At 38.8% G+C, this 72089-nt stretch overlaps 2 protein-coding genes across 2 annotated transcripts in view; one reads left to right on the forward strand and one right to left on the reverse strand.

Annotated features, from left to right (window-relative positions):
* Positions 1 to 611: 611 nt before the first annotated feature.
* LOC113677769 (adhesion G protein-coupled receptor V1) lies at positions 612 to 57957 on the reverse strand. Its single transcript, XM_089204604.1, has 84 exons — positions 57790 to 57957; positions 56530 to 56769; positions 56037 to 56141; positions 55477 to 55590; positions 53943 to 54815; positions 53392 to 53644; positions 52732 to 53025; positions 52198 to 52316; positions 51782 to 51865; positions 51098 to 51182; positions 49920 to 50020; positions 49237 to 49393; positions 48518 to 48720; positions 47583 to 48106; positions 46551 to 46783; positions 45808 to 46010; positions 45102 to 45267; positions 44270 to 44324; positions 43970 to 44105; positions 43459 to 43574; positions 43123 to 43248; positions 42442 to 42650; positions 41748 to 41974; positions 41097 to 41403; positions 40388 to 40579; positions 39408 to 39697; positions 38351 to 38789; positions 37703 to 37872; positions 37341 to 37593; positions 36589 to 36836; positions 34710 to 34930; positions 33964 to 34343; positions 33210 to 33655; positions 32536 to 32812; positions 32037 to 32373; positions 31344 to 31951; positions 30511 to 30944; positions 29864 to 30136; positions 29244 to 29640; positions 29046 to 29125; positions 28545 to 28702; positions 27369 to 27821; positions 26629 to 26995; positions 25859 to 26397; positions 25345 to 25531; positions 24605 to 24849; positions 24032 to 24191; positions 23214 to 23517; positions 22496 to 22807; positions 22018 to 22391; positions 21378 to 21528; positions 20575 to 20807; positions 19711 to 19937; positions 19363 to 19570; positions 18660 to 18750; positions 18433 to 18570; positions 17706 to 17884; positions 17070 to 17261; positions 16354 to 16549; positions 15676 to 16004; positions 15388 to 15543; positions 15155 to 15310; positions 14012 to 14131; positions 13458 to 13609; positions 12812 to 13019; positions 12255 to 12358; positions 11946 to 12062; positions 11065 to 11178; positions 10603 to 10677; positions 9968 to 10132; positions 9394 to 9460; positions 9218 to 9298; positions 8765 to 8868; positions 8370 to 8427; positions 7938 to 8060; positions 7634 to 7738; positions 7301 to 7423; positions 6908 to 6989; positions 5972 to 6074; positions 5013 to 5170; positions 4441 to 4562; positions 3747 to 3932; positions 2821 to 2886; positions 612 to 1818 (listed from the first exon to the last, which is right to left on the reverse strand). Exons 1-84 carry the CDS (start codon positions 57955 to 57957, stop codon positions 1549 to 1551), a joined length of 18201 nt encoding a protein of 6066 aa, XP_089060730.1. The 3' UTR covers positions 612 to 1548.
* A 5819-nt stretch (positions 57958 to 63776) lies between these two features.
* The window catches only part of LOC113677768 (uncharacterized), a 15031-nt gene continuing 6718 nt past the window's right edge, over positions 63777 to 72089 (forward strand). Inside the window, exons 1-7 of the mRNA XM_089202597.1 lie at positions 63777 to 64121; positions 64812 to 64961; positions 65099 to 65221; positions 65819 to 66084; positions 66399 to 66450; positions 67047 to 67169; positions 67361 to 67725. Of these exons, the coding sequence (XP_089058723.1) occupies positions 63797 to 64121; positions 64812 to 64961; positions 65099 to 65221; positions 65819 to 66084; positions 66399 to 66450; positions 67047 to 67169; positions 67361 to 67725 (1404 nt within the window). The 5' untranslated portion in view covers positions 63777 to 63796. The remainder of the gene's footprint in view (positions 64122 to 64811; positions 64962 to 65098; positions 65222 to 65818; positions 66085 to 66398; positions 66451 to 67046; positions 67170 to 67360; positions 67726 to 72089) is intronic.

Genomic DNA, 72089 nt, shown 5'->3' on the forward strand with positions numbered 1-72089 from the left:
CCTTTGCCTCCCGATCTTCACTTTCGTTTCAGATAAAATCACAATATACTAAATGCAAATGAGTTTAGAAATTCTCACGTGCAAATTAAACCCCAAGGTAAACGGGAAGTTTTCTGTTAGGATTGAATTTCAGCAAAGTTTTCAAAGGTATTTCTTGTGACTCATTCCTTGATTTTTTGTAAAATACAGTCTGTTTGGAAATAAATTTGGATGGAGAGGAAGGAAAGAGGGCCGGGAAAACGCTTCTAAACAAGGAAATCAATTGCCTGGCAAGAAAAATGATAAAATGAAGGAGAAAGGCCATACCTTAGGAAAAGTAGAGAGGCTAATATCGTTTCTCCGCGATTGATTTAGCAAGCTACGAGTGAGGGAAAATAAAAACGTGTTTTTTGGACCCAACGTAATGACATAGTGTGAAGAAGGGGTACACTGAGTTCCGCCAACGTCCATTCAAAGGTACCGCAAACAAGAAACTGGAATGACTAAATATCACTCATGTGAGGTGCCTCCGAATAGGAACCAGGAGAAGGAAAAAAAAAAAGAGTTCGAGAGAAAAGTGACTGAAAGAAGCGTGATAGAGCGGACAATTACGAGATGCATAGCAATTCTTATACAGTTAAAATACGTTTCTTTAATGTATTATTCCGCTTTTGTTCATATTCACACCACATTAAGCAAAATTTCATAGTTCAGTTTATTCATTCTAGACTAAACAAGCGTTTCTTGAGAGCACCACGCTTTTAGTAATCAGCACATTAAATAAAGGCATTTGGTTATTTTTTTGTATTTCACAAATCCGTTCCTACAATTTCGAAGAAATACTTACATATATTAACACGCAATTAAATTTGATTAAACAAAAATTTATCTTTATCCATATTAGTCTTGGCTACTTTTCTACAAAATCGAAAAAAAAAAGACCCACTCAGGGTCTTTCAAAAAATAAAAAAAAAAGTGATACAAAATCTAGAAACGAAAATATATCTTTGAGCACGAGCCAAAAATAAACGTATGTAGGGTTAAAACGGCCTGATTTAAAATGTTCAGCTATTTCGACATTCTTTTTAAATATCTCGTAATGTTATGAATGGTTGAAGTATAATCTTAAGTCACACTCATATAATATCCTCTCAGCGCGGTAAATAAAGTGGCAAGGCAGCTACATAGTGCTTTTCGATCGCAGAGTACAAGTTGCTAAGGGTAGGTTTCGTTTGAATTCTTCAAGATATCTACTTCAAAATAATTTGATTCAACTCCTTCAAAACATAAATTTCCATTTAGTAAAAGGGACACGACAAATGTTTGGCTTGATAAAACAAGAAAGCACTTCAATATAGAATTTTTTAAAAAAGGATCAGAAAAAATACCTGGATTCCAAGGACTAACTTGAAAAATTGAGGCCAAATATTTTAAGCACAAAACCTTATCAAATTATTCATTATTGCATGGCAGTCATAATGGTTTAGCACATCATCTGTACAATTATCAAGCTTCTGTTTATACAGTAAGAGTAAATAAAATAGAAAAATGTTGACACTGGAGCGTTTGTTATAAATGTGTATCTGCGATAGAGATTCTTCTCATTGCATACTGTTCATCTCCCGGATCACCCATATCCAGATCCTTTTCCTCGTCCATTGTTGATTCAAATTGGCCCCCAGTCTTCAACGCAATAATTAGGTCGTCAAAGTCTTGGGTATCATCGTCATCTTCGTACATCTCGTTTACTCGGCCTAGGCTATCGGTGTCGTCCAGGTTGACGAACATTTTGCGACTTCCTTTTGGAGTGGCTCCATAATCTAGGTCGTCCCAGTCAGCCTGGAATTAAAAAAAAAGAAACCAGTTTAACCTGATCGTCCCAGAGGCTGAATCAGTGCTACGAGAGAACACGACAGAGTTCATTCAGACCTTTACACAAAGGCCCAGCAGTTCAAAGGGCGGATAATTCCCTTCAACGAATAAATCGCTCTCCAGAGGATACGTGTCAACAAAACCTTCTGTGCTATCCACTGGATGGCGAGCTATCCAGTGGATAGTGTTATCAACCCTTTGAACAACCAGGCTAGAAGGCGAACGGACCAAACACAACTATTTAGCAAAAAACATTATAATAAAAGCACTGTTTACAAAATCAAAGATGAATATTTGACAGATAGAGTCATGACACAGATAATAAGTTACAGTGTACATATATTTTAACCTAAAAACTTTAACTCATAAGACATAGAAACAAATAAAAATTACAATTGCTATTGTCATATAACTATCAACGCATTATTAACACTTAAACTTTTAGGGTTAATGGACACACAAAAACCAATTAAACATACAAAAAAAATCCAGTGACCGTAAGAGAAATTGAATGTACTAACCACATTGGAATAAGGTGTTAGGTTAAATTATTTCCTTGATCGTTAGTATTTAAAATTTTAGATGTTGTCACAATATGTATGCGCAAACGTGCCTTTTAAACAAACTTTCATATGATACTTTTTAATTTTAAAATCATTTAATGGTTTTTGATGAAGACCTTTTTCAAATACGAATTTCGCTACCTTTCATTGTATTGCAACACAAGTTATCTTCACGGAGGATATTTTCGCGTCAGAAAAATAAAGGGAAATAATGAAAAACTTCTTTTCCCAACCGCAAAATTTAAATTTGGTAAAGAGCATAAGCGCATATCTTTCACTTCTTTATAAATTTTAACTCTCTTTCCAATTTTAATCATGAATCTGCCATAACAGAGGTAGCAAAATAAAGTCTTTTGAATAAGGTTCCTAGTCTTGATTTTAAAAAAATTATGCGGTCAAAACTAACAACAACTCTTGCAATCGGATATCCAACAACGGATCCGCTTCGTCTTTCAATTCTCGTCAAATAAACCTGACTCGGTTGAAGAGAAAAAAAACAAATAAAAATTATAATTGTTATTGACATGCAACTATCAAGGCATCATTTACACTTAAAATGCTTTAACACCTTAATTTAAATCGTGCAATCTTAGTGAAAGCCGTGGAAAACATAAGGGCCGGTTATTTAATCAAAGTTTAGCCCTTGTTTAACGAAACTGCGTTCAAACCTTTCGTCAATTTAGCTGAATCTTTTATCTGAACATTCGTTCTTGTGAACAGTGTCGAGAGGGCCAAAAGCTAATACTGGAAGGACATTTATTTAATTAAATCAACTTTCTTAGAGAGAATCCCTGAGGCCCACTGCCTGCGTAGAACCGCAGTTTGGATTAAATCTCGTGTAAATAACCGGCCCAAAGTATTGAACAAAAATTGAAAACGATCGATATCCTTTCTTTCTCCACTTTCTCAGAAAAAAAAAAAAAGACTTCAGCCGATTGACTGCGTGTAGATATCCGTTCCCCGCATTCCATGCATATCAATCATTCAGCTAGCTAGAATCTAAAACGCATTTTCAGGCTTTGGTGAAGAGAATAAGGCTGCGATTTGAGAGAGGGCTGGGACCTACGTGGCTGGTCACTTTATTGTGGTTACACGCTGAAGTTCATGAATAAAACTGGACTTTCGAGATATTTTTAAGCTTGGAAGTTAACGGTTTTTATGAGTCTTGCAGTTAATTCTAGCTGCGTGCTTTGATATTTAAATTTTATTTTAAATTTTCTAGAGAAGTTTATTTTTAGTTCAAATTTCTTGCAGCATTAGCTGACGACAAGGTTCAACTCCATGATTCCACGAAAAGCGTGTGGTCCAGTGAAGAATTTTGCTAACTCTTACCGGCTCGTCCGGAGAATTCCTCATTCTTTTGAGGCTGGCTATGGAGTGTTGAGGACTTGGGCTGTCTCTAAACAGGTCGTCACGTAATTCTATTGGTGGAGACATGGATGGGAATGCAAACGACCGCTTGAATACACCGCGTAACTGATTCCTCATCAAGCAATACCAGATGAAAATGTATAATGCCTGTAATGATAAACCAATGAATGAAAAGTGTAATTTTAAAACAATGTAGCTACACAACATTTTCAATCTTAAATGAAGTAAGTCTCAGTTTTCCCTGTGCCTCGTTAGGGACCTTAAGCAACGCCAAGGAAGACGTCGATCAAAAAGATAAATTTCTTCTTCTAGTTACAGAACTTCACAAATGGTTGGACGTGTTTACCGCCTCTCACGGCGCTATAACTTTACTCGTGAACAGGGTTGAGTTCAAAATAGAAACTTTAAAAAATTTTTGCCGTCGGGGTTTAGGTTCTCATACCACAAACATTTTGGTGATTTCATGTTGTTGTTTTGCGGAGGACGGCTAAGAAATGTACAAGGATTTTAAACGAATGTACTGAGCTATTGTTCTGCTCATTAGATCTTTAATTTCGCCACGTCCTTCTTGCCGTCATCCCCGTGGTTTGGATAAAATTCCCTATCACCAGTACTAACACAAAAATTAAACTTAGAGTAAGTCAGGGATCCTTACCAGTATTCCGTCAGAGATCACAAACAAAATAAGCAGCCAATCGTATCCAAAGGCCAAGTGAAATCCAGCAAACAACCACACCAATGTACTCAGAAAAAAGAGTCCAATAACATAGCGTATTTCTAAACCGAGGTAGAAAAAAAATTAAAACATTTTAATAGTTAAATAAGGAATCACTTGAAAATGGAACCTACGCTATTGAGGGGGCTGGTACTAGAAGAGAAAGCTTCTTAAATCCAAATTTCAAAGGCTTCCTCCTATATCTCCATTTTGATCTTTTCGCTTTTAATGGACCGCATTTCTAAATCGAATTGACCCGAAAGGCCAATCAGAACTAAAAAACGTACCACAAAGAGCCAATGAGGGTTCTGAATCGTGGGAGAGCGGGCGTGACTAGGGTGCGATTGGTTTTAATTTACTTCTGCTTGGTTAAGAGGATTGTGCGAATGCTCTAGAATAACCTCAGAGTAAAGAGCAGATCCAAGTCAATTTCCAGTAGAAAATTAAATTTCGATTTAAAACTGCTCTTGAGTGACTGTAACTTCTTAAGGGAGGAAACTCATATTAAGTACCTTTTATGTTGTAGTGCCCACGGAAAATGTCATCGTAGTGTTTCCATTGTGGAGTGACCAGGTATGCCTGTGTGAAGATCAAGGCCACGCCCATCAGCAGCAGGAGGATTGGGCCAACAACACTGGCAAGAGCAGCGTATGTGTTTGGTATAAAACACCTGGTGAAACGTAAAATAAAAATGTTAACAGAAACTATACTTAAAAAAAAACTGAAGAGTATCCTAGGGTTCAAAATCAAAACCGGAAGATCACGTTTTCAAATAAACTTTTAAGGCAGAGAATGGTTTGAACCGCGTTTTTCTGTTTCTGTCCTGGGTGATCTTTTGTGATTTTGCTCTAAGTCATAAGTTGAGCTTCTTCTTGTTCAATACTTTTCGCCATTTGTGCCCATTAGGCCCAATTTCGGGAAAAAATTGCAGGTTGCGATGTCGCCTCAAACAGCTTTTAAATGAGATGTGTTACTCGTGAGTTTGAGAGCAGAACCACAAAAGATCAAAACAAAATTTAAAAAACGGCATTAAATGCAACAGCATCAGTATTGAGACTGCCTTAGTGTTTCCTGAAGTAATTAATCCCCATCTTTCCCCACCCTCCATGACCTGCCCCAAAAGTTCACTAGATGAGAGAAAAGAACGACCATTTCAGCTGATAACAGATTAGGATTTAACCTTTTATCTCCCAGTAGTGATTACCATGAAATTTCTCCCTGTAATATCCATACATTTTTCAGCAAACAGGTAATGAGAACATTTAAACTTATCAGGTAGAATCCGCTATGTTGATCTAGCGCCAGTTCTCATAACTAATTTACAAGGAAATGTTTAGCAGCTCAAGGGAAGAATTAACAATCAGATCTTGGGAGTTAAAGGGTTAAATCTTCTTTGAGAGTTTGGCGAAAATAAAAAACATGCCGCTTAAGAAAAAAGGGGAACCATTTGAGGAACACATCTCCAACTTACATGTCTCCATTACTATGAACATCAGCATATGCTTCAGTGAACTCCCAATTGAGGGCAAGTTGAGTGACAAGGATATATATCACAATGACCACAACAGGCATCCCTGAGAAATACAAACGATGAATCACGTCAGTCATAACGTATCAGGCATTGCTAGATTGTATCCCTCCGCTAGGATATTAACAGAAATTCTACTCGCTGATGAAACGATTTACCATATAAACTACGGTGTTACACAAGGATTTCCAGCCCTGAGAAAAGCCGTAACAACACACGTGAAAAAATATGGCATTTTTTATGGTGAATAGATCGCACCAATTAGGGCCAATCATACTACAGGGACCACAAGTGATTTCAAAATGGATGTGATAAATAAGATAAACAAACTGATACACGGTTGCTTGTATATATGAAATTGCTCTTCTCGAGTTCAACTCGACATCTCACTCGTTCGCTGCGCTCACTCGTAAACTATTGAGTTGAACACTCGAAGATAATTTCCATATCTACGCGCGCCCATGTATCATTCTCTATATCATACATTTACTACAAGCGTGCATAAAAAAAAAAACAATAACAACAACAAACAAACAGATAAACGGGTAACTCGTTATTATTTGACATCACATCTTGATGTGACATCAAAGTCTCTTATTTTATCAGAGAGAAGGTAAAGAGCATGTAGAGGAGAAAATTATTCACTCGATCATGAGAATTAACTCCCAAGATCGCATTGGTGATTCTCCTTACTGTCTGCCATAAAATTCCTATGATGTGAATTTGGAGAATTTGGCATTGGATCAACTAATAACCCCCTCATTGATATTTTACTTTAGTCTTGTCACTTCTATGCTTGATATTATATTGATATTGTAAGGAGAAATTCTGTCTTGATCACTCATGGGAGTTAAAAGGTTAAACAGAATCAGCACTTACCCCATCCAACACTCAAGAACATGACCAGTTTCCTGTCGGTGTGCTCGTCATTCAAAACGAAGACACGCCATAGATTCCATCCCTAAAAGCACAAAACAGAAATAGCCTAATTGCATGTATCTCATTCACAAACACTGTTACTGTAATGTATTGATTACCGCAAAGGTGAATACTCTTTTACTAGAGAACCAGCGTGGAGCCCTATCACAGCTTTATCATTTTTGGAACTGCGTAATAGCTGTATCTTCTTTTTTTCTTTTTACGTTATGAATCGTATAAAAACCAGTTCCCACGGCAGAAACAGTGGGACAAGTATGAGCAAAACCTTAGTGTAGCTGTTGTGCTGTACACAAAGATTAAATATTCCTTGCACTTGTTAAAAAATTATCATACCTCAATGAACATCCAAGAAAACTGGCAAAGGAAGAAGTAATGAATAAACAAGGCCAAAACTGAACAGCGAGTAGGTTCCTCCACTAATTCCGGGCTGAGATACGCGCCCAGAACATACATCAACTGAAACAGAGAAAGAAGATACCGTTTAATATAAGTTTAAGCAGAAACGTTTATTAGGACTTAAAGACGACGGAAATGATAGCGTACAGACCCTGAGCTGTTCGAGCTGACGTCAATGGACTCAGCATCAGCTTTACTTATATTGCTGCATAAAATAAACAAATGCTCCTATTATCATATGTATCAAAAGTATCAAAACAAATTGTTCACCTGAGCCATCATACAAGCGAAAAACAAATGAATCAATAGCTTGGCAGCAAACATGTTCTCGACAGAGCATGCGTGGTGGATAACCAAGGCGGCGAAAAACGCTCCCTAATAGCAAGAAAAAAAAAAGAGAAGTTAATTTCAATTTCCTATTAGGAAAACAGGAATTTCTTGATGCTAGCATCTTCACAATTTCGCGGTTGAAGATATTCTCAAGGGAGAATATCACCAAGAAAATTCCACTGTTCTTCTTTTTCAAGGAAACCTCGCCATCTCAGAAATAAAAATAAAAGTTTATGTAACATACCATACAGACAAAGCAGACGATGAAAAAGTAAATCTTATATCCAGTCCTGTTGTCGCTCTCTCCTTGAGCTGCAAAGATGGACAGGTGATCACACTGGCACTCTACGTACTCAGCTTTGTCGCTCTGTTGAAGAGGGAAATAATCATCACCACAATATTCACTCTTTGTATTACTAATACCACTGATCAAAATGGTTCAGAGCATATAATTCAACATGACTATTCCTCAGTATAAATTAGGAAAACCTGTTAGACAGGCAAAATGCCAAAAAATGTCTGACTCATACAAGAAGTTTCTACTATTTCAACTTAACAGATGGTATTCCCTGAAGCAAAATTAATATATTCCATGAAAAGATGATACACAAAATTCAAGACATATAGCCATGCAAGAATGCAAAGAAATTAATGTTTTTGATAAAAAGATATTTACCTTTTTAGTGCAGCCTTCTGTAGACCAAGCTGACTTGGAGTGATCCCAAAAAACGCAACTGAAAAAAAAAAAAAAAAAAACGGATGGTAACTTCGATTGACGCCAAATGAACATGTTATATAAGGGAAGACAAAGGCATAAGAGCCACAACATACGGACGAGTTTTTGGGCTACAGGAATGCTTACCTCCCCTAAATGTAAAGATGGTATGACGTTATTAAAAACATGTGAAAATTATTACGCGGAAAGCAGTTATTTCTATTCAATTACATCAACAATGAATGAATTTATCCAGAGCAGAAGTGAAATTCTACAACTTTGGTAACAATTTCCACAACTTTCCTCGTCGAGGATAATTCAGACAACAATGAATGCAAGAGTCAGCTGCGACTTACTCGGCTCCTTTGGGAGTGACTCTCTTTTTGTCCGTGTAGATGCGATATGTAACTGGATTTTGACTGCTAATAGATGGAGTCTCATTCAGTGAAGTGGAGAGCACCTGGAAAACATATCAAACCTTTGTCATTGTAGCTTCAGAATATTATGCAAGTGGAGGGAAGGAGAGGGAGAAAGGAATGGGAGGAAGAAGAAATAAATGGGAAAAAGTAGCGGTACAAGGTCGAATGATACGTGAAAAAACAAACAAAGATATGTATACAGGCAATAAAAATTGTAAACCAAAAAAGGCACAGAGAGCATCAGTTCGCTAAGGACGAGAAAACAGAAAGGAGATCAAAAACAAAAATGAGACAAATACAAACGCACTGAAAAAAAACGAGATACCTGGCGAAAAAAAAAAAAAAAAAAAAAGGAATTCTGTGATTCAAGACAAAAAAAACGATTCTCACCTTTTCGTTGATGACTGGAGGTCTGTTAGGTTTGTTGAACCAGTGAGCAGTTTGGTAATCGATGAAGTGAACATCGTTACACTAAAAAGGAAAAAAATGTCAGATTGTTCCGGACCGCAAGGTAACTATTTCGAAAAAGAATTATCAACCAAATTCAAACTATACATAACACAAACCTCGCTTGATGAAGAAGATGAAGAGGAAAACATACGTGATGGATACTGGAAGTAATCTTCCCCTTTCCTAAAAAAGAGATAATTGTATAAGATATCGGCAAAACAGCCTGATTCAGTTAGCATTATAACGAAACACAGGGAGGTGCAAAATGAATATTTTCCCTGTTACCTTTTTTCCCTTCGAAAGAAAAATTATGAGAAGATTATGTAGCGGTTAAATAATCCGGTTTCCATGGCGTGAAGATAATTGCTCACCCTGGATTAGATGGATGGTAGACCAGCGCAAGTTACCTCAGAAAGTTTATCAAGTTTTTCCAGTTTTTAGATACCCATTTAAACTCCTGAATCGAGAGAGAGGGGGGCACTATGGAGATTCAAGATTTTACCAGGGCCTTTGCATCTGAGTGTTACACCTTCGACAGGTTCCGCAAAAATGGATCTTATACATGGACCGCTAACATTCGTTAGATAAACCTCTAAACATCTTTTCTAAGAGAATCAAAGAGTTCGTTTTCCTTAAGAGGACAACGTTACATGTAAGCTTCTGGCATATGTTTGAAGGTTAGTGTCATACCCGGCGGCGATTTTTAGCCCGTTCAGTTGAGAAGGCGATCGTCTAAAGCCTTTCACTGTAGCGCGTTGACCCTGAAGGGATGCACCATTCTCGTCTGGGCAGGGCAAACCATACATCAGGGAAAATGCAAACGTTTCAAAAACTGTGGAGAGTTTGTCTTGACCCCTGAAAAATCAAAGTAGAACGACATATCGAACTTTAAGTTATTGTTATTGGTGTTGGTGTTTTTTTTTTCTTTTCGTTTTTCCTTTTTTTTTTAAAGAATAACAGTAATGATAAAAATAACGATAAGAATATTTTTTTAATGAGTCACTGCGAAATCAAGTTTTCAAACCATTCCAGTATTCAAAGGGGCCCAGAAGAACTCAAAGTAAAGACAAGCAAACAGCTCAAAGTGCGAGAAGACGTTCACGACAAAGTGTGGCGATTGGCTTCGGCATCTGATTGATGGAGAGGGTGGCGCGAGATTCTTTTAAACCAATCGCATAGCGAAGCAAAGAGAGGCCAGTACAACACTGGAATACTTTCGATACTGGAATGGAAATAGTTTTAAATGTCACAGAAAGTATGAAAGCCGTTCTACCGCTATTTCCTCTCAAAGTGTAGGGATCACTATGTTAGCAATGAACACTCACCTCGTGTCATCTCGACTGGGTTTCAATAATTCGTCAAAGATGTCTAAAAGAAGCTGTTTGGACGAATCTCTCAACCTGAAAGACCAGCGTTTAAATTCTTATTATTCTCCAAGACACTGCAACTAGTCATTTCATTTATGTTTGGAAGATATATGACATTATCTAAACGTCTTCCAATAGGCCTTTTTCGATGTATAGCTTAACAGAGCTAAGCAGACGCGTGATTAAGGAATTGAACGAGGCCACTTGTTCATTTACTAATATATATTTGTAGGCCACTTTCTGGAACCATCTGTTACTCCCAACAAAACAACAAAGAAACGGCAATGGAGGATAAAGATCGACGTGGGTAGAAAAGAGTCATCCAGCGGAACGTTAATGAGCACAGACCTTCCAGCGGTCTGCCGATACTTATCCAGCACTTAAAGCTTAACACAAAACTGAATCAACCTCTATACTTACGCTGTGCCCTGGCTTTTCTTGTCGCCTAAGATGATGTTAATTGTGTTCATTGTTAGAGTCAGTCTGTCTTCATCCAGCGTTGTCTGTATGTTCGATTTCAGTTCCGTGAGGATCCTTTAATTCCAACCAAATTAAATAAATTAACTACTGAGGAAATGTAAGTTCGTATACGGCACAGTTCCTCTAGGTGGAGACGTTGTCAATATATGTATAGCCAAATACAGTTTGCTCCAGATTTATTTCACTATTGCCTCTGATATTGCTCAAAGTTTCACCTCCTTCTACTACTCTCAACGCCTCTGGAGAGCTGTTTTTCAAACTTAGAACAGACTCTTCTTGACAGATGACAGCAAACACGGCACCCTAAAAACGACTTAATAATGACACCTATATAACCACCGGACCAAACAGAGTGCGCATCGAAACCGTGATTGGTTTTAATTTTCCATCTGATTGGTTGAGAAAGTGGCACAAGTTTTCTGGACTAATCAATGAGCGAAGTAAAGCAAAACCAATGCAATCTCAGGGTAGTATAGTGTTATCAACAGAGTTGATAACGTAAATTGGCCACCGCAGAGAATTTAAGGGCTGACGTTTCGGGCGTTAGCCCTTCGTCCCTAAGTCTTTGATTCGTCAGAGTCAAATTGTCCAATCGCTCAGACGAAGGGCTAACGCTCGAAACGTCAGCCTTTAAACTCTTTACGAGGGCCAATTTACGTCATCAACTTAGTTGACAACACTAAATTACACTGTTATACTCTCCCCCGACGCAGCACCACCGTTTCCTAAGAGACTTACCCCCTTTTATTCAATGCAATCTCAGATTATTTTCGACACTCAGTTGAAAGTTGCTCTATGAATTAGTCATAGGAAATTCTTACTCGTCAATCTTTTCATCAGAAAGTGGAGTTTGAATGGCTAAGGCTCGCAATTTTAGGAACATCGTTGTCTCTTTGTCGTCTGAAATCGTCACGAAGGATATACTGTCATTCAAGATCCTAGAAAAAAAGGATGAGGATAATGACTATTTGAAAACACCATGGCCCGGAAAGGATGACTGGTGCATCCCATAGAGCCACCTTAAAAATTGTTCTCTGAATGAAGTATGACTAACTGCTTTAATGTTGCAATGGATAATTCAATAAATAATTAAATTTAAACATCTGAAAACACATGACCAGGCAACTCACTTTGCTCCTCCAGTAGCGTTGAGCAACACGACCTCAAAGGCTTTTGGGTACTTGGTGGGGGAAGCCTCTCTTGGAGTTAAAGCAATTGTTATCAGCCGCGACGTCTAAAGAAAAACAATAAATGGTTTGTTTACTGTTCCTCTTTAGCTAAAAAATGACGCTAAACTGCGCCCCCACGCTAAAAAGATATGATATAGAACAAAATTTACACTTTACGTTGGCATCTGCCTGTCCCTCTACTAGTGACAATAATGTTCTTATTGAAGCTCGAATGGTGTGTAGCTGATCCTGTGCATTGGATTCCAACTTCCCATCTTCAATCGATTGTCACTTGTAAAAATCAAACCAACCACTTTCGATTGCGGAGAAAAGGAAAAAATATATGCACGGGAAACACTCGAGACTGACAAGGTTTTTTTTTTTTTTCTTTTTTTTCTCAGGTATCGTTCATGGCACAAACATGCAAAAATCATTGCTTAGCAAGCTCTCACTAATTCCCTTTTTTTTTTTTGGCATATACGGTCAGTCACAAACAATTGATGAGCCAGCGAACTTACTTCTCCTTTTGTGAATCTTATGGAAGTGGCAGTAGGCTTCACGTAATCTTGTCCAGCGAATGCTTGGGAGGTCTCCAGGCCTGGCTTTGAAGTGAATCTATCAGGGAGATCGCGTGTTTTAAAGTAAACAGTGACGTCATTGTCTTTCCCATGGTTCCGGATGACCTGAAGAGAGATTTCGGTAGCAGTCTTGTCGACAGTTGTGTAGCTAAGAGAGACAAAAAGATGGAATTTCAACGATGATATGATTCGTAATCGTACGGGACCGTTTCAGAATAGCTTCCATCGCAAAGTGATGTGCGGTTTTGATGTGTGGTTTTGCGGTTTTGTGGTTTTGTCACTCAGTGAGGCCAAGTGAAACTCAAACCTCTAGTTAAAGTTGGATAGTGCAGATCAAACAAAAAACCATTGTGTGACATGATTATAATCCAACTGATATACATGGGAATGTTATAACGCAACAGCAGCAGCAGCATCAACAACAAAAGTGGAACAACAACATACATTTACAGATGTAGTTGCTCCAACCTTCTTCGTTTTGCATAACATCATGAAAAATTAGTCTTACACTAGAATAACTACATCTGATTTGTTAATATCTAAATAAATATATAACTAAATAAATAATAACGGGAGAACAACTTACACAGTGTCCTTGTGGAAGGCGACCGTTCCATTGGGGTAGTCACTCTCCAGAACATTGATTACCGCAGAACGGAACTGAGGATTAATTCGCGCTTGGCTGCCACTCACAATATCATTTAAATCCACATGAAAGCTGGAGGCCCACTCAGGTATCTAGAAATCAATGGAGATCTCGTTCGAAATGATTCCAGAGAAAAAAAAGCGTCGCAAACAACACTGGAAGGATGGGAAGAGTGATATGCACCAAACTTCTTCGCGATAGAATTACTTCTTGGATTACCGAAAAAACATATTCACGTTTGCGCAGTGCTAAAAAAAAAATAAGACCATATCTAGTTCTCTGCAACCTACTGTAAAACTCTTGGAACACTTAACCTTTCACCAACTCGTAGTCACTATCCAACTTTAAACCCGGCAGTGTTAACGCAATGTTTCTTAGTGAAAACATTGCGATTTCATCATAAACTTATGGGTAGCTTTACGCAATACCATTTGGGGCGGGAGGGGGGCTGCCAGCCAACTGATCAATACATCTTGCGTTTAAGGAATACTTACAGCATCATTTTTCATAGTGATGACAAGATCTTGCTGCTGCACACCACTGGCAAATCTAACTCTTCCTTCAGACGCTTCGACCTGGTCACGAAACTCACTTTCACGAACACTCCACGAAACCTTAGCACAAGAAATTACGATTGCAAATAAGTATGGTCTAGAGAACATACAACTTTTATTTCCAGTAACAAACTTCGTTTTTCATAAATCATTTGCGCTAAGTAAGGTATATAGCCTTCGGCTCCTAACTTCTAATGAACAAATAATTCTTGTAGCATTTCCCAAAGAAACTGAAAACAGAACGCAAGAATCCAACAAACAAAACAACGATAGCAAGGTAATATCCAAAAACATCATTAAAAGATTTTTAAAGACAAAGTTATTTTCTAGTTAGGTTGCTTGGGATAAAGAATTTGAGAAAAAGAAAAAGAAAAATTGGAAAACCAACAAGAACGAAGTGCAGGGAGTACGTTTCTATAGAAACTGTGGTACTGCGTCCGTTAGGTGTATAAGATAATTTGATTTTATCAAATGAGTTAATAATGTAAACTGGCCACCGTGAGAGCTTCTAAAGCTGACGTTTCGAGCGTTAGCCCAACTTCAAAGCTCTACATTTGCAGCGAAAGACGTCAATTCGGCTGTGAATTCTTAATATGTAATCTTTCCAATCACATTATGGAAAGAAACTGCTTGAACATAGCTTATAGTTTAAATGAGTTCGTGGAAATGTCATGGAATTACAACAGGAGCAGGAAAAATGAAAAGCCGAGGCTACCTACCACTAAAGAATCCGGAAGACAACCAGGTTGACAGAGAGAGGCCTTAACGACAAGAAGCAAATAAAGAATAGTAGAGTATAGAAGAAGAGGAAAAACAGTTGCCTTTTGCCAAGAAATTAAAAAAGCTGAGAAAAGAAGACTAGTAACCATCAATAATTCCTTCAAAGTTAGAAAAATGAGCCATAAAAGTTGAGTTGATAGTAAAAGAAAATTCCTGGAAAAAATAGGACAAAAAGGACAGCAAGAAAAAGAAACGGAGGTTTTGTTATCCAACAGAAATTTGCATAACTTCCCCTTACAAGTCACAGTCAACGCTACAGAGTTAGAGTTACACCTTCCTTTTCAAATACTTAGAGTTGCATACCTGAACTTCACCGAACGTGGCTTTCGATCTTTGAACTTTGAGTGTAACTGATCTCCTCGGTCCATCCTCATCTACAGTTACTGACTGAGATCCAGGCACGAATCCTATCACTCCGTTCATCAGATCATTGCCTTCGATAGTGATTGTGGCCCAAGACTAAACAAAAATAAAATACAGATCAAATTTTATTCATCACCAAACATGACTTGACCAGCGATGTATTTTCTCTATACCTGTAGCCCGCTGTCGGAATCAGTAGCAACTCTAGCTCCACCGCTGGCATCTGTCAAGTAAACCAAAATCTGTTCCTCCGGTTCAGGCAGTTCATCATCTTTTAACTCCAGTTGTACCTTTCTTACTTGTCCGTTAGCTGGTATTGGGTCTTGATCCTACAAAATTTGACCAAAACGTCACATAAGACAATACAAAAGAAGACCACTTTCGTCCTAAATTCTCAATCTACAGCACCGCCTCTTAATTTTCACCAAACTCTCAAGAACATGAAAAGGAAAAACTCTTACGGGAAAGTTTACTCGTGTTGAGAGCGGCACGTAATCCGGCCCAGCCGTGGCGTTCTTCTCTCCCTTTTTCGCTGCAATGGCTTCTTTCAACGACTGCAAAGTGGGGCTCCAACCTTCCCCACCCCCGACAGTCCTTACAAGAACAGACACAGCGCCAAACGTTCCCTTAGTTCGACGCACTTCCAGCTCCACCATGCGAGATTTACCACCGGTCGCGTTTTCTGGGACTGTTATACGAGTATTGCTGAAACTGAAGATTCCCTGAGGGTCGTCATTGTCTTTGACTGTTATACGCACAGTCCTGTTCACACCCAGACGCGGTGAACCGCCTGAAAAAGTCAGAGATTGAAAGTGAGGTCCTCCACAACCTGGCAGAGCGTGACTTCGTTAGTTACGCACGCCTTCAAAGTTACAAACTCAGTATCTTGCGAATGATGATGTATCCATGCCAATGAATATACCCTTGTTAATAAACCACAGTCCATCGTCAATTCGATAAAATACCACCCCACAATTGTCACTTTCAAAATAATTAAACACAAACCACCCTCAAGACAGAAGAGAGTTTTCCTCAAAAGAGAACAGAAGAAAGCTTATTCAGCCTCGAACATTTTTCTGGAAGTAACTGTTCTGAATATAAACGAAGGTAATTCATGAAAATAGCAAAGAGATACATACTTCCAGTCACTGAAGTTAAGTTCAGAAAGAGTGTGCGATCTTTCTGCGGATTAGAATTTCCATCGTCCACGGTGACTTCAAATTCTTTACTGTACTCGCCATTTGCCATGTTGACACTACCCGAGGAACCTTGGAAGGTGTAATCCACCTTAATCGCACCCAACACACTAAATTGACGGACAACTCTGCATGTTACCTACAGAGAGTAATTGAAAAGTCAAACACGACACATATGGCTATTACTCCATCGTTATGAGTACTAGGAGTACCCGAGGTCCCTCGGCTCCTCAGTCACTCCCCCCCCCCCCTTCAGAATTTCGAGAGATTCCCCCTGACAATTTGCCAATTCTCAGTCTTACTCCCAAGAGTAGAGAGAGCCCGTAACAGCACATATTTTTTTCTATAGAAACACGGAGAAACAGACACAGAACACAGACCTTTAACTCTTTAACTCCCATAAACGACCAAGACAGAGATTCCCTTCACAAAATCACCACAGTAACAAGTAATGAGAATAGTGGAAACTGTCAAATATACGATTATCGGTTGATCAAAACCAGACTCTCCGGACAAACATCATGAGAATTGGTAGACACCAAGGAGAATAACTATCGAGATCTTGGAAGTGATAGGGTTAAAGCAGTCGGTAAACAACACGTCACAACGAATACGATGTAGAAACACAAAGGGTTATAATATTCCACAGAAATGTTTACCTTTCCACCTTCAGTAGCTGCTAGATGTTGTGACTCAGGAGCAACTTCGACGACTCCGCTGTACTCGATGAAAGCTGTCTGACTGGCTCCAACCATGACCGTTGCGCCCCCTGGGACAGCACTTGGCGTTTTCGCAAAGGCCAAGAACACGGAATAAATTAGCTTTTTATCAGGGACAATCACTGGATAAACCTAGCAACAACCACAGGAAAATATTAATCAATGTGACAAAAGCTATAAATTCCTTCACTATGAAGAGCGCTCCTCATAAAGTGAATGATACAAACTAACTGATTGCAAATATGAGACAAAAACTCCAATTGCTATAAAAGACTTACTCTCTGACATATGAAACTCCAGTTGTGAAAAATTTTAAAATCAATTTAGGAATTTCTCAAGGGTAATGGATAAAATTTTATTTTGAAAGCAATCCCCATAACTAAAACAGAGCAACTAGTTGCAAAAAGATATAATATGAGATAAAATCATTTGGAACAAAACGATGTACAGTAAAACAAATTTTGAAAGGCAAAGCCCGGAGACGAATGAGAAAGAGAATATAAAATTAAGGTTGCTCTATCGTGTGCGAGAAAAACCGCTTGCACGACACACTCAAGTGCCCTTAAGAAAACTCACCTGAACGGAGAACGAATCCTCCTTTTTCGATCCAGTGAATGACAATAATTGGCTGGTTGGAAGCACTTTTCCCGCCACAAAACCATCAAAGGCTTTAAACGGAAATCCAGAACTGACATTGACTGCAGCACTTCCAAACAAACCGGTGCGTACCACTTTGATCGACGGTACACTGTTACCTACGGGGAAAGAGGAGTAAAGCATTATGATTCCTATTCACTAAAATATTAATGAAATACAGCAGAAACGCGAAACGAGAAAATCTAGAAGACCAAAATGTAACCTTGTGATCGATGCGTTAAAACAGAGCTTCGCTATCATAGGGACCGTTGCAGAAAGCGCTGGTTACATCGGGGTTGTATCAGGTGTTCCAAGAATCTTAGAAATATGTTCGTGGCCATTAACTTAGTGCCCTATTCCGCACATTCCATACATCACAAGTCACGAATATCACAAGAAGACCAACGTCGCTGCTGTAAATTTACCTCGGTGGACTTTTCAATTAGGTGTTTTGCAATCTGTCTCAGTCCTCTCAACCCTTAGACTCTACAGTCACCTTAGTGCTTCATTATTAAACATTGCTAATATTATGCAATTTCCTTGCAGCTGAATCGACTAAAAAACCTGTAACGAAACCCTTTGAAGCCTACTTATAAAGAGATCCATTAGGTTCATCTGAGAAGCTATACTACAATTGCGCAAAACAAAGAAATGTTTGTTAACGGACCTGCATCCACAGTCAGTCTCAAAGATTCGTCAGCAAACTTGAACACAGCATTGGCTGCATTTTCTGGCACCACAACTGTCTCATTAATGTCACTTGGCAAGCTGCTTGATAGCTTAGGGGTGATTGAAGTGGCTGGAACTGAACAGACACAGACACATAACGTTAATTCATTTCTATGACAAATCTCACTTTTGGAGAGGCATCACAACGCAGGGCTACCAACTTACCTTGATTATCATTGTACCGAACTCCAGTCAGTGTAATAGTAAACGCGGAACCCAGCGCCAAGAAAGTTGTCAAGGCAACACTTGCCGAACCCTAATAGCCAAGAAAAATTAAAAAGTATTTACCGTTAAAATCTCGGGTCACACGCGACGTAGGCCCCGAAAACTGAACACGAGCGTAACTGGTTAGAAGAGAGCTCTCTGAACCCCACGCCATTCCTAGCAATTTCAGGTTCAGTCCATGAAATTAGCTTAACCCTTGGCGTTCTGCGATTGGTCATTTCCTGTGATCCTTCAGCACACAGTAGTACACTGCTGACAACATTTCATTTATTCATTTTTTAATTATTATAATTTTTTCATGGTAGTTCACCATCTTGAAATGTTTACGATACTTTCACAAATATCGAAAAAAAAAATAAGATGACAAAAAAAATGTTTAAGCAAACCTAGAAAATTGAAACCCAAAATTGAGACGAGAAAGGTCCCTGGCAATTTCAAAACACTTTGACACACGAGCACAACGAAGCCAAAATCAAGTTGATTAAGTTCATTGTAAGACAGTTAGATTCCATTTTCGCTTGGGTCATTTGACAACAATGATCACAAAAGACGTCAAAACGTGCTAGGAATACCAGCGAAGCACTTGCCATTCTTGGGAACAGACTCGCGAAAAAAAGAAATTCTATTGATTTCTGCTCGTTACCTGGCTCTGCTTATCGGGAACCGTCACACTTCCTTGTACGTCCGAAGGGTGGCCATCAGAGTGCCTCACCTCGTACTGTACATCAACAGCACCAAACGTCCCCTTCTCGCGCATCACAGAAAACTGCAACTCCCGACTGTTTCCGGAGACTTGAATCTTTTGCGCACCTGGTTGAAGCTTGAAAATTCCATGAGGATCATCGTTTGGCCTAGAATGGCAATAATCAGAAGAACACTATATTTAACAGAATCAAAGTGCCATACATTACTATAACACAATGCCAGTGATCCAGACAAAAACAACAAAAGAGTTTCAAAAATAAAAAAAGACGAAACAATGCCCACTAACCTTATCTTGAATGTGACATTGCTGGCTGACGAGCTAAGATCTGCGCCTCCATCTACAGACAGTATCGATAGTGTATAAACAGCTTCCAGCTCAGGAACGTCATCTGCTTTGATTTCAACAAAAATGTTCTTCAAGAAAACCCCAGAATTGAAGGTCACTGTACCAGAAGTGCTTGATAAGTCACGTGACCGCGGAGAACCTGTTGGACTGGTTACCTGCCACAAGACCTGTTGAAAAGGATTGTGCTTGAGCGAGTGTGCCGAATGTTAGATTACTTTAAAAGCACATACCAAGAAAACAAAACCACGATTCCACACTTTGGTTGGACTAAAAGTTGCATAATCCTGCATAATTACCCGCAAAATCGACTTTTCCTTTGACAATTAAGCCTAAAATTTATAAACGATTGAAATTTTTTCCCGAAACCTGCTGGTGGCTCTGAAAGTAGTATCAAACGTTAACTGCCAATGTTTTAGCTTTCCCTTGCGTCTCTCTACAATTGGTTTGGAAAACTCGCACAACTCCCTCGAAAATCAAACGCACAAACTAAAACCAAGGTCATTTGGGTTTTCCAGCACTTAAAGCTGTTATCTTGTTCTTTGTTTGGGCTCCCATTAACTCCAATTTTCCTTGTTTGCGTTACTTTAAGTTGTTGTTGCAAGAAATTCGCTCCAAATGGAATTAAAGGCCACCCACATACGGTTTGAAGAAACCAATCCTGTAAGCATAATTTTTCTTCCAGATAAATGAACAATAACACTTTGAAATGCCAGCGATTTATGGTCAAGCTGGAAGCACAAGCAATTCCGAATAATTCTCGACTACCCATCGACAATGGCTCTAAACTTTACATATAATACTCACATTAACTGTTCCTTGAGTGCCGTTCGTTCTCTCGACTGTAAATTGATGAGTTTCAACTCCACTCGTTGGCTCATCGAAAGTCCGAGTAGCAGTGCTCTGAAATGCGAACACTCCATTCGGGAAACCATGTTTGGCAATGATAATGGTGATGTTTGATGTCAAGCCGTCAATTGTTCCATTACCAGACACTTTGTAGATTGATAAAATGAACCGCTCCTCAGGTTCGTCAAAACCTGAGACATTAACAAAACAAAACATCAGCGAAACGAAAGGTGTAATTTTCATCAAAAGTGCTAGCTTTTCTAGTCTTTCTTGGGAAATACTTTAACATAGGACGCTTGTTAAGATCCTTGACTGAAGTCTCGAAAATTTCTCAATATCTATCCGTACAAAACCTGAAAGAGTCAAGGGCCTCATATATATATGTAAGGCTATTCAAAAGACTATTAAGCTAAGCAAGAACCTTTACCGTGACTAAAATCCTAGATCACACGTGAAGATGAGTTTGACACTTGTATCTCATTCAAAGGTTAAGAACACAATGTTTTTTCGATCAAATTCCTTCTCGGAATTTAAAATAAAAGAAGGAAAAAGGGCTTTTTTATGCCTCCGAGCTCAGAATTTTTATACCTTCGAGCTCGGTGACTCAGTTCGTATAACACTCAACCCATAAACCATTAGACTGCAGAACGGAAATCGAGGAAAGATATGAAAAGCTATATCGTTGATTCCGTTCCTGCCCGAGAAAAATCGGTTCCTTTCCTATATTTAAATACTGGTATTTTATGTAACTGTAATCTCACCCAAGTAAGGTCTCACACGAAGTTTGACAGTCCGCACAGCTCCTACAGCATTGTCAGGAAACACGCTGGATCCATCGGTAGGCCCTTCAAAGTCGTCGCGTACTGAACAAGAAATGCACGCGGGGTGGATTCTAATCACCTTCCAGCTAACCTAGAGCATAAAAAAATTAACTCGAGTTTACCTTTAATGAAAGGTTTGGTTCTTGATGTAGTGAAGTAGTGATTGTAGTCATTTCCGATGCCGATTATTCTCAAAGCTGAGCATGAAGGTTCAAAATGTTAGACATATCCAGTGGACCTTACGACCTGAAGAAGACTCGCAGTCCACATCGTAACACAAACGAATACACTGCGTTACAAGTATTTTCACCAAGATGAATAAGCAAAACCTGTTTTTTAAGAACACAATTTGAGTTTAGTTTTGATTTGGTCATCTCCGAGAATAATCTTCCCTTCGAAAGACTATCTATATGGAATTTAGACGGAATAAAAAAAAAATCTCAAGTGAGAGGCCAGGATCCTTCTCCTCTTTCCCCCATTTTCTCTTGGTTAGATTCAAAACCAATTCTTACAGCTAGCCACCGACTATTTGGACGGTAATTATTTAGAAAGGTTACTTTCCGATCATGGATTCACTCACCTCCACCTCTCCCTCGGCTCCACCTTCTCGCTGAATAACAAAATTCAGATCTTTGGACTTGCTCGGATTAACAAGTGAAAGCTCAGAACTATTTACAAAGCCGAACAGTCCGCCAGGGTCGTCACTCGTTTCTATGGTAACAGTCACAGTCGTCGGCGATTCTAACTTGGCGCCACTCGTCACGGAGTCTAGCGTGACAGTGAAGTAGTCACGCTGCTCTGGGACAGCATCGTCGATGATTGTTACGTTTATGAATGCCGATGTTTGCCCGTCAGAGAGTCGAGCAATGCCTCCTTCTTCCTTGAAATCCTCACCGAGGAAGGCAGTTCCGTTCCTGATTGAAAATGAGACTTCTACAGCTCCGAGGCTACCACCTTCACGAGAGAAAAATTAAAAACGTAAGTCGACCAAATTACTCTGCTAAAGTTCGATTTTAATTTAAATTCAAACATGAAAACAGTCCTCTATCGTAATTTACCTTCTCTAACGACTTCCAATACCGCAGCTCCACTCCTTTCCCGCACCAGTTGAGAACTCTGTGTGAAGCGTATTTTTCCACGAGCGTCGTCATTCTCAGCAATAACAATCATGACCTTGTCTTTAGCTGGGCTGATCCTCGGTGCTGTGTTTAAAGGCAATCCATCGACAGAGCTGTAATTCTTGGGCGACCCAGAAACAAGTTTTACACTAAGCAGCTCAACTGTTACAGTTTCGGCGAGTTCAGGTTTGTTGTCCTTCTTGATGTGAACGTGAATAGTCTTTTGGTCTTCTTTATCAGCGAACTTGAGCACTGAAAAAAAGGTTTTAACTTAAAACTCAGAAAAAATACAAACAATTTAAAAACCCCCTCTCTTAAGAATTATAGCTCGGGAATACTTGATTGGCCTAACAGGAGTAAAGAATCAATTAGAGAAAATCGACATTTCGACTGGACGGAATTATCGGTTTTCAATCAGCGCATACATTCTTCAGAGGGAAATAGAGACGGCTCGTCTCGCACAAGACAAGTCTGCAGCATTCAAAAGCTACTGGGTAATGTTAGTCAAACGTTTGCTGCATTGTCTTATCAAATGGGAGGTTTTGTGTCAACTGTTATCAAAAAAGTAAACGTTGAACTGTTTCCACGAACAAATGAGTTCATGCTTTTCGTCATTTCCACCACCATGAGCAAAACCAACAACGATATTTTCACATACCATTTCCAAACGAGTCATAATCACTTCCTTTGGTGGCAGTGGTCGACGAGACGCTATAGTTAACTGACAACTCGCCAATGCTACCGCCATTTCTTACGACAGTAAGATTGACAAAGCCAACATCTTCGCTGACATTTCGCATTAAAGCCGACTGAAACTCGATGATTCCATATGGATCGTCGCTAGCAACCACAGTAATCTGTGCCCTGCGCGCACTCTGCGAAGGATCGAGGCTTGTCTGTGCAGAGCCAGTCAGGGCAAAATTATACACGGCTAGCTCTTCTGGCGTGGAATCGTCCTTTACCTATTTAAGTGGATACCATCAATGAAATCATATTTCATGCATCTTCGATGAAGGTTATTAGATCGTGCAAATACTTCATGGGTATGTGTTCAATCGAGCTGTTTACACTCTCCATTTGTATGTTTATGTGTGACAACTTTCTGGTCTTATCTTTGTATTTACGTTTGTCCTTTACTTGGCTGTACACAAACTTACAGTTAGGTAAAGAAGAAACTAAAATAAGAAACATTACTAGTTTCAAAACCAGAAAAAACGTAATTATCAAATCGAATTCATCAACTGGTGCGTCGCAAACTTCCGGTATAACTTCTTAATAAGGAAACCCTTCCTTGTTTCTTAACTTAAAAGTAGTTTTGATAAAAATGTAATGAAGTTTAGTTTATTATCGACAAACTCTATTCAGACCAACATTAACTAGTTGATACAATACGGAAGGTCGTTTCTCGCGTTCGTTTGCAGAAAAAAATTAGCAGATGAATATGGGGGATGCATGAGATTTTCTTGGTTTGCTCACCATGATAGGAAGCATGACCATTGTCACGCCATCTGGCATTTCAACAGTACCGGACGTCACGTTAAAAGTACTAGCAGGACTAGGAGCGTCACCAGGCGAATTAGCAGTGATCGACCACGTGACCTGAGCTTTGCCAGACTGACCAATTCGACGGAGCAACCTAAACGATAAACGTAACAGAGCATGTTAGAAAATGCACAGAGTAAATAAAACACTACCTTTGTTACAATCACATAAGGTAGCTCATCAAATTGGACCGTCCAGTTATCAATGCTTTAACCCCACGGAGTGACCAACAACTTATTTCTCTTTACAGCATCATCTCTGAAACAATCATCAGGGTCACATTAATAAAGGCACGGATCGCCAACTAAAGAAGCTCTTGATGGTTTATCAAGTTTTCCAAGTCAGCACGATGGAAAATGTTCGGAATAGTATAGAGAATATGCATATTGATGTTAAGTTATAAAGGGTTCAGCTTTAAACTCAGTCCTTGCCATGGTACACACCTTAAAATCGGTTAGAAAGGGGTATTTAGAGATAAAAGAGGATGTTAGCGTCAAGCGTACTAACCGTACTACAAACACTCCATCATGACCCAGCATTGGTTCTCCTGCTATTACAAATCTTGTTGACGAGTCAATCGACACAATTCCTTCCACTTCGTCGTTCGCTGGGATATGAACTCTGGCTTGACTCAGAGTTGAGTCCAGTTTCCCGCCATTATCGACGCTGACTAATTCACAAGTGAACGTCTGACCCACCTCTGCTATCATATCATCACGTGCACGGAGCGTGATGAACTGAGATGTGACTCCCTAAAAACATTGACATAATCATGGCGTTACTACTTGTCTGTTTGTTTGTTTGTTTCGTTCCTGTTCCTTGCATTGTTTTGTATGATTAGATTTTTTTTGGTCACCATAAAGAAAATTTTATCTGAAACGAGAAATTCTCCCGAGGATTGTGCTGATGAACTGTTACTGAAAACTTATTGATTTTAGGGTCGACTTCTTTTATAAATCACAGACATAATCGTTTTTATTTATGTGTAAAACTTATATCAACTTAACACATGCGGAAAAAACAAACAAACCAACCAAAAAAACTCATGTCAACGATAAATAGGAGGTTGGTAAGGCCCGTAGGGCTACAGGCCAAACAATAGAGAAAATCCTTAGTTTAAAAAATATCTATACATGCAGATCAAGAGTTACGAAAACAGCGGAAAGAGATGAAAAGATAATCATGAGATTACTGAAGATCAACTCAAGTTCTAATAAGAGTCATTGGAATTGTCGGCAAATATCCACCTGTTTAAAAGTAAGTGAGCCATTCATTGGAGAGATCTGCGTGCTCGCATTGACAATTCCGGCGTTAGGCGTGAGTCTCCAGGTGACCTGCACGTCTCCAAAAGCACCAGCTTCCCTGTTAACTGCAAGCTGCAAAGTGGATCCTTCCTGTACAATGTTGATGTTTTCGGATGTTGCTTTTGTGAAGCTGAATATCAAAGATGGGTTTTTAATACGTAACAGTACTAACTTTTCTGAAAGTTTATTTATTCGGTAAAGACCAAATTAACGAAGAACGAAGCTTTTTGTTAGGGCCACAAAAGAATAAATGAAAATGATCTAAGAGAGAGAAAGAATCTTTCATAATCTTTATAAAAGATTTTCTGGTTAAAACCGCTGTCGTAGCTACGCCTGCGTCTTTCCGCTTGAAAATACCGAGCAGATAAAATTTCTCTAAATTAATTCCCCTGCAAAGAAAGGTACTCAATGTAACTATGATCAATGCTTCCTCTCGTCAAATTAATACTCAGCGTACCCAAAAAGTCCATATGGATCATCGTTGGGCTTGATAATGACATCCACCTTGCTGACTCCACCAATCAGGACACCTCCTTTTGGACGACTAATCTGAACGAAGAAACCCTCTTCAATCTCAGGAACATTATCATCGGTGATATTTATTCTTAAAATGGCACGTGTTTCTCCTGAAGCAAGCATGACAGTTCCCTCGCTTGGAGAGAAATCTGCACTATCAGCAGCAGTGTATAAGCTTGAGCTGAAAGGACGAGCGATGAAACGGAAGCCTACAATCCCTGAAGAACTTCCTGTTCGCTGTACTGTGATGTTCAACATCTCCACTCCCTCTTCTAACTGGATGGCCTTTGTAGCAGGGTCAAGCAGAGCACTGAGGTCAAAGTTGAGTTCCCCTACTGTTCGGTTGGGTTGGGCAATCACGACTTCTAGTAAACGAGAGTTCTGATCGACACGAGGAGAATTCATAACCAAAACACTTTGCTTCAGTGTTACAGCGGTAATGTTCACATGGAAGATGCTGTTTAACATTGTGTCGTTGTACTAAAAGACAAAACAAAACACGTCACATAACTGTAACAAGGAATGTATTCTTCCTAATGCTCTCATAAAAAATCGTTGTGTCGTCGCACAGTTCGATATTGTTGATCGCAACGGAAAAAAATGTTTTGCAGCAGTTTATCGCAACGCACTTTCGAAGCGAATTTCCGCTAAATGTGTAGCGAGCTTAAACTAACCACCCTTTAAGCAACTTACAAAGCTTCCTTAACTTACATGCGCTATATACAGAGTTATTTGCGTGGAGTTTCGTCCAGCTGGAATTTCCACAGTATGGCTCATTGCTTTGAAATCAACACCAGCTAAAGCCACTCGATCGTCACTATATTTCACACTGGGAAGCTGAACAGTTTCGTACGACACCAAAATGTCTCCTATAGCGCCAAACCATCGCATGATGTCGACAGATAAGGTAATGTTCTTGGGACCGTCTTCTTGAGAAATGAGAAGAGCGTTTTTCCACCCGATCACACCGTATGGGTCATCATTAGCAGGGATGACCAACATGGCGACTACTCGAGCAGAGTTCAGAACTGCACCACGGTTTGCATCTAATGACCCTGTTTCTGTGAGGCGGAGGAGTCTAAAAGAGTAAACAGGAGATTTCAAGATCAGAGATCAATAGGAAATAAACTAGTCCAGGTTAAAAAACAAACAATAAGAAAATAAAAATCAAATTTTTAAAAAAACCCAAGTAGAGGAAAAAATAGATATGCAATTAGGTATTGAGAGCCAGAAGTGAAGGTTTTCAACCAATTGATCTGGTATCAACTACGTTTCGTTCCTTCACAAAAAGTTTAAATTTCAAAGATGGCGAGGCTGGCCAGCCCCGCCACCACGTTCCCGATTCCGGTAACCGGGACGAAAAAAGTAGGTAGGTAGCCGGGATGAAATTTCTTATTTGAAGAGACGACAGCATTCTCCCATTTTACAGCTTCATAGGAGGGGGCCCTTACCTGACATAAGCAACTTCCAGAAGCTCTGGTACCGCGTCCTTGTGGACAGTTATTGATATATTTTGACTGGCTTGGCCATCTTCAAACACAAGCTCTCCAGACAAAGGACTCAGATCTCCGTCACTAAAATTCCCGGAAACATTCCACTGAGCCACAACACGCCCAAGGCTTCCATACTCTCTGATCACTTCAAATGTAACCACGGAATCATAACCTGTTTCTGGTTGAACTCTATTGAGCGAGTCGGCAGCAAAGCCTATTCGCCCGAATGCACCGTCATTGGATAAAATGTTGATGGTTAAATCTTGCTTCTGACTGTTGACAATCGCTTTTCCCGACGCATTGTAAATGTGGACGGTGAAGGCTTCGTCCCTCTCAGGGGTGGCATCAGGTAGGATAGTGAAATCGAGCTCCAGTTGTCTTTGTCCATTTTCAAAAATAAGCTGTCCTTGTCTGGTTAGATGAAAGGGGAAAAACCAGTGGTGAATGAAGTAAAACGTCTAATTGAAACCTTTGTATATCAAAAAAGTATTCAGAGCCGCACAGTTTTTCACAGTGTAGAAACTAGTTGAAATAATAATGTAGATGCGATTCCGTCGCACGAACCTAAAAGCCTCGAAAACATTTAACTATTTCAGAATGCCATGTAGATTGAGTTGAACATATACCTTGGGAAGAACTACAGATTCTGATCATAATAACAGAAATAAAATGAGTTAAATTTGAATTGTTGATAAGATGACAAAAGACGAATTGATCCTCGGTCATAAGGTAACTTCCATTGAAGAAATTTTAGAAAATGGAGAATATTCAGGCCTCGACGGGGTTAAACTTGCGCCTCCAAGTGACTAGTTATTGCTATGAAGCCATACGCCAGGAGCGGGAAATTCCTTTCAAGTTTTAGGTGATTTTTTTTCATTTAACTTCTATTTTCTCTGAGATCGTCGACCACAGCAACAAATAAAAAGCAACGAGGGGTTTCACAAACGCGAACGCGAGGAGGCCGAGTGGATAAAGAGAAAACAAACGAGATTACGAAATAGGAAATGTTTTCATCATTTTTCTCCACTCCGCCATCGTTCGCGTGCGTTTGCTTCTCGCTCCCTCGTTCTTGCTTTATTATAAAAAACGCCGTTTCATATGACAGACAGAGAAACGTTCGTGATGGAATAATACCTTGGAATAAAGTCAGCTTGTGGAGATAATCTTTCAGGGTGGAGAAGAGGAGACAATCCATTCCCAGACACTGCCACAGCGTACATAGGTATATCTCCAGCCACTAGATCATTCATGACCATAGGGGTGGCACTCTGAGCATGCGCAAGGGTGGTGTTCTGAAAAACAAAACATTAATTAACATTAAATAATTAAACGTTGCAGTTTGACAGACACAGCGTATTAAAGACACTGAAAGCTGAAAATGAAACTCATGAATTGTAAACTGGACGATATGCGCGATGCTCATAGAGTTTTATTAAAATTCGAAAAAGGTACCATGGCCGAGACAAAACGATGCGTTCTGCCGGCCGTTTTCACTAGTATTTGACATTTCCTCTAAAGTTTCTTGAATTTTACGAAACATGTTCTGCCCAATTTGTGACTTTCAAAAACAGACGACTTCCTTCGAGAAGAAAGAACTTTCGGAGTAAACAGCAAATTCATCAATCAAATACCAACCATCTGAAAAGTGAACTTGGACGAATCATTCCACAGGTAGACGTTCAATACCTCACCAGTCTCAACTGTGACAAGATAGGCTGAAAACGAAAGAGCAATATTTCAGAAATCCTCAAGAGGAACAGTAAAGGTAGCAAAAACCGGAAAAAGAAACAATAAAATGGCATCCTTGGATGATGCAAATAGTACGTCTCTCACCATTTCCTTGCATTAAGTAGGGTTTGGCCGACTGAACACCTGACGCGGGAAGCGCCTGCTCGCTTATGAACCTGTTACCATTCCAGCGGTACACGTCGACGGACGCTCTGGAATTAGCAAACACCAAGTAATGCTGTCCTTTGTGTTCAAAATACTCAACTCCAACGGGACCGTTGGTGTCGATTTCTTGCAGCAAGACAGCCGAGTTTGAGTTCGTGTTCCATTCATAAATGGGAGATCTAGTTTGGAAACTTTGGGATTTTGAGGTGTCATTGAAGAAAGCTATGGCGACTTTAAGAGTTCCATCAATTTCAAAGACCGCCAGGCCAGAAGCACTGCGGGTGTTGTCGAGGTTGGCCTCATGAAGAACAAACGATCCATTTTGCCATTTATATACCTGAGTAAGGAAAAACCATCCTCGGTGGTTAGAAAATTTTGCTATTCGTCGCTCTTGCCTCTCCAAACCCACGTTCAAAGTTAACACACAACAAAATGTCACAGAAGGTTGCATTCTGGTAAAAACTAATATTAAAAGGGAAATAGGGATGCCAAGACAAATTTTGAGGATGTTGAGCTAAAAATTTTCACAAATAATTTGTTCGCGATTGCAGTGATTTTACCTGTGAGCTAATACGAGACTGTCCAGCGTTATTCATCTGGTTTGCAACGATCAGATAGATGTCTGTTCCACCCGGTGGACGGAAGAACTTCACGTCTGATGCTCCCAGAGTAGAGATGTCCTGGATAATAGTCAGCTTTGCAGTGCTGTCCATGGAGTAAATTCTAGAGTGAGTCTCGTACCGTCCCTTGCTCCCGTGATTGGCGACTGCTAGGTAAACTTTGTCTCCAACCAACAGAGAGTCCCAGGCCACAGCACCATCAGTAGCAATGCTCTAAAAAATAACATATGAAGAAAACTTTTTCACTGATTTGAACTTCTTTGAACAAAGGATGGCCTTTCAGCTGAACTTGCCAACCATGATTTTCATAAACTCCAAAACATAAATTGTGTCTCAAATACACCAACTTTACTTTTCTCTTTCAAATCGTGGTAATAAAATTAACTTGGAACAAACGCTCGAACAAAGAGGCGAAAAGGCTGACCATTACAGTAACGGAGAGATTTCTACGATCTTTCTACATTCAAACTTTTTTTTTAAACTCTAGCTTAGGAGGGAGCACTCATGAAAGATGAAGTGATATATCGTTATTTTTTTAATTGTAGTTATTGAAGCTCTTAACAGGAACGTAACGAGACTGAACTTACCAGCACAGGAACAAGAACGCCTTGCCAACGGAACAAAGCCGAACCAAAGTATTCGCCCATACCGATATTATCAACCGCAGGTGGTAAGGATCCAGTTCTGTTGATACTGGCGAGCAAAGCATACACGTCGCCAAAGGCGGAAAATACGTGCCAACTGTATGCACCGACGGTCCTTAACTGCTGTACTTTTTCGAAGTGGATCACATCCCCAGGTAATGAACTAGCCGTTTGTGACACTGTCATGTAGTCTAAGGTAATTCTACCGAAGTCACCCTTGCTGCGGATGATCTTCGCCTTCACTATATTTTGATCTTCTTCTATGTCGACGCTACTGCTCATCGAAGCACCAGACACTATCTCAAGTTCTCCATATGGTGAGTCATTCTCTGTAATGGTGAGCAGCGCTTCAGATGGATGCACCAGCCTTCCATTTCCTATTTGGTATGGGAAAAAAATATTTAAAAAAAATGAGTTTTTTTTAAAGTGCTGTACAAACATCACTAACTTCACTGGTACTTTTCTATTTGCCCGGCACTTTGATTGGCAGTTTTTCAAAAGGCGCGTAACGCAAACAAATGTCTGAGAGAAACGTCTTGAGCCATCTTTTAGTTGGTTTGCCAGGATCGGTCAGGATATGTCTACGACATGTCAGAGAAAGAATATACTGAGGAATGTTTGGGTTAGGATAAGTTTATGCAATGCTTATGGTATGCATGAACACCACTCGCTCTCAGTATGTCAATGAAATCAAATCATTGACAACAACAGCCGGAACACTTCAGTATTTAAACATAATTGCACATTTCCATTCTTCAGATACATAACCAACTCACCCGGCAGAGTCAGCTTCACAACAAAAGTTTCCTCCTTTTCTGGTACAGAATCAAGCAACGCCTTGACTTTAAACGTTTTACGCGTATCTCCAGCATTAAAGGTGACATTTCCTCTCACTGCAGACAAATCTGATGATGCAGACACATTAAGGATTTCCCAAGAAACAATCACAGTTCCGAAGGTGTTGCCACTACGATCAATTTCAAATTCAGCTTCGGTAACAGGCCCTGTGCCAGGTTCAGAGATCGTAAGCGACGACGACGCGAGGCTAAACAATCCATACGCATCATCATTTGCTATAATAACAACATCAAGTATAGAAGGATTTCCAATTTTTGTGTCGCCTGTGTTTCGAGTCAGGCCTATTTTAAGAGTTTCTTCCCCTTCAGATTTAGTATCATCAGCCACGTAAATTGTGATGTTCTGTTCACTAACTCCATTGGGAAAAACTAAGGTGACCTCCGGGCCACTCCAACCTGTTATATTGAAGTCATTCAAACTAGCGGATATCGTTTGCACAAAATAGTTCACTTGAACTTCACCAAAAGTCCCTTTGTCACGCAGCACAGTGAGGCTGTAGGGGTTGCGTGACTCTGTGACGTAAACTCTGCAATATGAACATATTAAACCAATAAGTATATTTAAAAAAAGAAGAACGGTCAAAAGCTCAATCCTTACAGTCACTCTGTTACCTTTCGTTGGGAAATCTAAACACGCCATGCGGATCATCGTTAGGTAATAGACTGATCTCAGAAACATGATGATGTCCCAGACTTGGTGGAATGGTGTTGTTCCACAGCGACGGGTTCACCAACTCAACTTCTGTGATGTTTACCAAAAACACTTCGCCAAGCTCTGGGATCTCATCATCCTTGACCCATACAGGAATGGAGCCAACATCTTCACCGTCGCCGATAACAATACTTCTTCTCCCAGAAACAAAGTCCTCTCCGGATAACGCTAAACGCTGGTCCGACTGTAGTACTGTGATGTTTCCCTGCACTTCTTCATAATAAACTCTTACATCACCTGAGGGAAAAGTAGCACATGACAAATCAAAATGTTTAACATTCCCAAGTCCACCAAACCCACTCCGTGTTAGGATGGAGCTGTGAAAACACTAGCAAATTCCTCATGGGTTATTGTAAACAGGGCTGAGGAGTAAATGGCATCCACAGATTTCCTACTTACCAATATCCCCGAACAGCCTGGATATTGTCAATGTGAAGTTCCGTTCGTCCGATCGAGATACAAACCTTGAACCCGCTTCAAGTTCGATAACGCCATGGGGTCTGTTACTAGCACTTATGCTAATTGTTGCAGTTGTTTTCCCAGGAATAAGACTGGCTTTGCCGGTGGAAGCGATACCAAAGGTCTGAATATTGCTGAGCTGAACCACAAACACCTCGTTTGTTTCTGGGGTGCTGTCATTGCGGACTGTTAAGTCTATTGTTTTCTGCTTTTCACCCTACAAATAAACATCAAAACACCACATTAAAACGCTTCGTCAATGGTAATAGAGGGTAGGTGTCGTAAAGAAAGCAATCTCCTCAACTCCCAGGAGGGCCCCATGGCAATACAGCCACGGGCCTTCTCTAGGCACCAGCTAACACAACACTAACAAATCGAGGTGTAAAGCTGAAACAAGAAGGCGAGAAGTTACTGGAATGTCTCAATCAACTTGCAGCCTTCAAGGCATGGTTAGTTTGGGTCATTGAGTGCCATCAAAACAATCTTTAACATTTATTTTCATACAAGGAAAAATATATTTATTCTCATACAACGTAAAAAGACCACTTCCCGACAATATCTAGAAAATCGGGACCAGATTGGAAACACGTAAAAAACATCTTGAAAGCCCTTACCTCGCTGAACACGACAGTGCCACTGACATCTGTAAAATCGGATGAAGCGTTTGCCCCAGTGATGAGCCAATCCACTGATACACGTCCATTTGGTCGAGTCCTGTTTACCAACAAGGACACTCGCCTTCCTTCCATGGCCACAACCGATCTAGACTGTTCATCGAATCCCACTTGCCCTGCAACACCATCGTTAGCTTGTATAATGATAGTCACATTGTTCCCCAGGCCAGGAGCCACTCTGGCACCTCCAGTGGGATTCACAAGCTTGATAACAAATTCTTCGTCAGTCTCCGGAATATCATCATCTTTGATGGTTAACAGATAGTTCTGGCTGGTGTTATCTTTGTCAGCAAAAGTAAATATGGGTTGATTTGCTATAAAATCACTGCCGGCCGTCGCATCATTCTGCTGCACCTCAACTTTGACAGTAACCTGGCCGATGGTGCCTGAAGATAAAAAAAAAATGTGTGTCACACACACAAAAAAAAAAAACTGAAATTAAATTACCGCCTTTCCTGACAAAAGCACTCCTCCTGTGTGCCCTCTCCCCTCGAATAAACACCTCCGCCCCTTTCCCGTTTCCAAGAAAGGGTACTGAGAGAACAAGGAAAGCAAAGTACTGTTCGTGTTCCATCAATCGCAAAAGGGTCTCACGATTGTAGAATCTGACCAACAACTGGCTTAAATCAAACATTTGGGCAAAAAAAACGACAACAAAAACAACAACAATATTGAAGGAAGGGCCCATCATTACCTTTGAGCCTTTCAATCACCAAACGAATCGGTAAGTTTTCAGTTTCGTTCACTGTCAAGCGGCTACCTTCAGTTCCCTGGTCTGAAGTGGGAGCTTTAATGACTATTAAACCATGAGCGTCGTCACTCATCACGATTGTTACTGCAACTCTCTTGATTCCACCCAGTTGGGGTGGAAGGACTGGGGAAGGTTGCCCAACTAATTCCACGTGCTCTAACACCACGTCAAAAATTTCTCCTAGCTCGGGTTGGATGTCATCAGGGATTGTGATTTTGATATTTGCCGAGTCATTTCCACTTGGGATTACGATAGAACTGTTTGTGACGGCAATGTAGTCAACATTTGGCCTGGCTTGAATGCCTCCGACGTGTTCTACGGTACTATTAAAATAAAACGATAAATTATCATCGTCAAGGACACTAAAGATTCTCAAAAGAAAAATTGATCGTTACTGAAACTCTCGTCCACGTGGAAGGCAGCAGTAGGTGGGAAGCTTGTAAGATAATGAACCTAATATGTGGCCCTAGCTCACTAGGCTGCTCGCAACACTAGGATTCAAATCTACAGCGAAGATTCAGATTTTTTGGTTGGGTCTATGCTCCTGACCAATGTCTGATAAAATGATAAGTTAACGGTAGATTTATTTTCACCCTGTGGCAGCTAAAGAGAGAATTATGCATCGGAGTTTGGATAGTTACGTCGCTTTGGTAGTAATTATGGCAAAACTGTAATATTCCAATACAAACCTGTAGAAAACTCGGATGTCACCGCTAGTACCAAATTGTCTCAAGACCAACAGGAACGCACTGCTACCCTCTGAAGCATTATGCGAAGATTTAGCAAACTCTACCACCCCGTGGGGAGCATCATTAGGCTCTATGTGAACTTTGGCAACGCGAGTAGCTTCGTCCAGTGAGGGGGTCCCCTCAGACAAAAAATCCACTGACGTCAAGTTGACATCAATAACCTAGAGTAACCAAAACAATGCACATGTTGCTTTTTTCCATGCACTGCATTAAAACTAAACAACAGTTTTTCAACCAGCCTTTTCTTTTTTTAATTAACACTATGCAGGTGATAACCATTACGAGAAATACCTGTACAACAAAATCATTAAATACAATCCGTGCTTTGAAATCCTAAGCAATTCACTAACATGGCACAAATTATATTTAACAACTTCTCCCTTTTAAAGATAATACAGATTGTGATACAATAACGATGATTTTCCAAGACATTCAAAACTTCGAACCATCCTAGGGATTTTACAACATTACCTTTCTTTACATCACTTTTCCTAATGTTTGGTTAATTCTATCTGTAGTTATAAATCCTCTTATTATCCTAAATTATTGTTTACGTAAGCATTCCTATTGAACGCTTGGGATGATAACTGTATTTGAAAAAAGCCAATTAAAACCTGTCGTTTAAAATATGAACTTGCAGGTAAAGCATTTATTTTTAGCTATTGATTTTGTTTATCAACCAAAGCTTACTTCGACTTATCTCAAACAGTTACAAGTTCTCTAAACTTTTTTTAAGCACTGTATATTTATTTCAATAATTACCATGAACGATTATTATTCCAATTCTGCCTTTTAACATGACGTTCAGTAACATTAAGTTTTAATTTATTCCTGTTAAAATGATTTAAATATTACTTAATTTTAAATTTAATTACACTATATTTATCTCAACATGCTTACGGTTACGGAACCGTTGTCCGAGGGCTTCGGGAAGATGATCAAAACAACATAAAAACAAAACAAATTAAAATCAAATCAAATTAACTGAAAATAAACTGAAAAATCAAATGAAACAACTATTAAGGTAAAATTTTACAAAACACTTGCATAAAATAAACGTCAAAACAGCATAAATGTTTCAGAAGCAAACGCAGAAAGAAAGCAAACTGAAAAAACTGAAAGGCTCAAAGAAAAAAGAAAATGAAAAGATGGAGAGATGAAACGTCTCCTTGGTTGTAGAAGATGCGAGAAAGTTAAGAAATGAGGTCGCTCATTGCTAAAGATGAGCTCATGGAAATTACAGAGTCAAAGTTAAATTTGAAGGTTGTGTTTTTAAAGGGCATCATTGACCAGTTTAAGGGGTCTCTGTCCAACACAAACAGATCACATCGTTATTACAAGGTGATATTGAACAAGCACCATGAACATTTTTCTTCTATCTCTCTGGCCAATTGTATGTGGTTTATAAAAGTAATTCTAATTACGATTCTAGTTTTCGCCTTGTACTGACCGTTAATCACCTAGAGTCAATTTAAAGACACAAGGGCGGAGTATTCGCCTGCCTAGTTATTGCTTTCGATTTAGATGTTATCAATTAAACTGTCTTCGATCTAAGTTTAAGTTTAGGTAAAATGAATCACAAGTAAGTTTAACGAAAGACGACGCTGCAAATGAAACAGTTTAAAGCCCTAACCGTTTCTTATTACTTAACAGTTAGGCCTGAGATTGAATAGGTTCCCGCGCATTACATGCCTAGAAACGTCTCCACAACAACATTATTCCTTCATGGAATCCAACCCCATCCCTGATCACATCCCAGATGACTCCTCCTCCGGTCCACATTTTACCAAAAAAAAAATTTATAAAACTGAACTCAAACCTCTGATATTTCAGGAATGGCATCCGATTTAATATTGAAAGTTATTTCTTTCCTGTTTTCTCCATCGGCAAATACAAGGTCTCCCTCAACAGGCCCAACGTCATCTATTGCCAACACTCCATTCAAAAGCGCCTTCCAGTGAACTCGAGAACCTCCGCGGAGACCAAATGTTCGTATTACCTGAAGCGTTACTGGGTTGGGAGTGTCTCTTTCTTTCACTGACACTGATAATGACGAATTCTCAAAGCCTAAAAAGATGGAAATTAAATAGTTTATGGTAAATGGGTCGAGGATTATGGCTTTGCCGTAGACTTGATTTCCATGTGATAGCACAGATCGGAGTGATCATAAGCTTGAACACAAACTCTACGGACGAATGCCTTTGTTCCGATCGTTTGAGTCGTTAGCGATCGTTTGGCCTTAATTATCCATAAAAATCGTCACGAAGATTATCCCATTTGGGTTGAACGAGGCGCTCCTATGGAAGCCGGGCTTTAAGAATCTATTGACCAATTACCCCTGTAGGGAAGAATTTCTGGACAAATCACAAAGGGAAGAAATACAAAACTAAAGTTATTCCGGATTACTTTTGATATAATGTTGAAAATCGCTTAAGATGGAAAACTAAAACCAATTCTGACTTGTTCTACTGCAACTTCTCTTAGCCTTTTGGGACAATTTGATGGGCCGTTGTGATTCCTTTTATTTTGGTTTTGCAGCACTCAATCGAAAACCGCTCGATTATCACTAACCTATCAATCCATAAGGATAGTCATTTTCCAGTATAGTAACTGTACACTCCACAGGCGTGCCCAGCACAGCCCCACCAGCAACACCAGTTAACTTGATTTGGAACACCTCGTTAAATTCTGGGGTAAGATCGTGAATGATAAACACAGGGACCCCAACCTCTTTCTGGCTTTCTACCAAAGTGATGTTCCTAGCATCAATTCTGTAATCTGAGCCATTAGCAGACAATGCAGCAACTTCAAAGGACACATAAATCTGCAAAGAGGTAAGTAATACACATGTAAGCGACACTTGTCATAATCAAACTTAGGAGAAATGTATGGTAAACATTGTCTGGTGAAAAATGGACATTCAAATCACTTACTGTGCCAAAAGCCCCAGCAGTTCTGGTGATATTCACAACTGATCCCGTGTACGGTTCAGGAACACTGACAGTACTTGATGAGAGTTGAACAATTCCATTGGCATTGTCGTTCTTTTCAATGATAACATGTGCAACCCGTGAGGCACCTATTCGTGGAGAACTGTCTGGTGCTGTTTGACATAAAAATCGATGAAAACGAATTAGAACAATTGATTCTATCGATAGCTACCACAAATTACAAATAGAAGAAAAGTGAATTTTTTACATAAACCTCAAACTAAATATTAACAAGCAAAATCGGGAGAGCAATTGACTACAGTATGGCAAATCAAAAAGGTATAAAATAAAGAAAGATGTTATTCGGCTTGTCAAGAGCGTAGAACAAAGAAAAAACCTAGGTTCGACCCGCGAGGAGTCCAATTCCAGACCTTCAGTCTCTACGCTCCCATACTTTATTTCTGGGCTACAGAGAACTTTACGATGAGTTAGGCCAATACTGGGTTCATATGCGAAACGCTTTTCACAATAATAGGATCAAAAATGTCCAAAGCGTAGTGTAAGTACCAAGAGTGCAAAAGAAGGTGAATTGTGAGCTCAATCATGAAATCAAAAAAGATGGTATGCGAACCAAATAAAATGAAAACTTACCAGGAAACACCGGATGGCCGCCAACCAGCTGCACCTCTGTTAAATTCACCATGACTGTCTCTGCATCTTCAGGGACATTATCATCCAGCACCATTAAACTGACATTTGCATACTTCTGCCCTTCACTGAACATAACAGACCCCATGATGGGCACATAATCCTCATTTTCCACAGCAATTCTAACATTAGGTATGCCATTTCCAATGGTGCTGCTGTAGTTTACCCTGACCACTCCCTGTACCCCTGACAGCCTCTGTATCGTTAAGTTCACGGTTGTGTTGGATTCACTGATCGTCAGTTGTGAAGGAGAGAAGACAAACACACCGTAAGGATCGTCGCTGGCAAGTATAGTGACGTTCGACTGTGTTCCATGATCCGCAAGGCGGCCTGCAGACACGTTTCTCAGATGGACAAGGAAGCTCTCTGCCAGCTCAGGATACTGCAAAGAAAACACATATAACTTTAATTCAAGAACTATAACAATGTACAGGTTACCTTGAAAGCTATCCACAAATTTTATATCATGCAGACCCTTTCACCCTGCCATGAACAAAAGTACAGCACTTCAGCTTTCACTAACGTTGTATATACCGACGAACCTCCACAAATATTACAACAGACAAAGAAAACTTAACAATATCAAGAGTTCCCACGACTGAGCCTCTAATATCTGAGACTGGTAAGAACCCCAACAATTGCGATGTCAACAAGCACAATGCAGATTACTATCAACAAGCAATCCCAACTAATACCTGTACCTCTGCTCAATGTTTAACCCAAGCTTAGAACGTTTACAAAAAAACAAAGGCGGGTTAATACAAGCGCCCCGCCGCTCGGAGAATGTCCACAGTTATCGGCAAAAAACAAATGACTTATCGACGAATTAAAAATGAGAAGACAACCGATAAATTCTACCGAAGTCTTATAACAGATAGTGAAAACAAACCAATCAGCTTCCACAAACGTAAGGCATAACGATCGAATGACATTTGAACAACTCTTGTCGAAGCGCGAGTGCCTTACACAAAGAAACCGTATAGTAAACTTTTATACATACAACATCGTCTTTGATCCTAATGGTAATTTGTGTGCTATTGGTGTTCTCAGCGAGCACAACAAAACCATTTGTGTTTTCTACATCAATGGCACCATCTCCTGAAACCTCCCAGTAGACAGTTGATGGGCCTAATACACCACGCGTCCTCTGAACTGTTAGGCTTACACTGCTCCCGCTGTCCTCACGGACAGAGTGGTTGAGAGAGTCTGGAGAAAAGCTGATGATGCCGAACGCGTCATCACTTGGAAGTATTGTCACGAATGCAATCTTGGCGGATGGATTTAATTCAGCTACGAAAAAAAATATTTAAAATAAGTTTACTTTGAACTTCACATCATGTAAATTCATCTGCTAATTTTTATAGCGAAACACTTACCATCAGTCAATTCGATTGTGCTGAAAAGAGCATTTTGATAAAATTGCTCTTTGTTTGACTGGAAGAGTGGAATTTCAGCAAGGTTAACTGCTTTAATCGACAGGCTTTGTTAACGCGAGCAACAGAACCATCAGACCCCTGTATTTAGGACCATTTTGGTAGCGTGGTTTTTCTACATATCGACTACATATGATTTTACCAGTTAAACGATGAAACAATTTCGTATCTGTCTCCCAAAACATGGGATGGTTGAACGAGGAAACACTCAAGAGCAAATTTTTGGATTGAAATGTTTGATCTAAATTAAGCATGCATAGCCATTTTGAGAGGGGAGGCTAAACGATCAAACAGATTCTTCCAACATGATATTGGTCGAAAATTTTTTATCTTTAATCCAGGGATTGACATTGCTCTTTAGTGTGGAAACCTGCTTGTAATAAAATTTTGGGGAAAGTGGGGGGAGGGAAGCGGGAGCTGTGATAGACTACCATGCCATCCAGGAGGGTAGGGAAAACGTCGCTTCGAAAAACGAGCTCCCTGTATAGGAGTATCACTCAATGCACGTAATAGATATTGAAAAAAAATGTAACACTTCAAAATCTACCTCCTCCTTCAGCATTGAAGAGCTCCACTCTAAATGTCTTTTGAAGCTCTGAGATATTGTTATCCACAATTCGGATGTCAATTGTGTTATTTCGAGCGCCAGGAGCAAACTCAACAGCGCCTGTGGTATCAATATAATCGTCTGGAGTTTTTGCTGTGTCTGCAATAGTCTTCCACTGACACTTAACACTTCCTGTAGATAAAAAAAACACCAGTAAAAAGTGAAAAAGATATTTATAGATAATATACCGCCGGACATTTATTGATAAAATAACAACATTTACAATAAACTTGAGGATCTATCTAATACCCCTATCTATTAATACTAAGAACAATCATTCAAGGTATAATGAGTTCTAACGCCACTAGAGATGATCATCACATCAATCAATTCGCAAAATTCTTAATGGAGAAGCAAGCTCCAGAAATCGCTTTCCACCTCTTTGGAAGGCAAATATCATCAAGTTAGGAGGAGACTCCCTACCCTGAAACCTCTCAGTACCACAATCGTAAACATGAATGTTGATAGTGAAGATGGAACTATATAGTTTCCAAAAGAATCATACTTCTCCAAGGGATTTCATCACGCCTCTAATGATAATCTCTATGCGCTTCCATTGTTAGAAGTCACTTTAAGGACAACACTTAATCCAAAAAAAAAGAAATACGATCAGATGATTTCACTTATTGCAAGACATTTCCAGACTCACCCAATGTTCCTTGAGCTCTGATCACGTGAAGTGTAAGTGTCCCAACACTTTCCCGAGTGTCGACATTAAATTGGGAAGATGATGGCGGAATAGTCCCATTTGCAAGTGGAACAGCATGCATGAACTGCAGTAATCCATTTGGGTAGTCACTCTCTTGGATAGTGATATCAACTTGTGTAAACCCAGGTCTAAGACTTGCAGCACTCGTTGGAGTGCTTCCGTCCGTTGGGGAAACAGATGTTAAATTGAGAGTGAAATATTCATCTACTTCTGGTAGTCCGTCATCATTTACGGGAATGGTCACAACCTGGTAAGAGCAATGTATGAACAAAACTATTATTAAAAAAAACATCTAACAAATGGTTCACAACTCGTGTATCGAGTTATGGATGCACGCGGGAAGTTTAGAAAACGCTAGAGAAGAAAAAGAGTTGGTCGAGGCGCGGCCACACTAGTTTCTTGAGTGCTCTCCAAACTTCCCAACATGAGCAATTCAGGATTACTTTCCACATCCAGCCAAAACCGCTCTGACACTTAGACTTTTTGCTAATGTTCAACTTGAGGTTGACAAGATATTGCTCTACCTAATACACGTTGAACGCCATTCCAGGAATGGACTTTGAACGGCTACGAAGGAGACTGTATTCATACCTTCTCGTTTTCATTCTCGATAAAATTCACATTTCCACTGGCCATAGTGAAATCATCTGAAGCTAATACAGATGATGAATTCTTGAATACACTCCAAGTGACAGTGGCTGCCCCATACTGGCCCTTGAGACGTTCAATAGTCACAGTAACATTAGTAGACTCGCTGATTACTATTGGACTGACTGACTTGAAACCGAACAAACCATTAGCATTGTCACTCTTAAGTACTGAAAAGAAAACAAAAGAGAGCACGTAAATCAAGACGCGTATATTTTTTATTTCTTAGTGTTTTCGTGTTGTTCCATCTGACGCTTTAGGCGCTGCTTTTTTGCATTGGCTGGACTCGAGGTTGATCGAATAGAGTTACATATATCCTATCTTGGATGAACAGACCGGAGTATATCTCTACTCTAATTGGAATTTAGAAGCGATTCCTCTGCAAAAAATTCCCTCTTTATGTACGAAATTTGAAAATAGTGAATTTTGCTGTGGGGAATGTCCGAAGTTTGCAAACTGTGTTGAAAATAAAAGCGTTCAAGGAATGAATTTCACTTTCATAGAGAATCAAAGAGCTTTTGAAGGACAATTAAGTAATCTGGTTTAGGAGCTGATAGAAATAACAAGTTTTCAGCAATAGCACAGCAATACTTAGGGCTTCTTGCATTAACAAATGTGTAATATATAATTATTTAACCTTTAAGATCCATCCAAAACTCATTAGTGTCCAGTCGCGCCCCGCCAAGAGGACTGTACAGCACCACATTATAAGGCGTGTCGTCTTCTGGTTTGTCATCATCAATAGTGCTTAACGTTAACGTCCTTCGTGTTACTCCAGGCTCAAAGGTTAAATAGCCATTTATTGGCGTGAGTTCGTTGTTAGAAATGGACATTTCTTTGACCGACCTGAACAGGAAAAACAAAACTTAGCGATCTTCTGGTATTATAATACACAACAGTGCCATAGTGAGGTTCGTGGTGGAGAAAGTAAGGCATGAGAGATCACAGAACACGGATCTCAGATGTCACTTCACAATCAGAAATAAGCATGTAACAGACTACTTAATCCTAGAAGAAGACTAGGAAACTTGGCAGATACGAGCAAAGAAAGAGTGTTTGAAGAATCAAAACCAACTGAGATAGAGCCGTTGAAAACGAGATAGAGCCGTCAATAGTGCAATAACGCAGGCTCAATTCCTATAACGAGGCCAATCTTTTAAGCTGCTGACTTTTATGCTGTAATTTAATCGATCTTTCATTGAAAATTGTACAGAGTGAACATCAAGAATCAAGATGAAATTGACAGTGAGCTTATTTCATTAATTTAAGTTCATCACGTCTTACAGAAAAAGAAGATTCCCCTGAGCAACCCTTGTACCTTGCCACTATCACTTCTCGATACTCTGTTATGTCTTGGATGCATCCTGTAAACTGTGATTCTGAGGTAGGTCCTTTTCCTACTCGGTAAACGGCAGCAGAGCTTAATGATCCTGATGGGAGCGGACTGAAACAAGTTTAAGAACAATAATTAGCACAAATATAACAATAATACGCCTAAGTAAGAATTAACGTAGCCTATTAGAATCCGCGCGTACTTAAATTGAGAAACATCATTAAAAAAAAAAGCCTAGATGTGTGTCACATTCAGAATTTTGCAAAAATAAATACCATAAACATATGTACATGATCACAACACTTCATTTCAGATCCTTACTATGCATTGCCGACTGGATCTCCATCGACATAAAACTGAACAACATTTACATCCACAGTAAAAACCACAAAATGCCAGCTGTTGTCTGCAATGTCCTTGCCAAGATTTACCTCAGTCTAAAATAAAAATGGAGATATAAGATTCCAATGTCTAATAAAATCTACCAGGGACGTTTTCCATTCTCCAAAGTAAGTTAAATTAAATGTCACAAACAGAGCACTTCCCCCATAAAAATTCCCGAGCAAAATTACATTTCGTTTATTCGGTCCAATTTCTAACAGTTCAGTTCACGCTATCTCAGTTACTTCGTTTTTTCTTTTAACTCTTTTTTTCACACGCAAACTGGCTCCTGCTGGATCCCTTTGGTCACGAATCTAACAACAACAAGGAAAATCAAAGTGTATCTTCTCGTAAACGGCATTCATAGATATATAAATTCATTATGGCGTAACTATCCCATGATAAGAGCATAATCTCCTAAAAGTTGACACATTTATTAGCTTCTTTGTACCTTGTTTGACAAATAGAAAAAGTCTGCTACTGTGGTAGATCCAGTCGTATTCAAAACCAAAGCAAAGTTCACGGCATTTCCATCCAGAGTGGCCAGCACATATCCATACATTCCTTTAGTAGCATTCACCCAGAATCTGAAAAAGGGGAGACATTATAACAGGATTAGGCACTAATTCAGGGATCAAGTGGGCCTTGCTTACAAATTACACTATGAGAGACGACAAATTCTCTCGCAAAGGGTGCGATCATCAACTAATCTTACCTTAGTATTAAAAAAAACAATATGAATAATTCTCACCTTACACTAAACTTTGATTGTGGACTGGTCGAATCAGACAGTTCAACAAATGATTCTGTGATTACAAAACCAGCAAAGATTAGTTAATAAATACTTGAAGGTGAGAAAGGAATTTTCATTCTCACGTTGTACAAACTTTGAGAAGTTTACCTGGGTTTATTTTCAATTAAGAAGTTTCAGGATTTCCAACCAATCTGGAATACAACTTCCTTTTCACGAAAGGAGATTTCACCAAGTGCACTTCATTAACTTAACTGAATTTACTCGAAAGAGGTCACATGAATTTTGCAAATAAATTTGCATGAAGATAATTACAGATGCAATGATGCTAATGAATCTGAAACCGCAAGAAAGTTGACATTCTTCGCACTTTAACTCCAAATAAGAGGCTTTTCGATTACGTGTCGTAAAACGAAAACCAAAGTAAAATAGAAACGAACACAGTAAAATGTAAGTACATTTTAAAGCAAGTCAACTGATTGAAGCGCGGGAAAACGTGAGTGACAAAGATACGGTCGGTGTTAGTTTTGCATCTGATTGGTTGAGAGGCAGGCACGAGTTTTCTGAACCAATCACAGAGGGAAATAAAAGAAAAAAAATTCTGGATTACTTTCGACGCTCAATATAAAATTACTCTGCCTGATTCGCAAATCTCTTTTTCTTCCAAACCATTCCTTAGTAGTTAGTAAAGATCCGAACATGATTTTTTTTAATCAAGATCTGAAAAGCATGTTTACTCTCATCACTTGTTTGATGCATAAATGTAATGTATCGTATGAGAAGTTGGACGTTCACTACTACTGTGGGTTAATGGACTGACTCATAGCCTTACCATTGTTAGTTCCATTAAAGCAATACACGTAGGTCTCTGTACTCAATCTGCGCAGATCAGGCCGGCTGTCAACACCTGACATCCTTGAGCCCAGTAGAAACAAATCATAAGCATTATCGTTGATGCTAGCCAATGACGCCGAAGCTGTTTGAATTTCCCAAGCAACCTGCAAACAAAAGTAAAAGCGCATTCAACACACAGAATTACCCAAGTGCTCTCGAACCAACATGCGTTACACCAACATGCGGTACACAACCACGATTACATTGTCGCACGAACATCATGTTGCGATCAACGGCTTGATTCTGCACAGAAGACTCGGATTTTCCGTCTGTCCGACATTCTTGAAACATGGCACTTCCTGCGTGGGAATTTAACCACATGTGTCGGTGCCAATGGGCGTAGGCTTATAGCACAGCTTCTAGTATTTTAAGCCAAATGCTTGAGATCTTTTTTAGAGGTTACATTATCATTACCGAAGACAGGGAAGAGTCAAAAGACATTCTAGAAATTTCCAACCACGTTCCAAAGCGTTCTTTCAATAATAAATCAGAGTTAGAATGATCGCATATAGAGAATTTTCTCTTTTCGCGTCGACTCGAACTTTTTTAAGGTGCATATAAGTCACTGCCTCTGTACATGCTCATGATGTAAATTCAATCCTCTGAATATTCTCTAAGTTTCCCACATGTGTAGCAAATCTTACCTGAATGCTTCCCCATGATCCTTGATCTCTCAAAACTGTCACATTTTTTGTGGTGGTAGCTTTCATTCCAGGGTTATAGTCTTCTGGAATTTCCACAGACCTTTTCTCAAACCTCATCAATCCATTGGGGTCATCGTTGGCAGTAACCGTCAGGGATGCTTTCGATGGACTGCTTATAACACCGTTCTCACCAGTTTGAATCCCTAAAGAGATGTCAAAGTTGAAGCTCGCCGCTACAGAATGTAAACACATCGAACTACTTATAGACTTTTAAGAGAAATCAAAGTTTGTTTTCAGTTGCCGTTTCCCAGTCGCCCTAGTCATAAAATCTCAAACTTCCTATTGTCAGTAAAAGCCACGGACCTTTCGAAATTTTGAATGGAGATCAACATCAGAGTCGCGCGGAGAGTTGATAATCAGTTGAGTATCATGAGTTAGTTTCATGGGTAGTTATTTGTTTGCCGATAGACGCAAGTAACCTTAATCAATTGTAACTTGCCATTTTCGGCCTAAGCGTATTAATGTGCATGATTTCTCTAAGATAGCTGGCCACGAACAAACGAGTTGTACCTTAAGACATTAAACATGACTACAAAGTAACGTAGTTGAGATAAATACAAAGGTTTTAAGTCCAGACAAGGTTTCAAGTAATTTCCTCTAATTATCTAATATCCAATTGGACAAAGAAAATTATCTATAAATAAGAATCTGGGACAAAAATCTTCCGAAACATAGATAAACACCTGTTGCATTGACGAGCTGAAGCTCAAAAGTTTCATGTAATTCAGCAATTCCGTCTTGGAGTGGTGTCAGTCTAACAGACTGCGATGATTGACCATCAACAAATGTAACAAAGTCAACGACATCAGTAAACTCTTGGCCAGACGACAGATCCATAGTGGTTCCATTGGAATATAGGCGAACTACTTTCCAGTACAATCTGACCTCACCAAACTGGGCAAGCTCTCTTTCGACACTAAAGGGTAGAAATCAATATGGCATAGAAGTTATTTAGTCATGAAAATTTCCCCCCTGATCTTAATTTTCAGAAAGTCTTTGACGGTCCATGACTGTCAGCCAAAGTTTCAAACGTAATAATTGTATCTTCAGGGAAAGCTGTATCACTCTATACATTTTCATAAAGGACATGGTAGATCTCCAAACAAGTTTACTACAAATTAAACAAGTATCCTGAATGTAAGAAGCAGTGTTCTAATTAGTTAGTAAATTAAATAAACGATACACATCAGGAATCTTGTTCTATCCGTTAGACAAAATCACCTTCCCAAAACCACTGCGACTTGTTTCCTTTCTCAGCCAAATGCAAGTACAATGTAAATGGCACAATTAGTAATAATAATAATGTTTATTTCTTATATTGCGCAGTCTAACATGCGATAATATGATCGAGTGCGCATTACAACACTAAAATCCACCCAACCCAACCCAGGGGAGGACATCCATCACACAGTAATCTCGTGCGTGGGAAATTAACGTCTCCTACCCCAAACCCTGCAGGAGACGGGACCTCCGGCTTAACGTCTTATCCGAGAAGACGAAGCAAGGTGAGTGAAGCGACTTGCTTAAGGCCACAACGTAGTGCCCCATCCAGGACTCGAACCCAGGCCGTCCGACCCAGAGTCCAGCGCTCTGACCACTGGGCCACTCACGCCTCACAAATCACCATAAAGTGAAAAACCTCGGATTTTAATAACAATAAGAAAAAGAACACATAACTCTCAGCTAGCTATTGAGCAGCAAGGAGTGTCTCTTACTTGAATTCAACCGCTGCATTCTCTTGTGTTGTCTCGTTCAGTGAATTGGAAGCAAACTTGAAAACGCCAGACCCCTTGTCACTCGCCAAAATAGTCACAGTGGCAGTAGTTTTGTTATGAAGCACTGTGTCCCCTGTTGAGTTTAAAAGACTGACTGTGAACGTCTCCACCCCCTCTGGGGTGCTGTCGTTCAACACCATAATCGATATGGTCTTTTGGAACTCTCCAACATCGAACGTCACTTTCGCTGTCTTGGGCTGGTAATCACCAGAAGTAGAGGTCGCAGTTCCATCCACCGTTTGATAGAAAACGTCAACAGTATCGCTACCATCACCTCCACGTTCAATGGTTAAATTGGCGTACAGACCCTCTTGAATTCTTACTGAGGTGGGTGGAGCAAAATACACTGGATCATCGTTCTTAGAGATGATTAAAGTGGCTTCAAGTAAATCCTGACTAGCTAATTTGGCTATGGTCGATATGTTGTTGAGACGTAACGTGAATGACTCGTTTCCTTCGGGAATCTGCAAAAAAAAAAAGGGAAAATAGAACCCTTGCTAAGTTCTAAGCCATTCCAAGGAGATGAGGAAAACTTATCTCGACAATAGGGAAATGTTCAAAATGGGAGGTTTGCCATACAGTGTCGTAAAATCAAAACCAAAGTTATCAAAGAGCCTATCAGCGCAAGGAAAAAAATTACAAGGCCCTCAGTGTGAAAACAAGTAAATTACCTGAAGCGCCGGAAAGTGCGAGTGACCAAGTCGGGATTGGTTTTAGTTTTGAACTTGATTGGTTAAGAGTAAGGCAAGAGTCCTCTACGCCAATCAGATGGCGAAGTGAAGCAAAACCAAAGAAATCCTATATTACTTACGACAGTCAATTGAAAACGGCTCTAAAAGACTTGTACACAAATACGTTTGGAATAAAGCACTCACGTTGTCTGTGAGAGATTCAATGGTAATAAACTTGGAATTCTCTCCAGCTGAGAAAGTGACGTGACCAGACACTGGAGACACATCGCTGGCTGGGTCGCCACCATTACTCGCAGTAATATTCCAGGAAACTGATACAACACCAAAGGTTCCTTTGTTACGGAAAACCTCAAAACGAGCACTCTCTGTGTTGGCTTCGGATTCATCTGTGTAAACAGAAAAAAAAGCACAACGTGTAAATGTTTTCTTTCAAGACGTAAATTCTTAAGATCGCATGTGCATGGTTCCATGAAGATTGGCAGCAAGGATATGGTACCAGGAACTTCCACTTTTAGTACTTTGCGCCTTGATTGAATGATGCCCCAACGGCCCGTAAAACCTGGTAAATCAGCCGTGAGTCCCCAGATGAGGGAAAAGGGAACCTTTACACTGAAATATCCGAGGAAAGACAAGAAAAAGAGGAGGGGAAGAAAAAAAAAGCCAAAAACAACAATAATAATAATAATAATAATAATGATAATAATATTTAACGAGGGAGGCCAACTCGCCATAGCGGTTTCCAGTGGGGCCCTCAACAACTCCCCAACACGGCTGGGACATACTAAACATGCATAAATATCACTCCCTTAGTGCCTCCAAAGCAACCACTGCCTTCGAACAACATGCAGTGTATGACGCATTTCATGAATTTGTGAAGCTGTCAAAAAAAGAGACAATTTTACCCATGATTTTGATGATATTAGCGGATTTGAAGCCAACCACACCATAAGGATCATCATTTTTCTCAATGGTCACATTGATTGTTATCTGGCTTCCCAGAACACCTTTCTGTCCATCGGGTCCTTCACTGTATAGACCCAACGAAAACTTCTCATCAATCTATAAAATATCAAAAAGAATATCATTCATAGTTATATGACTGGCTCTATGAATAGGCAATATGAAGCGATTATTGTATCCCAATTAGATACCAAAGCAAGAAAGACAGATGAATTTGCCTGAAATGTTTACATCCTTGTTGACACCTAGATTAGATTTTGTTGTAATTCATTTAGAAGGTTTCAGTTATTTCATATATTCATATATACAGACTTGTAAATATGTAACCTATTACAAAATTATAACCAGTGCAAGGAATCTAAATTTGATCTGTATTGGGTGTAAACAAGGACAAGTGAACCATGTGTGCCAATTCTATCTTTCAATCCTCTGTATTCTGCACAGTAAGGATTTTCCACTTATTTTACCCAAGTTTATTCTCAAAAAGACGGTTTGACCAAAACCCTGACCAAGCGTGTTTGGTCAAGATGACTACATGCTAGTTGAAATTCTCGTGGATTCAGGCATCTTGTCTAAAGCATTGATTGTTAGTAACAATTCTTTAATAAAGAGTTTCCAAGCATACCTCAGGAATATTATCAACTCTTGCAATCACTGAAAAGGATTTTTCTCGTTCACCAGGCAGAAAATTGACTAACTTCTTACTACCGAAAAAATCATCAACTCCTGAAATAGAAAAAACACATTGTCCATGAATGAGGTTACCATGAAAGACCATCAAGAAGGTTGAAACGATAAAAGTACATTAAAGAAACATTGTATACTGTATTTTGTCAATTTTTTCTTATTATTTATCATTGACTGACACACAGAAATATTGAAGTCCAAGTAATTTAGAGAATTCTAAACGAGGAAAATATCACACCTACATATGAAGCCAACCAAAATTAAGAAGGTTTAAGTAAATGATAACATGATTACATGTATGTTTGAGAACAACCTTCCCTCCTTTTCAATGTTGGTAATGTTGATAAACAGCCTCTTGCAAATAATTCAATTGTAAGAGGGGGTGTTTCAAGAACATTTGCTGATTGCTCACTGAGGGTTGCAAAGAAGATACATACACCCTAGTAAGAGACAAGTTGTTTTTACTGAGGAGAGGCAATCATGATATGTTTGGACAAGACCAGTTACAATAGGAACCTTTTTCAGAATAAAAAATAATCAAGGGACAAAACAGACAACGGGAAAAACTATTATTTGCTTTTTCAATGCATTTTATACAGCATTTGTATCCGTAAACTCCACTCAATTTTAACCAGTACAGGTTCAAATATATCGATTGTGGTTTATTAGAGCTACGGTTACTACGACCAGAACCTCACGCTATGATGATATAACTATACACTGTCCTAGGTATAACTGTGACACAGAAGGTGGAAAAACTCTTCTCGTTACAGCCGCAAAACTTTGGAACTCTTTACTTATTAAAATAAGATCTGGCACCAGTATTCAAACGGAACTATAATTGTAATTTTATGAAGGAAGGTTATGCTGGCTTCGATAATTTTCCCATTTCATAATTTTTTTAAACCGTCTGATCCCTTCTTAATATTCAACACAACATTTACTGTTTTTTTTTTTTTCATTCCCGTTTTTACCATTTTCTACTGCTTTTTCCTTTTTTAATATTTATAAATTAGTTTTATATCTTAGGGGAGGGCCACAAGTTTACCAGTTCTTAACCGTAATGTGTCACCCCCATAAATAAAGTTATTCATTCAATTATTAATTCACCGTTACCTGAAGGAACCATTCTAAACTGCACCCAGCGAGTGTCCAATGCGCTTCCCACTCGCTTTATGACAACATTAAAAGCATCACGTTCCTAAGCAGAGAATTTTAAAGCTCAAGTTAAAGCAAAAGTTTAAAACTAAAGTTACGATGAAAATAAAGAATAGCAGACAGTGCCCACAAAAAGACAAAAACATTTTTGGTTTCTTTTTTCAGTTTTCCATCAGTCATAATCGTCAGTATCATTTGGCACTTTGATCAATAACAAACTTTTGAATCACCGAACTGAATCAGTTAGGCATGACACAATTTCAGTAATGCCTGGTTATCATACAATAGCAGACAAATTGGCCAAATGGCTGTTATGCCAGCTCCAGACTAGTCCAGGTTGAAGGCCCAGCCATGTCACTGCGTTGTGTTCTTGGGAGAGACACTTTCCTCTCACAGTGTCTATCTTCACACGGGAATTTAAAATGATTACCAATCACTTGATGTAATGCTAATGATTTATTTGGTAAACTGCATTAGATTACTTTCTCATCCAAGATGAAGAGACAAACTTTAAGAACTTCCACATCACAAAAACTGAGGATAATCACAAGAAATCACTGATCGATTTTCCTCTGGAACAAAACCTCACACATTTATACAGTAGTTAACATGCAATGACAAAAGAGTTGAATGAGAACCTACCTGTAAAGAGAGGGGAGCTGTATTATTGAACTCAAATGTTCCCCCTGGATTATCATTCTCTTCAATGGTCACTTGTGCACTACTCTGTAAAATATATTCATAGATAACAACCATTATACACAGGAATAAGCTAAGGGGGTAAATTTTCTGCATTTGTGGAAGAGTATAACAGGGTAATTTAGTATTATCAACTGAGTTGATAACATAAATTGGACTCTATAAAGAGATTAAAAGCTGAGGTTCGAGCATTAGCCCTTCATCAATTGCTCTGATGGAGGGGTAAGGCTCTGAATATCAAAATGAAATGGTACACACTCAATACCATATTACCCCATTATAATACCATATTACCCCATTATACAGAGGTATTGTTAATGAGTGAGAAATGAAGTGGCAGTAATGGTAGCTCTACTTACTGCTCCTGTCTGAAGTCTGTCAAGATTTGACACATTGACGAGGTTGACAGTGAAGGTTTCAGCTACTTCTGGAGTACTGTCTGGTTTGATTTCAATAGTAATGTTAACCTCATCATGACCTTCAAGATAAAATCAACAATTATGAAAGACAGAAAATCAAAATGTGTTCATCCTTTTGCTGGTTGAATAAGGTTTGCAGAGTAGGTTAAAATGACTTCACCTCAATCTAATTTTGTTTTTCTTCTTTTTCTAAATAATATACTTCATTACCATAACCGAGATGCCATTATGAAGAATTGCTTTTTCTTTTTTCTTTTTTTTTTTTTTTTAATAGAGAGGTTTTTGTTTGGTTCCATCCCTTATAGTTTTTAACAAAGTAGGAAGTGCAAGAAATGTGAGAACATTACTTAAGAGAACCACAATCCTGCCTTAAAACAAAATACTTTAGGTGCACACAGAAAATTATTGAAAATGGAAAGCCCTTATGTTTGAAAATACATGTAATTTGAAAGATTTTCCTCAAAGGAATATTACCTTCTTCAAATGTGACATTTCCATTCTGAGGACCAGTATCATTAGCAAAAAATGTGGCACTAGTGCTTGTGATATTCCAGTAAACGACAACCCTATTGGCAGTTCCAGTTCTCTTTACCAGCAAATGAACAAACCGTGACGATGGACCTTCTGCCTCCTGAACAGAAACTCTCTGATGCACTGTGGAAAATCCAACTTCTCCATTGGCATCTACCGCTGTTATGTTTAGGTAGATGATAGATCTGTTTCCAATCCTAGGCGATGAGGGTTTCACTGAGTCCACTATGGCAGAAGCTGTTGAACATATTTTTTTATAAGAAATTCAATTTTTGTTCTTCTAAAGGTGTGGCATTTATGCATGGTAAGTTTAGACACAGCTATCATCCCAAAATGCCAACAGTTTTCTTGTATCTTTCAACACTCCTTAGTATAGAGAGGCACTGTGAGAGAAAGAGCTTTCCCAAGAATGCAACACACTGACCCAGCTGCAGTGTAAGGTTCCCACCCATACCTCTAGGTGCACACTAACCATATCTCCCTGTGTATGCATTCTAATCTACTCAACTGCAAGTTTGCAGGGGTCATTGCCATGTGTTTGAACCACTACATTTTCTTCTTTAATGCTCTCAAGCATACTTGGTACTAAATTCATGCACCCACCTCCTCCTCTTAAGGCCACTCCCATCAGCTCGGCTTTAAATGCGGCACCAAGCTTAATGAATTGATCATTGGCAATCTGCATTGTAACAGGGATACTACTGGAGCCAGCAAGTAGTGTTACTTCTTGTTGTTCCTCATTTGAACTACTGCTGCCTCCTGGTAGAATGTAGCTAACACTCAGGTTTACAGCAACATCTCCAACCAGTCCCCCAGTCCTTGTTATATTAAGAAGTAGATGACGAGGTTCACTATCCTGAGAAAAGATTGAAAAAAAAAAGGGTTGATTGAAGGGCAATTAAGTTTTCTGCAGGGGCATTAAAAACTACTAAGTAAAGAGGTTTCTAATAAAAAGAACTTCATTTTATCTCATTTTCAATACAGTACACAAGAAACATAAATAAATATTGCACAATACATCTACCATTATGATAAGCATTCATCAAATGATAAACCAAACTTCATAACTCAAAGTTAACCACAGTTTGGTCATCATGTTTACCCAGTAGACTTTAAATCCCCTAACTTTTTAGCATGGAACATTACACACTCACCATATCTAGTTTTTGCTCATTATCTCCAGCAAATTGGAAGACACCATACACGTCATCACTGTCTTGCACAAAAAAATCAGCTCTTTGTGCTAACAGAGAATTTTCAAGCCTGGCACCACCCGTGACATTATAGAGTTGAACATAGAACTGCTGAGCCTCTTCTGGCACAGAGTCTAAGCGGACAGAGACTTGAAATGATGTCTGACTCACTCCTGCAGAGAATGTTACCATTCCAGATGTGCTCTCAAAAACTGAACTCACTTCATCGCCATGGATTTTCCAAGAAACTGTCACCACTCCGAATGTTCCAGCACTGCGATTCACATAAAACATGCCTTCCCTTGCAGCACTATCTTCATCCAAACTGGCAGGATGATCACCAAATGAGATGACCCCATGTTGATCATCATTTGGTAAAAGAACCACAATGGCAATTCCAGGTGGCTTGATGTAAGCATTTTGACTTGCATTTGCTAGATGGACAGTAAAATTCTCTGCTTGCTCTGGTACATTATCATCAATTAATTGAACAGTTATCTTCTTTTTGGTATCACCTGGTTGAAATGTTAGTGTACTTCTACCATCTCTATAGTCCTTCCCTGGTTTGGCAAGACCTGGTGCAAGATACCACTCTACAGTCGCTACCTCATTCACAGGTCCAATCCGCGTGATGCCATCATCAGCAACCCCTCTGTAAACTTCAATCTCAATTGTAGACTGATTTTCGGGGACCGTAAGCAGTTGAATTGGAAATTCTAAAGGAGCATCGTTTGCAGAAATTCTCACGCTAATTTGATCAGCACCTGCCTCAAGTACTGCTCCACCAGTTGGTGATTCTAAAGTCAGTGTGAATGTCTCATCATTTTCAGGGACCTATGATATGAAATAAAAACCATAACCAATGTACAGTACATACAGTGTACGTACATATGTATATATTCATGCATACTGGTAATAGAACTTGAGGTGAAAAGGTTGATTCTAAATTCATTATTTCTGCTTCAGAAAAATTGAATTTAAAACAATTTAACCATGGCCATCAAAGACTTGATGCTCCAAAATTTAAAATTTCAAGCATGTATCAACTTACACCATTCAGTTATGATTGTGGTACTGAGCATGTAAAGTGAATGATAACGTATGGACTCTATTTGTGTTAATGGTCAATATTCAGTGCTGTTGGGTACAGAGTTAGCAACAGAGGAGGACATTAACAGCAAGGTGGTGAATATGGTGTTGAGCCAAACCCATTAAAAAGGCTCCTATCAACACAACATCCACATACATGTTCACATGTATGCAATGGATACTTGGCTAAAAGTAGGCAGGGGAGGGTAGGGAGGGTAACAGATTAAGTTAAAGCAAATCAAGTCAAGAGAACCGAGCAAAATCACATGGCAAAAGCATTAAAACCACCCTTGGGCCCTTTGAATCTCATTAACTTGATTTAAACCTTGTCTAAATTACAGTTTATTTTTGCTTGGTGTTACCTAAAAACATAAAGGTCTATTTACATTATCTAAGATTTACTCACATTATCTGGTTTCACTAAGAGAGAAAGGTTAGCCATGTCCTGATTAGCATCAAAAACAACCACCCCACTGGTGTGAGTAAAATCATCTGATCCACTGTTGGGTCCACTTGTGACCTACCAAACAACAGAGGACAAGTTTATAAAAGGATTTTTTTAAATTATTATAGTACATGTAAATGGTTTGAGCCTAAAAGTAACTGTTGATTGCATAGTCTGATCATCCGGGAGAGAAAAGTCTTGAATAAACTGTTGCTGAGAGCAGTAATTGGCTTTTCAAAGATTGGAAGAGAATTCTTCATCAGAGTCAAGAATCTTACATTCAATTTGTTGATCTTGAGTCAAACTCATCATTAGCATCAAGAACTTTGGAATCTGATGATGAGAATTGACTTATACAGTACTTTCCTTTGCTTCAAATTTTGATTCAAAATGAACAAAAGACAAACATTAAACTGGTTTCTATTATTTAAACTGGTTTTAATCATTCTGTTATTTAAAGTAGTTTAAACCAAGAAAAAATTATGCCAGAGCATAATCCAAAGAGCTAAGAAATTGCATACCCTCCAAGGCACTTGTACTGAACTTATCAGACCAGCTTTTCTAATAAGTTTGATGTTCTTTCTATTCTCTTCTGCTGACAGTTCATCCACCACAATTGGCCCAGTCTGTAGAATTAAAATAGATCATGTGATGTCAATTGATTTTAAATAAAATTTAAATTTCTCTATATATAAAATTCACAAACATTAAAAACATTGTTTGGTTTGTTTTAAGTATAGGACAACAAAAAAATCTGGGAATTGAACCATGAATAACAAAAGTCTATACAACAATTCCTTTAAGGAATCAGATGCTTCTGTTTGTTGTTTTGTTTTGTTTTTTTTTTGTCTGATACCTGTGACAGAGTAAATTTCATTTTCCTTTCTTTAATGACCAAGTTCAAAAACTTAAACCAATTTTCAGAACTATCATATTTCATGAATATATACAATTGATGAATCAACCAATTTTTCAAAATAATAAACAGGGGACAGGAGAACTGTAATTACTCACCTCATTAAATCCAATGATACCAAATGCATCGTCATTGGCAAGTATTGTTAAATATGCCACTGACGGTGATGCCGTGATTCCGTTTCCTCCAGGTATAGACAGGTCAACAGAGAATGTTTCATTCCCCTCAGGTATTGCATCATCTACTATTGTGAAGACACAAGAGCCAGAGTTCTGGTTTGGCTTAAATTCAACAACTTGTGAGAGGCCATCCACATCATCTATGGCTGAATCATTCATCTGAAATGACAATCAAAAGTTTACATGTAACAACTGCTTTGCTGAAATGGTAGGACTACAGGTACTGTATGTGAAGATGTAGGTGCCTGAAGCATCCAGGGAGTTTCAACCATGGCAAGGTGGTACCTGGATGGAAAACTGCTCCTGTGAATGAGAAATCCCTACCACCCAGTACTACTAGGGGAGGTGGCTCATCAACAGCAGTTACATTAGAGGAATGAAAAAGGAGGGAGGGGAAGAATAGGAAAACCCTTGAAAACAGCTGCTACAACAGCACTTAGGAGTATTGAGGAATGGACATTACTAAACCATTCAAGAATTCAAAGATGTCTGCTGCAACAAAAATGCAGGTGAGCACGCACTTGTAACAATGGCTACTAAACAGAATACCCTACCAAGTTCAAACTGTTTAACTGTCAATTACATGTAACTTGTAAATAAAGTAGAAAAAACAAATTACATGAGTTACACTGTACATGCATGAGTATAACAAATCAATCCATCAAAGACTTTGCATATCCATTTCATGACAATCTGAGGACAATAACACATGAACAGTAAAATTTTGTTCTACAATTAATGTACTTAACAATTGTTCCATACGTCAGCATGCGTTCATTGAGATATGAAGCAAGCAGGAAGTTTGGAGAGCACAAAAGATGTGTAAAGATGTGTACTCTCGGCTACACCTCAACCAACTCTAGCTTCTCGAGTGCTCTCCAAACTTCCCAAATGCTTCATATTTTGATAAACACACAGCTGACGTATGAACCAATTGTTTTTTAACATTTTCGATCCAATGGAAAATTTTTTTCTCAAGGGTTTTGTTTGATGACATCATGAGAGTGCACAATAGGAATATAAAGCACGCTTGCACAATTGAATTTGGTCAGACAAATTTACTAGCCATGTTACAGATTCTATTTGAGACTGTTACATATGTGACACCAACTTAATAATTGAAAATAAAATGCTTGCTACATCAAATTAACAAACATTATTGGTTATTGCAAAACCAACCTGACAAGTGAGAAGCACAGTCTCTGTCATTACTCCTGTCCTGGATATTTCAAATGATGCTTGATTAAAAAGCACTTCTGACAATACAATTTGTGTGTTTGAAAAACGAAAATTCCCATCGCCAGTTGCACTTGATAACAGCACCACTAGTGTCAAGAGATGATACATCTCTGTGGAGCAAAGAAGATAAGATTTAGGCTATTCCCCTCTAAATTGCATAAGTGATTAACATGCAATTTCTCCCTATAATAGAATCCTTACATGTACATTATAAAGAAAAACAACTGATGTGAATACTCTTGAAAAGTTATCAGGTAGAAGTTTTAATCTTGATCTAACACCAAATTCTTGAAACTAATTTACAAGGAGATGTGTACAATGTAGCAGCTAGAGGGGAAAGCTAGTCATCAGATCTTGAGTGTAAGGGTTCAGGGAAACCAAATCATTGACAGTAGTAGTAAAATCTCTAGGAAGAATTACAGAGCAATTCCTGTTATTGTCAGTTTTGTGTCTTCCACACAACACTCAGACCAACCTGATTTTTAATTTGTTTTGAGCTTTGCTCGTTGGATCTGAAGGATCAGAAAGGAAAGGATCGGAAAAACCATATTTAGTTGAAATTATCATTTGTTTCCTATGACAAGATCAGTTTAAATAAGCAGAGAGCTGGCTCTCCTTTTCAAGCTTCATGAAAGTAGGTAGGGATGTGTGACTTGTTCTTGGCTATTTCCCTCTTTTCTCAAAAAGAAGAGCTTATTTTCTGGCTTTTAAACAAAACAGGTTAAATAACACAATTTGGAATTATAAAGTTCACAAGCACATAATTATGTAAATTTTACTTCTTCATTCCACGAAAAAAAAACCATTTCATTTTTTTTAATGAAAATTGTGCTAAACTAAGCGTAACATTGACTTCTAAAAAGTAGTTATGCAATTATTGTGAGCTACATACCGGTGTATAACTCATTTTTATGAAATATTTGGAGAATTATGTCATCTGCCAGCTTTGAGTGAATTTTTAATATTTAAGTAAGAGACGGGTTAGATTTACATTTAGCTGTCATTCCAGCTTAAGTAAACTTAAGGCTTTCCTCCCTAACTACGAGTTCTATGAAACCACAAACAAAATTAATGACCATACATTGATAAATACAGTTATACTACAAACACACAAATCAAATTTAGAAAAAGCAATGTAAACCTTACTTCGATTCCTAAAAGTCATCACCCATTTAAAAAACAAACCAGGAGATTGAAACAACTTACAGTAAAAACCACACAACCGCTTCAACTACAACATTAAATATATGATAAGAGGATTCAACGGCATCTTAAGGTTTAAAAATCTCCACATTTAACAGTAGTCCCTTCCTTATCTACATAAAGGAAAATTCAGACGATCTCTTTCGAGTAACGCGTCAAATCAATATGCTTTCGAGTTACTGCATATAGAATTCAAACGGAAACCACCGGCATAATATTTAGTTTAGGAATAGATTCTCCTGTCCATAACGTGGTGGACGAAGCAAAACTAAACTTCACTGATAAAATTAAAATTTTCCAACTCGATTCTGCTGTGTTTTAATCGAATGAGCTTCGAATTTCAGAAGAGACCCGCTTTTGGCATAAACTACCGGCCGTATCCATGGACGCCATTTAGAATTCTGTACAAAAGGCGCGTACATAAATGTCGAATTTCATGAACGGAAATGTCGTTTCGAAAGCATTCGTTAAAGATTTGCCAAGAGCAGCAACCTAATAAATTTCTTTCTTAACAGTTGGATAATTGTATTCCAGCAGAAAACCTAAATTCGTAGTTGACTACCCATACAATACTATAACACAGCTGCACTATGGAGACGAATTATTCAGTAAATTCTATCACACTGATGAATCGCGCGCGAGCAATTATTGTTACTTAGCAATTTGGGAACTGCAATTTGCCAAAGAACTCTACCGATGTTTATTGCAGCTAAAATATTCAACCTCATACTAAACCTGTAAACAGATCAAGTCTTCTGATGAGTTAAACCGAACAAAGGAAATCGTTCAAGTGTCTGTATGTAGGTTGGACGGCATGATATTTAACGAACAAAACAAACCTCTTATGTTCGGAAAGTTAAACCTTCCCATGCAAGCCATAAAGGTAAATTGATGAATATTACCTGTAAATTGTGCCAAATTGTCTATCCAAACTCCCAGATGCGTACAACTTTAACGTTTTATTTAACCATACTTTGGTTTGTGAAAAGCTTCACGACTCAAATATGCTCCGAAGATGACGTCACTATGCCCAGTAGTGCGTGACAGGCGTTACTCTACCTCGGTGCCAAGTGATCACTGGTTAGGAGCCCGTGCCTAAAAAACCAACAACAGCAACATCGACAACAAACTAACATTTTTTTCTGCTTTTAATCATTTTCAAACCACAAAAAATAAATTGATATAAAGAAATGAAAAAATAGATTAATCATAAGTTTAAGATTCACAGAAAGAGAGCACACAACCACTCAAAAAATAAAGCAAAAAGACAAAAAAACAACTGATGACTATCAACTTATGACCCCGAATGGTCACAAGTTAAACTGGACCACCACATAGTAAACTCCGAGGAAAACGTCTGATAATAATAATTATAATAATAATAATAATAATAATAACAACAATAATAATAAAAATAATATTTATTATTTGTAACGCGCATTTTACTTGTACATATGATCAAATGCGCGATAAAATAAACAGAATAAAATAAATGAATAAATGTAAATGCTAGATAAAAATTTAAACACTCTGCCCTGCATCAAAATATTCAAAACGATAAAATAATATAAAAAATATAGAACAAAAATTTAAAAACTTGAATAAAAACTATAAAACTAAATATCAACTTTGATATGCTACATTGAAATAGTACATCTTCAATAGAGATTTAAACTTAATTAAGTTATTTGCATTTCTTATTGAACGAGGAAGACCATTCCAGAGTTTAGGAGCTGCACTGGCAAAAGACCCATCACCTAAAATTTTCTTCGTTCCCGTGGTTAATAGGGACCTTAAGCAAACCACGACGGCGACGGCAACGAGGACGTGGAAAAACAAAAGATCTAATTGGCAGAACAATAGCCCAGCACATGCGTTTTAAAACTTTGTACATTTCTTAGCTGTCCCATGTAAAACAATAAAGTGAAATCCCCACAATTTGCGTCGTCTGCGAACCGAAACCGCGACGGCAAATTATATAAAAAATTAAAATGCTGCATTACATGTCTTATTAATATGTTTAGTGAGACTCATGTCAGTTGAAAAATGAATTTATACTTTTCTTAAGATTTTTGCGAATGGCTGGATGTACTCAACGTCTCTAATAGCGCAGACCGCAACTTCAGCATAACGTATGGGCGAAGCGTTGTCGCCAAAATAGAAACGAAAATGTGTCGAATTTTAGTATACCGGTTCTCAGACCACGCAAATGTTGATGTTTTCATTTTGTTGTTTTGCAGACGGCTAGAAATATATAAATAATTTAAAAAGGCGCATGCTGAGGTATTGTTTACTCATTAACTCCTTTGTTTCGCCACGTTCTCATTGCCGTTGCCTTGGTTTGTTTTAGGACCCCACTATAGCAGTTTTGGCTATGTCTTCTTATTATTTTCTCCAGAGGACCTCATTTCAAGGCTGAGTCATCGGTCCCAGCCTTTTTTAGAGAGCACGGATGATCAATCAGCCGAAGGAAGTCCGTCTACTTGTTGTTGACGTTACCGTCTTTTATCTTAATAAGGAGTTTAAGAAAATCACGACGGCAACGGGAACATCACTAAATAAAAGTTTTAATGAGCAGAACAATGGCTGTGCACGTGCGTTATACATCTTTGTAAATTTATTTGCTTCCTTTGCAAAACAACAACATGGAATAACCAAACTCTCTCCATGTATTAAATAATAATAATAATTTTTCCCTATAAATGCCGGATATGTCATTTCCGCGGAGTTACAAATAAAAATGCGTGTCGGTCAGCTCACACCATCGACGCTCGATCCACTTTGCCTCTGCCGCGTGCTTCATGAAAAATGCGTACAACTCCCCTGTTTGAAACCCGGTTTGCACCAAGAATTTAATTTATTAATGGCTGGTTTTGAAACTGTAACGATATGGTGTTCCCCTTATTGCTCATGCCACAATTGTACTGTAAATCCCCTCTGTTGAGCAAGGGTTTTGGGGTAAAAGAGCATAGAGAGGTATAAGAAAAGGGTTATTTGCTAACTTATTTTCTATTATTTTTTAAACATATTGAATTAGACGCAACTAAATCAGTGAAGCGCTTAGGTCACATTTAAGGAACCACTACTAATTTTAATACGCTTCACGATTTGGGTTTGAGTTGTAATGTATATTAAATGACATATTGTCTAGTCAAAAAGAGACAACTGGATGCTTCTTTTGACTGTATGTAAGCATGTTTTCATATTGTCACTGAGGCGGCCAGAGGTATTTGACGCTAAATATAGTTTTAGTTTCTAGAAAGGAGAATTATCCTGGCTAGCCTCGATACATTATTGAAATATTTTTTTTTTTTGTGACGCGAATTAGGAGGGTATATTTTAACACCTGCTTCAAGTTAATATTGGATAACAGGAAGTTATCTGTCAATTAAACGTTTAGTATTGTCTGTTTTGGCTGTAACCATAGTTACAGAACGACACATTCTGGAGACAGCATTCTTTTCTTAAAGGTGTTGCAAACAGAACAGTTTTGATACGAATTCATCTCTGAGCACAAAGTTTAAAAACAGAGAACTATCCTGGCTAGCCTAAATACTTTGAAATATTTTTTAATTCGTCCTTTGTCACGCGAATTAGGAGGGTTTTTTAACACCTGCTTCAAGTTGACATTGGATAACAGCTAATTATCTGTCAATTACGCGTTTAGCATTGTCTGTTTTGGCTATAACCAACAAAGTTAAAAACAAATCCAAGAAGCTCTCTTTCGGAATCCCTATCATTTCTTTTTTGGCAACAGTCTGTTTTTCTAGCGCACGGTTTGGTATTGTCTGTTTTGGCTGTAACCAAAGTTGCACATCGACGCATTCTGGGGAAAGCATTCTTTCTTCAAAGGTGTTCCACTCCTAAGGAGGAGTTACAGAGAACGAATAACATCCCAAAAGGTAAGCTTGTTTTTGACGTCGTAAGGCTTCTCGTAAACTACTGAGTATTCTTTTTTCCCACCTCCTTTTTGGAGTCGAATGGATTAATAAAAAAGAGTTATATTTCCCGAACATATTAGATTGGTGGAACCTCAAGCTTAAATAAGGCTTTAGTTCATCAGCAATACATTTCAGGCGCTAAAGTTTGACAACTGGCTGATATGATTGGAGTTTCTTCTCTGCTTTTTTTTCCGGAAAGCTAAGAATTTGCAGTATGTTTAAATCCTCTAATGCTTCATCAATTAGATAAACATGTCTATTAAATTTGCTAAATTAGTGGGTGAGGTCAGAGCGAAAAGGGTAAGCTAAAACAGAATAAATGCAAATATTTTGGAAAAATTTTGCTCCTTGTATGTTAATTGTTTGCAACGCTAACAAATGAACGTTTGTCGGACGTCAATACTTGACGAGGTGGCAGGAACTTTAAAAAACTAAAAGATTGAGTCAGGAAAGAAAAAGAGGTTACAGATAACTGCCGTCGTCAAAAAAACAAGTACAAGAAGCTCTCTTTCGGAATCCTTATCATTTTTTTTCGGAAACGGTCTGTTTTGATAGCGCACGGTTTTACAATCTAGCCTAAGTTAGTTAGGCAGTACTTGTATTTGTACTTGTAAGGACAACTCGTTAAACAACGTTAAATAGCTAGTTTAGACCAAGCTATGGTGCCTAATAAATTATTCCTTGCCAACTTTGCCGGTTGGACTTTACCCTGAAAGGACTCTGAAATCTTTGGAAATAGTTTTTCAATGTTCATTTATCTACAATGAGGCAATGCATTTAATTCAATTTTACCGATTCAGCAGATGAAAAGAAGTATGCTGTGGATATTTCGCCACTTACCAGTCCTCCTCATCCTCTCTACTATTGAGTATGGAACTGCTAACGATCAATGCAGGACAGAGGTAAACATACAAGGTATGGCTCTCAAGCGATCCGTCTTTAAAAGGTGGTCGGTGGCGGCTCCACATCTCTGCGATGTGAAATGTGGACAAGAGATCACGTGCCAGAGCTATAACTACAATAGGAAACACAAGATATGTGAACTAAATAACCGCACCAAGGAGGCAAGACCGGAAAATTTCCTCTCAGCACCTGCATGGTTTTACATCCGGCGATTGAACGGCAGAGGTAAGTAGGGAGAGATCCGCGTGCAATGTATTTTCCTCATTCAGACTCTTATCAGCAATACTCTCTATGTGAATATGAAAGCGATCTTCGCAGTTATGAACACTACCTAAGCAGTAGGGGAAAGAGGGCCTGAAAAAAATTCAGGCTTGTATTATATATGACCGCTTTCATATTCACGTCTTTATCCGCAGTTCAAATATATGACTTTCATATATTCACAGCCGTTTAATACTCCCTATCCTTGGCCAGCCCTGTCTCTTTTTGGATTATCATTGCCCATTTTGTGCTTCTTTCTCTTGCTGTGTACTCTACTTCAAATTGAAGGTAGATTTGCAGCCAACAAAAAAGTACTCATTTGAAAGAAATCGTTGTATTTTTACCATTATTGTTAGAAATACGATTGTCATTACCCTTGCAATCGTCAACCTTCTCGGTCTAGTTCTTATTCTTGATACTTTTCTCATTTCTGTTACGTGGGTTTTTTCATTTACTTTGTTGCTGTTTTGAGATACAACGAAAACAATTAATTCCGAAAACGTGAAAGATAGAAATTCTCCCTGCATTTTCTCTCACTCATCTTAGCTTCTCTCCTGATAAAGTTTTCCCGCGGCCCTGGCTTAACTTACGACTGCACATCAGAAAAATCGCATAAAACATATAACAAAACGAAAAGCAAAACTTTTATTGCAGCTCCCTTGGGTTCTATCCCTGATTTACCAGCGTTGTCTTGTCACGAAATAAAGGCGAGTGAAGGAAAAGACACTATCAGCGCGAAGTACTGGCTGGATCCAACCGGCACTGGGAAGGCAGTATTAATTTACTGTGACATGATTAATGAGGGTAAGCGGCAGTCTATGAACAGGTAGCTTTAAGCGTTTTGTCGTAGTTTTGGTTTCATCTTTTTCATTTGATTTGGGACAATTTCAATTTCTTTTGTTCTCTTCGGTTTGAACCATTGCTTCTCCCCTGCATTTTAGATATGGATGAATGCAAAGGAGACAACCATGACTGCGACCCGAATGCAAACTGTACTAACACTTATGGTTCCTATAAGTGTACATGTATGGAAGGGTACACTGGTGATGGGCACTCATGTGCGGGTAAACTTTCCTTTATTAATCAAGAAGATGAAAGCGCTTGCTTCGTTGTTTCCTGTATTTCTTCTGTTCTTTCTTGCATGCTTTCGCTTGCTTGCTAAGTTTCTCTCTTCCTATCTTTCTTTATTTTCACCTTTCCTTCCGTCTTTCTCTCCTCTATGTTTTTTATTCCTTGTTTTCTCTGATTACACCGCTTTCATTCCGTAGATGTTTACGAGTGTATAAGGAACCATTCTTGTCAAATAAATAGCAGCTGCACAAACATCAGGGGATCACGATTTTGCACTTGTCAGGCTGAGGTAATTACTGATGGAAGCAACTGTACAGGTACTATATTTTTCTTTGGTTTATGTGAATATGTATTCACCTAAGAGTTTACTTTCATCGCTACCGTTAGGATCTTGGGGTGGTGGTGGAGAGTGGCTGTCTCCGCAGGCCTCTGATGGCCGACAGCCCCCTGATTGGTTGGATTAGGATGGAGGCTGGAGGGAGAAACCTCGTAGCTGTTCGCAGTCCATAAAGTGCAGTAACGGTGTCAACGGAAAATTGTCATCATATCACGTAGTTTTCTTACGATGCCGTTTGTCTTATTTATTTTAGAAAGAGATCGGACAATGATGTTCCCACAGTACTACAACTTTCCCGAAAAACGTTTAGTGAATCATCTTATCCATAGCGCAAACGTGAAGAACTTAGATGACTGCGTACTTTTTTGTTACCTGAACGACTGCTGCGTCAGTCTAAACTTCAAGAAAAATGCAGAGTATGGAGAAATAGGTTATATCTGTGAAGTAAATAATGCCACTCATCTTGAATATGAATTCGATCTGATCACTGACAAGGATTTTTATTATCACGGTTCGAAGGTGAGTGATTACTCAGATTCTGAAACGTGCCTTTTCGATCTTGTTGGGTAAGCTTTAACACGCTTGTAATAATTCAATCTCACTGACTCTTAAGTTATTTTTTGTTCTGTATTCTTTCATCTTCAATTTTTCGCTACATGATTCGTTCGCCTACATATTTAATTTTTCATGCGTACCTTCAATCTTTCTTTCGTCATTTTCTTTACCCTTTCAGTCATTTCATCTTACTGTAATTCTGTTTCCTTTAGAGTGCCTGCGGTAAGAATTCACCGTGCCAAAATAATGCAACTTGTTAGTCTGGTTTCACATCAAAGGGATATCGATGCTTATGTCCTCTTGGATTCAAAGGTGAAGACTGTGAAAAAGGTACGTTTCAGAATAATTTTGCAAAAATGTCAATATAATTTTTATGTTAATATGCACGACTGCCACCATGGTAGTTAACGTAGCTTTGGAATTTTCTTAATTTTATCTAGTGCTTTCTTTGTTTTAATTTTCTTTTGAGCGCAATTTGCGTAAGCTATATGGCCATTGAAAGAACGATGACAGACTAATTTTTGGGCCTTTAATAAAAGATGTCTAACTCCCTCTTCATCCCATCTCCTCTCCCTCTTTCATTTTGTAACAAGTATCGACGAACGCAACTGAACAACTCCTCGCAAATGTCAAGTGTTCCTACCGTATTATAACATTCGTCTGTACCTGCGAACCTGGATTTATCAGAAATCGGCGAAATTGTACAGACGCAGCCAGCAGTTTCTTCTTTGTCTTTGATGCCCTTGTAACAAAGATGGGGCTTTTGCTCGTCTTTCAGCAGTTCTGGCGGCAAAAGTGAAACGTCGCCAAATTGTATAGCATTCTAACGATCTCCCATTTGATCAGTGTGATGACGTCCGGCATGGCATTTTATCGGCAATACCGCAATAATTTATTCCTTTCATTTTCTTTCTTTCTGCGATTAGATATTGACGAATGTAAAACAAATCTTTCCTCTTGCCACGTAAATGCTGACTGCCTAAACACCATTGGATCGTATGTTTGTCGTTGTCACACTGGATACATTGGAGACGGCAAAAATTGCAGCGGTAATTAAATTGTCTTCTACTTTTCCTCTAATGTTATAAAAAAATAACCACGATCTTACAGCTGTGGCATGTTGAGTTCAAATCTGATGATAAAAGTAGCCATAGAGTGATGATACACTCTCGCTTACTTCGAGGTGTTTTCTAAAAAAACACACAAAACAATTGTAAGTTTTTTTCGGTATGCCTTTCAGTTGATGTATGCCAACTCCACACTGTTCTGGAAGATTATGACAGAGACGTTAAGTACCGAACCCCACCTGGAGGCGAAAAATGTGACCGTAATCTGTATCATGGTTGGTATCGCTTCCTGAACATTTCAGGAATAACAATGCCGACCACATGTCCACATCCTTTCACTTGCGGTACAGTATATCCAGTTTGGTTGATGGGCGGTCATCCCACAGTGGAAGACGAAGAAGTTGCTGGGATAGCGTGCTTCAGCAAGAACTCAGAGTGCTGTAAAGTATTCTACCTCATTAGGGTGAGGAATTGTACTTCCTTTTACGTCTACTTTTTGAAACCAACCGTTTGTCCGTACCGTTACTGTTTCACATACAACTAAATATTACAGAACAATGGATACAGCCACTTTTGTCCAGGTTTGATCGCAAGTATCGTTTAGTACCAGCTTCATTATTTATCTACTGGTCTTTTATATGCCTTCATTTTGACAAAATTATTAGTAGAATACCCTCATAAAAGCAAAAATAAAATAACAAGGACTTGTGGATAAACATTTTAGAGAGCTTTCAGTAAATGACAGCATCATGCGTAAGAGCTATTGTTTCATAAAGAACTGAATATGTTTGAAATACTCGTCGCTATAAAATAAGTAGCTACATTCACAAAATACAAGTATCAGGATAAGATAAAATGTAATGAAACCCTAGAAAAGTAAACCGCCATGTTGCTGAACCAAGTTATCACGGCGACATTGCCATCTTGGCACGATAAGAGACAAATGATGCACATTTTTTATTTAAGCAGTAAATCGTGTTTGCCTTGCTCCCCACACGTGGTTTTGAACTTCGGTTGGTAGTGGCCCCGAGGCACGGGTGCGAAGCCCTTCGAAGCCTAAATTTTAATGTTTTTTTTATACTTCTGTCCTGCATTCTCTTAGATTGAAGTTTTTCTAGGAGGATCATTTCTTCACTTGAATATAAATGATGCTTTCACCGGCTGCGCGTGGTGAACACATCATCTTTTCAAATAGGATAGCTTTCGGTACTTCATCAATATCTTCATAACAAATCGATACTCGTCACTATTCAATAAGTAGATACAATCACAAAATATAATTACCAGGATATTTATAGTCAGATGTAAGATGGAAGGTTCTTTAAAGGGATTCAAACTGTGTTTATCCTCTAGTTATGAGGTAAGGTGAAGTCGGAGTTGAATTCTAAGCTGCAAAATCAACAACAGTTATAATTTCAGTTTCCAAGATAATTTTTGGTGACATTTTTAGTACCGTGAGTGTTGTATATAGTTTTGGAAATGAATAACTCAGTACCCTTAGTCATTAGCTCTGTAATGTTGCAAGCATTATAAGTAGTATTCCCTGATTCTCTTTGATTAATATAAATAAAATAATAAATAAATAAATAAACAAGTGATAATAAACAACTGTCGATAATATTATATTACAGTGATCGATGATAGCAGAATTTACGGCAAATCATTAAGCAAGGCTGATGTCGATATTTCTTTCGCCGGAAAAATAGTTAGATATGTTTTATTTATGTTAAGATCATTATGACATTGCGTGACTTATGAAGTGATGTTACTTAAGCACCTTGATTGTTTGCACTGATTGCTGTGTTGTTTAATTTTTATTCGATTAAACTTGCCAGCTTTGAAATTGAACACATTCTTGTGATGTATACCTTACGCTACTCGCACTCATGCAGGCACGAACAGACCTAACCTTTAGAAATATGCCGGATTACAGTGGCAGGTTATTGTCGTGAAATGTTACTTTATTCGCAATTTTACCATGGCGGCCTGTCTTTCCCTACGACGAATGTCAAGTTTGTAGTCCTTATATAAGGCAGCCATGATCCCTCTACTTCCGAATTTATTTTTCCTACTCAATGTCTTTCCGTAAACTCAATTGTTAAAACACGATATCCCCCTATCCCTCAAGGTATAAGTCACAATTTTTGGTTTTCAAACCGTCAAAATAAAATGCCGACTGCAGCCGAAGTGTCTATGGCATTTTCGCCGATGCTTACCCCCGTTCTGGTAGCATGAATAGACTACAACTATTGCTCTACCCGTCTTAATAGAATCCCGTCTATAAACAAGGTTACCCTCAGCATTTTTTCATGTTTCCCTAACGTTTAAAAAGTACGTATTTATACTCTTTGAATGAGGAGAGGCACTGTGAAGGAAAACAGTCCTGCCACAATCTAGTGCACCAGCCACAAAGTCCCTGCTTCCCCTACTACAGCATAGTTAAGGCTGGGCGAAATGTACAGGCTTAGTATAAATGTGGAATGTGAACTGAAGCTTAGAGTGGTCATATGTTAAAGTGGACCACCACATAGGAAACTCCGAGGAAAACGTCTGTTAAAAAATGAATTTATACTTTTCTTAAGATTTTCGCGAATGGCTGGATTTCCTTACTGTCTTCAACAGCGCAGACCGCAACTTCAGCATAACATATGGGCGAAGTGTTGCGGCTTAAATGGAAACGAAGATGATTCGCCTTTTAGTAAGCCGATTTTCAGACCTCGCAAATTCTGATGCTTTCATTTTGTTGTCTTGCAGAGAATTGCTAGAAATGTAAATGATTTAAAAGGCGCATGCTGAAGTATTATTTACTCAATAACTCCTTTGTTTAGCCACGTTCTCATTGCCGTTGTCGTGGTTTGTTTTAGGACCCCACTAGGAAAAGTCATACCCGTAACGGTATCAGTTCTGCCTATATTTTCTTCTTATTTTCTCCAGAGAACCCCATTTCAAGGCCGATTCATCGGTTCCAGCCTTTTTTTAGAGTGCATAGATGATCAGACTACAGAAGGAAATTTGTCTACTTGTTGTTGATGCTACCGTCTTTTATCTTAATAAGGGGTTTAAGAAGTCGCTTGAAGTCGGCTGATCTACACGAAACTATCCTGGCACCGGTCATTTGTCATAAACATGTACGTTATCACGATGGCGTAACGCTGTATTTCTCCATGAAGTTTCCATCGGTCGCTCCAAAGAAGACGAGAAATGGATATTTTTCATATATGTCCGCAGGTTTCCGCTTTCTGAAGTAAAAACAACCAAAAAAAGAAGAGGAAAACTTCGATTGAACGCTCGTAAACACTGAGAATCTGAGAGCAGAAATCGCAACTTGTCAGCGGCAGTACTACATGTAAAACCCAGTCGCCACAACGACTCGCGCGAAAATCATCACAATGTGGAGATTTTTAACTACTCAGTATCCCTGCAGTACAGCAGGCGGAACAGGGATTTCATCACAATCAATTTCCAAAAATGTAGCTGAAGCCGACTTCAACATGTTTCCAATATCATACAAGTATAACAGGGTATCTTCAGAGGATTTCGGATCACTCAGATTCCTATGAAAGAAGGTGCAGCACTCGGAATCTGGATGATATGCACACGATTTGAGATATATGTTTGTAGTTACGTCGAGTTGTCCTCCATGAAGGTTAACCAATCTTTTTAAAAGATGACAGCCAGAGGCGAGATTTCTCGTCGGGATATTGCTCATAAGATAACATTCTTTGAAAGCCTCGCACGTTTCATTTGTCTGAAACGTTTGTTGTTGAGAACATTAGATGTAAACATCGCCAAATCATGCAATATCTGATTTTGAGCTTTTTTCGCGAATTGCCCCTATAAAAAGTAGAGGCAGACCCGCAGAGATTTTTACATATTTAAAAACTAGAATATTATAACCAGCTAGGTGGGTAGTTTCAGCTCCAGAACAGGTGTACTTTTGGAGAAATTCAGATAAACGTTTTCCCTGTTTTACCCGACAACAAAAATGACCGAAACTGTACCGAGATGAATAATCTATTGGTGTGTTCACATTCACTCCTAGGGAAAATTAAATGTGTCAAAGTGAAGACGAATGATGTTACAATGTATGGTAGAAGTGCCAATTTGTAATGTTGTATTTAGCTTGAGATAGAGAAATAAACATTTCACTCTTTTTTTTTGCGACGTTTTTGTATGAAAATGAGACCCCAGGCCTCGAACAAGCAGCCGTTGTTACCATGGCAACAAGAGTGCTGCCACCTTCAAAAAGGGCATTTTTGTGCATCCCTCTGAGTTCCTAACTGCATGCAAAATTTGAAGGGGGGTTGAAAATTTTCATTTCCCAAGATGTTTGATTCTTACAGAGACTTGTTCTTAAGACACGGCGGCAACGGCAACGGCAACGGGAACATCACTAAAAAAAACCGTTTTAATGAGTAGAACAATGGCTGTGCACGTGCGTTATAAATCTTCGTAAATTTCATTGCGTCCTTTGCAAAATAACAACGCAGGATGACCAAACTTTGCGTCGTCTAGAGAACGACGACGGTTAATTTTTTAAATTACCATTTCTAATTTAACGCTGTGTCCCATATTCAGATAAAGTATCGCGAGATGCGTAAGTAAAGTATAGGTTCATTTTTTAACCGAAGTTGTCCACGGCGTCTCTGTCGTCGTTTCTAAAACTCCAAACTATCGAACAACACTTTATCCACCAGAAGAACTGACACTCTAATGTGTCGATCAATTCGAAGCTTTAATATACCCCACGGGTAACCAACGCGTATTTGCACTTTTGAAGATTTGTTCGTTCAAATTCACATTAACTTTATAGATGAGAAATCCAACGATTTTGCCTTAGCTGCAGTTAATCAACCTTGTTCAAAGGAAGCACCTCTCTTCTCTATCCATTTCACCTCGAGT

This window comes from Pocillopora damicornis, chromosome 4 (genome assembly GCF_964200805.1).
Source record: "Pocillopora damicornis chromosome 4, jaPocDami1.2, whole genome shotgun sequence".
Classification (NCBI taxonomy): domain Eukaryota; kingdom Metazoa; phylum Cnidaria; class Anthozoa; order Scleractinia; family Pocilloporidae; genus Pocillopora; species Pocillopora damicornis.

Bases quoted from the DNA above. Each gene is read 5' to 3' on its own strand.
- LOC113677769 (XM_089204604.1), bottom strand. From the start codon at position 57,957: ATGTATCATCTCTTGACACTAGTGGTGCTGTTATCAAGTGCAACTGGC. The intron at 48,107-48,517 runs GTGAGTGCTTTA...TTTTTTTTGCAG, and splicing joins TTGAATCTCTCACAGACAAC to ATTCCCGAAGGAAACGAGTC. The intron at 40,580-41,096 runs GTGAGTCTGGAA...TTTTATCTACAG, and splicing joins CAGAGCTCAAGGAACATTGG to GAAGTGTTAAGTGTCAGTGG.